The sequence below is a fragment of the Lissotriton helveticus genome, chromosome 7, assembly GCF_964261635.1.
Source record: "Lissotriton helveticus chromosome 7, aLisHel1.1, whole genome shotgun sequence".
NCBI lineage: Eukaryota > Metazoa > Chordata > Amphibia > Caudata > Salamandridae > Lissotriton > Lissotriton helveticus.
Genome location: NC_136068.1, coordinates 175,885,132 through 175,957,220, shown reverse-complemented (window position 1 = coordinate 175,957,220; position 72,089 = coordinate 175,885,132). Strand labels below are relative to the sequence as shown.

Genomic DNA, 72,089 nt, shown 5'->3' with positions numbered 1-72,089 from the left:
TCCTGACAGCCGATACTTATTCGGTTTCACTTTGAATAATCGATCGTACAGATTTTGTAGAGTTCCTCAAGGCTATACCGAGAGCCCAAGTATTTACAGTCAGGCATTAAAAAGGCAGCTTGATTCTTTTGAGTTACCGAAAGGAGTGGCTCTCATGCAATATGTCAATGACATATTGTTGGCAGCAGATACGCCTGAACAATGTGAAGAGAGTACTTTATCTTTGCTCTCTTTTCTTGCTACACACCACCATAAAGTGTCTCGGAAGAAATTGCAATATTGTAGACCGAAAGTGACCTATTTGGGTCATCTTCTGTCTAAGGAGGGGCGTGCACTGACACCAGATCGTATTCAAGCAATTTTAGACACACCAGTGCCTTCCACTCAGAAAGATGTTCGTGCTTTCATTGGTCTGACTTCATTCTGTAGACAATGGATATTAGGATTTTCACATATTGTAAAACCCTTGTTAGCACTTTTGACGAAAGACACTCCGATTCCCCTGTCATGGACAGATGAATGTCAGAATGCTTTCCATCAGTTACGACACGCTCTTTGCTCTGCACCAGTGTTAGGTACACCAGATTATATGAAGACCTTTACACTCTATGTACATGAGAAAGATGGGTGCGCATTGTCAGTTTTAGTGCAGACACACGGTGATAAGCAGCGTCCCTGTGCGTACTTTTCAGCATCACTTGATCCTGTTGCTCGAGGGTTGCCTGGGTGTTTCCGATCAGTTGCTGCAACAGCTGTGTCTATACGGCAGAGTGAAGGAATAATTTTGTCGCATAAATTGTTGGTACTAGTACCCCATGCGGTAGATGCCCTGTTGAATCAAACGAAAACACAGCATTTAGCTAGTGCCCATCTGACAGGATATGAATTAACGTTGCTAGCGCCTCATATTACTTTGAAGATGTGCGCGACCCTGAATCCAGCTACTTTGTTGCCATATCCAGTGTTTGAGTCTCAGTCAAAGGAATCACATGATTGTATTTTACTTACTGAAGAACAGGCAAAGGGTCGCATTGACCTACAAGATACGCCCCTTCCAGATGTCGATGGGGAACTGTGGGTTGATGGATCATGTTTGAAGCTACCAGATGGTACGACTTCCGCAGCATATGCGATCACGACACTTGAGACAGTGGTAAAAACAGCTCACATACCACAGAGGTCAGCTCAAGCAGCTGAATTAATAGCCTTGACAAGAGCATGTGAGATCAGTGCTGGTTTGTGTGTGAACATTTATACAGATAGTTGCTATGCCTTCGGAGTGGTACATGATTTTGGTCTACTCTGGAAGGAGAAAGGATTTCTAACATCACATGGGATACAAATAATGCATGGAGAATTGGTACAACACCTTTTAACTGCATTGACATATCAAAGAAGATAGCGATTGTGAAGTGTAGCGCACACAAAAAGGTGGTTGATAAAATAGGGCAAGCTAATGCTTTTGCTGACCAAACAGCTCGTGAGACTGCGATGCGACAAAATGTCACCTCTATGTATGTGGTGAAATCTCAAGCTGAGCGATGGCATGATGCTAGAGAGGAAGTGTTAGATGTACAGAAATCTGCCTCTGAAGCAGAACTTGAGCAGTGGTCTAAAGAAGGAGTATTAGACGATGAAGGTTGTTGGCGCAGCAAGGATACGTATAGATGGTAACTACCTGCGGCCTATTTACAACCAATGGTTCAAATGGCACATGGGCTGGCACATGTTAGAGCTTCAGCAATTACGAAATTACTTACACAAGTTTGGGAGCATCCTGAGATTACCAGTACAGCTAAGAGAGCAGTACAGTCCTGCTTGATTTGCTTGCAGCACAATCATGGTAAAGGGACACCAACTCCTACAGGAGGGTTTGCTCCACCGACTGCACCTTTTGAAATACTGCAAATGGATTATATCCAGCTTGAGCGCTGTAATCACTTAAAGTATGTCCTAGTGGTGGTTTGTGCTTTCAGTAAATGGATAGAAGCATACCCTACGAAGGATAATACAGCGTTGACTACAGCCAAGGTGCTGCTGAAGGAGTACTTCCCGAGATATGGTGTTTGTAAACTTTTATGGAGGGACAACGGACCACATTTTATTGGGAAAGTTGTTGGGTATGTCCTGAAAGGATTAGGAATAAAACAGAAATTCCATGCTGTTTTTCACCCGCAATCAGCAGGATTGGTGGAAAGATACAATGCCACTCTAAAGCTTAAGTTAGCGAAAATTGTGGCCTCCACGTCCTTGAAATGGCCGGATGCTTTACCTCTGGCATTGTTATCTATAAGATCAGTACCTCATTCATGATCTGGTATTACGCCCTATGAGGTGGTATTCGGGAGGCCAATGAATATTTGGGGAGTTCCTAAGCCACGCCCCATACATGATGTACCTTGTATATTGATGAATGACTATCTGGCATGCTTAACAGATACCTTACTTTCTATTCATCAACAGGTTCGAGAAGCTCTCCCAGACAGATCTACGCGTGAGGCTCATGATCTTCGACCTGGCGACCATGTGATGATCCGGTCGTTTGAGAGGTCGAGCAGTCTAGAGCCGAGGTGGCGCAGACCAGAGCAGATTCTCCTGACCACAAGGACAGCAGTGCGAATGACCAACCGGCAAAGGTGGATACATGGCAATCATTGTCGACGAGTTTCCCCTGCCTTGGTGGAGCCTGCTGTACTGACCGACCATTGAGAAATTATGGACGCGGAGAGAAATCCAGCCATCGCACCCGACGAATCTGAGGAGGTCTTCCCGGACCACACTACTTCTGGAACATCAAGATACCATCTGAGACCAAGAAAGAATCTGTTGTAAATAAGACTGGTTGAGCTACCGCCCGGGGTTAGTGAAACGGAATGCCGAAATGGCAAGGGGGAGGGGATCAGCCCTGCCTAGCGTAGTGACACCCGTCTTGACCTTCGGTGAAGAAATCAACGGCTGCCCTTTGGGTTAAGCGCTCAAACGATTGTTTCATCAAGTTTTTGGTAAAAAAAGGTTTGTTCACGTTGCTGCCAAAATGAGTAGTAAGAAGCTCATTTGTGTTGTAGGTGTTGCTGCTGCTGTAGTGGTTATAGCGATAACAGCCTGGTTTGCGGATACGGTAGCCCCAGTACGAAAATATTTGCTTGCCACTAGTCCTGTTCCGCTTGAGCATTTTCATTTCACTCTTCTGTAAATTGAGCAGAAACACCGACAATCTTATTTGAATAACACTTTCATCCAAATGTTGCATCATACGCACAATGCTACGAACATTACGAACTGTTGGGTGTGCGGGAGGCTACCAGCCCACCAAAAGAAAGGATGAACGCCTTTTATTCCTCTTCCCTTCTCTCATAATGGTTCTTGTCATGCTTGGTATGCGCTTTTGTTCACTTTAAGAAGGCCATCAGTAGGTGGAATTAACTTTCGCCTCAACAAAGTCTGTTATCAGGATAAAGACGGTTACCCGCAAGCGAAAGGAACTAAATGGGAATGGGAAGAATACCGACCGGACAATGCATCCTCTTTTTATTTTTATTTAACTTTTTTATGCAAGGAACAGATAGATTACAGAGAAAGCAAATAAGACCCCGCAAATAGTAATAAGTACAGTATACACAATATGAGTAATACAGTACAGTATGATATATCATGTGAGCACGAGGGAAGTAAAAAGAAATAAGAACATGAAAGCAGTCGTCAAGCAATCCGTTAAAATGAAATAAATAAATAAAAACAAAAAAAGAAAACCCCCCAAAAGCACAGACAGTCTAGCTCGTATATCCATTCAGTAATAGGGTTCATTTTTAGCCCTATACTCCTCTTACGAATGCCGTTTGTTTTATATATTGCAACCTCAAGGTTGTACACAGATAATAGTTGGGCCCTCCACAAAGGAAATGACGGAGGGTCTGGAGATATCCATACTTTGGTAATGCAAGCCCGTAATACTGCCATACAAATGAAAAGAAAAGAGGCCCGATCCTTAGGTGTAGTCAAGACTGTAGAATCTATACCAAACAACACAAGCTCGGCCGTAATACATATGGGGGAGCCTAGTATTTCAATCAAAAACTGTTGAATTGAGCTGAAAAGGACTGCGAGCTTAGAGCATGAAAAAAACATATGTTGGGCATCAGTAGCATAACAGCCACATCTACTACAGCTAGCACCAGGACCAGTACTCCATTTGGAAACTTTCCTGGGAGAATAGTACAGGTCATATAAAGCCATGTAATTTTGGGCCAACATCTTACCCGAAGTCATGACCTCTTTGGCAAGACAAATAGAGGGGTAAAGGTCAATAGTTGCGATATTTAATTTAGTTCTCCATTTCTCCTGACATTGATCCAAATCCTCTGGAAGTAACATAATTAAATTAAAGTAGAAAAAACCAATGGGAAACGCTTTTCCCATCCCTTCTAACAGCGGGAATTGCTTGAACCGCATATCGTATTGCCCCAACTGAACATAGTAACTACGAATTTGGAGAAATTTAAAAAAATCATTTTTATGTACATCATATTTGCGTTGTAGGTCAATAAAAGACAATGGCTGCAGATCATGAAACATATCACCTAAATTGCTTATACCCAACCGATACCAATTCCTGGTTGTTATATCTCGAAAGATGCTAGGAAAAATTCCTGCTGCATCAAACGGGGTGTAATGGTTTATTTGAGAAAGCCCTATATACCGGCTGATTTGCCTCCACACTGAAAATGCAGCGATCAGAACCTTAAACTTGTTTTTTTTATAGTAGCTGGGTTTGAGTATTTTCAAAAAGCAGCCATTGGCCTTCTCTCCAATGGAGAATTCATAGATTGAAGGATTATGGCACTGAAATAGATTACATTTTTTACCGATGACTAAAGGAGAAATAAATTGCAGAACGGATACCCAATAATAAAATAAGAAATACGGAGTACCCCAACCCCCCCTTGATCTGGGGAGTGCCAATTTTTTAAATGCCCTTCTGTTCCGTTTGTATCCCCAAAGAAATCTTGAAGAGATGTTTTCAAGTTTTTTAAGACAGGATAAAGGAAATTCTAATGGTACAGATCTAAATAAATAAAGAAATTTAGGGAGAACCAACATTTTTAAAACATTTGCTCTTCCATATAAAGATAAATTAAAATGGTTAAGGCGTTCTAAAGTAGAGTTAACTCCGTCTAAGACTGGATTAATATTGATCTCAGGGATCCTGCTAATAGGTGAGGTAATTTTAATCCCTAAATATGTAGCCTCTGTAACAACTGCTGGATTCCTTGGAGAATCATCCCCCATATACAATATCTGAGTCTTATTTATATTAAGCTTATACCCCGAGAAAAGACCGAATCGATTAACCAGTGTTTCTACTGTTGAAAGAGCAGGCAGCAGATCAGTGGTTATAACCACAATGTCATCCGCATAGGCGAGAGCCCTATATTCCATCCCACTTATACTAACAGGTTTAATCTGTATTGATTCGGCTAATTTGATCCCCCAAAAAATCTATATATAACGCAAATAATAAAGGGGATGTAGGACAGCCTTGTCTAGTACCATGTAGAATATGAAAGAGGTCCGATTCTGTACCCGCTAAACGAATAGATGCTTTGGGGGCCAGATACAAAGTCCTAATAGCCTGGAGGATGCGTGGTCCAAACCCCTTCAGGCGTAGCACCTCCCATAAGTATGGCCAGGCAACCCTGTCGAATGCCTTTTTTCGGCATCCAACAGGGTCACGCCTATAGATGTTTTAGTCACCTCTGGCCAGTCCATTAAAGCAATAACACGCCTCACATGGTCTGTCGTGTCGCGGCCAGGAATAAATCTGTGCTGAAAAGGTGAAACTAAAGAAGAAATCATAGAGGAAAGTCTAGTGGATACAATTTTGGAGTACAGCTTGCTATCGGCGTTTATTAAAGATATAGGCCTATAGGATGATGGCAACAGACCAGGTTTATCTTTCTTTAAAAACATAGGTATTATTGAATTATGCCAAGGGGCCGGAGGTGCACCACTTTGTGCCATAACACACACTTCCAAAAGATATTTCTTCAGGATTGGGAAAAAAGTTCGAAAGAATTCCAAAGGAATCCCGTCGGGACCTACTGCTTTTCCTACAGCTAGCGATAAAATCGCCAGCTCTACTTCTTGCTCTGTGTAATCCACCTCTAAAGCTTCCCTCTGGATATCGGTAAGTTTAGAAAATTTCTGACCACCCAAGAACACCGCTAGTTCATCTTCCGTATCCAGAGAGTCCTCACTAGAATAAAGTTTACAATAGAATTCTCTAAATACTTCTAAGATTTTGCCCGGCTCAGTATGTATTAAACCATTGGCATCCTGTATTGCATCCACTTTCCTAGCCACTGCTTTCTGTCTTAGTCGTTTAGCTAACAATCGGCCTGATTTTTCCCCAACCTCAAACATAGAGTAAAAGATCGCATTTTGAGCCGTTAATTTCTCAGCATAGCATTCATAGATTTTCATTCTCTGAATTGCAAGATCTCGCACCCTCTGTTCATATTCTAGTTGATTGGAGTTTGAGGTTTGCATCAGTGCCAGCTCTAAATCCCGCAGTTTAGTCACCTCCAAGTCCTGTTTGGCTCTGATACAACGCTGTTTATTTATAGTAAAGCTTAATGTTTCCCCACGCAATCGAGCTTTAAAGGCATCCCAAACTATACCCACTGCTGCGGAGCCGGCATTAAACACAAAGAACTCAGGTATCCATTTGGCCATATGCTGAAGGTAAACCTGGTCAACCAATAGCTGGCGATCAAAGGTCCATGAACTCCTGGTGTTGGGGGACAAACAAGTATCTACTAATGATTCAAGAGCAGGGTTGTGGTCTGAAATGATTTTGGGGAGAATATCTATTTTAGCATTGATCAGCAGGTCTACTGGGGCAAAAAAGTAATCAATACGAACATGTTTTTGGTGTGGGGCGGAGAAAAAAGTAAAACTCGGCAAACCGGAACTCATAAAACCCCATGCATCAGCTAGCCCATATTCATTCATAATACCCTTTATTGCCTTAAAGATTTTAGGCTTTCTACCTGTATAAGAGCTATTAAGGCGGGGATCAAAAGCTCCCGGTAAATTCAAGTTTAAATCTCCACAGATCACAAGGGGAGAAGGCCATTGAGCCAATTCAATGGTAATCTGATTAAGCATTTCGGGGTCGTCTAGATTAGGAGCATATATGGTACAAACAGTAAAAAGACAACTATTAATCCTCATTTCCACAATTGCCCACCTTCCGTATGGGTCAGCTTTAGCACGTTTACACTCTCCCCACCGGTATTTTTTTAAAATTGCTACCCCTTTTGTTGTTGTACCTTGACATGTGCATGTCAAAGTTTCAAAGCCCAGATCCTTCAGACACATCCTGTTGTTCCATGCAATATGAGTTTCTTGAATACAAAGTATCTGTACCCCCATATTCTTAAGAATCTGTGCCATCACCCCCCTTTTCTTTCTATTATTCAGCCCACAAACATTCCAGGAACAAATAGAGAATTTAGCCATTATCCAAAAAAGAGTTTATAATCAGTGCTAACAATTTATTGTTACATCTTCTCGACTGCAGTCTCAAATAATTAGGTGAATTCCAAACTCTGTTCCTACTGTTCCCTGCCCCCCGAACACCCCCCCAGCCCCACCCCTCACACAACTTCCCAACCCCCCCTACCTCCCCCAACAACCCACCACTGTGAGGCAAAGGGACTGAAGAGTCCCTATGAGAGATGGAAAGAAAGGAGTAGGCGCTCTCCCGTCACCCCCTTTCCCCCGGCTATAATTGAAAAACCTCCAAAAAGGAGGTTTAATTAGACACTGTAACGAGAAAAAAAAAGAAATAAGACACTACATATCCAAGCAGGACAATACGTGACCACAAAATAGAATCTAGCATCTCACATAGCAAAAGGCAAGAAGAACCTTTCTCCAGACCAGACCCTTAAAGAGAATCTAAAAACTCCTTGGCCTTAATCTCTGAGGTAAAAAACATAGTTTTATCTCTTGTGATGACCTTCAATTTGGCAGGGTTTAACAAAAATGCCTGCGCTCCTTTGCTTTGAAATGTCGGAATGAGTTGGCGGAGGTGCCATCTCAGCTGTACGGTTGCCTGACAGTAGTCTGGCCGGACAAAGAATTCGCAACCTTTTACCTTACGTTTACGATCTGGGCGAGCCAGATCATAAAGTTGCTCGCGTAAAAGAAAATTATTAAGGCAAATAAGAATTGCCCTTGGTTTGTTTTCGGCACCCCCCGCCCCCATCCGAATCTGAAAGGGAAATCTATGAACTCTTTGGAGCTCCCTCTCCCATTCCCACTCTTTCAACTCAGGGAAGGCTTCTACGCAAAGATCACTAACATATTGACAAATATTTTTCCCCTCGCCCCCTTCTGGGATCCCCAATATTCTGAGATTATTTTTCCTTGCCCTATTTTCCATACCACAAAGCTTCCAGCTGATATCATCACGCAGTGTATGCAATGCGAAAACGTCAGCTTTACAGGAGGAAAAGTCATCTTCAATGGTAGAGATTCTATTCTCGGCTTCGGCAACTCTAGTAGAAAGTTCTGCATTAGTTTTGGCAATACGGCAGACAGAGTTCTGTAGTTTCCGAACTGCTCCATGTATGTGAAGACTCTCTGCCTTCGTCTCCTCACGATGTGCCATGATAGCCGGATAGATAGTTGAGAGGGTGATATTACTGCCAGTGTCATCAATAGGGGGTCGATGACTCCCTGCGTCAAGACTCTCAGTCGGAGTTACCACTTGCTCAGTGGAAACATGTGATGGTGGACAATTGCCAGACCCTGGAGCAGTTAAAACAGTACTATCTCCGCTGGGGGATCTTGAAAAATCTCAATCTTTTTTGTCCAGAAGGACCGAACTGGCTAAACTACGATCATCAGCCCAGTCAATATCCAGTTCCGCGCTTTCGCCCTCACCCTCTCCCTCAGAGACCAGTGACACATCTGACATAGAATAAAACTTCCCTCCTGAGTCGCAAGAGTCAAGATCATTCGATATGTCCTTATCCAAGGAGGGGTCTATTGCTTCAGGAAAAGTTCTTGTGTCACCATCCACAATATCAAGACTAGGTAGCTCAGGAATTATACAGGGCAAAGAGGAGTGATTCTGTACTGAGGTGGCGACAACAACCTTGGCACTTAGCTTTGCTGCATTTGCGCAGGTCGCGCTGCCAGTGCGCTGCACTTTTAAAACTGTACCTTTATTGTATTTCGTTTGTACTTTTAATTTGTAGTATCCCCTGCTTTTAACTCACCGCTTTTGTCTGGGCTCAAGTCCTCTAACTTGCAACATAATTTTGTGGAACGAACACCGCTATTTGGCGGGTCCGGGTCCCGGGGTGGATTTCAGTGGGCGCCATTTTAGGTTGGGTGAGTACTACTTCCTGCGGGCGCCATCTTGGAGCGTCCCCACGCTCGAGCTGACTTTTGACACGCCTATTTAAGGCGGACTCGAGCGTTTCCTGCTTAGATCCTTTGCTGCATTTGCGCAGGTCGCGCTGCCAGTGCGCTGCACTTTTAAAACTGTACCTTTATTGTATTTCGTTTGTACTTTTAATTTGTAGTATCCCCTGCTTTTAACTCACCGCTTTTGTCTGGGCTCAAGTCCTCTCACTTGCAACATAATTTTGTGGAACGAACACCGCTATTTGGCGGGTCCGGGTCCCGGGGTGGATTTCAGTGGGCGCCATTTTAGGTTGGGTGAGTACTACTTCCTGCGGGCGCCATCTTGGAGCGTCCCCACGCTCGAGCTGACTTTTGACACGCCTATTTAAGGCGGACTCGAGCGTTTCCTGCTTAGATCCTTTGTTGCATTTGCGCAGGTCGCGCTGCCAGTGCGCTGCACTTTTAAAACTGTACCTTTATTGTATTTCGTTTGTACTTTTAATTTGTAGTATCCCCTGCTTTTAACTCACCGCTTTTGTCTGGGCTCAAGTCCTCTCACTTGCAACATAATTTTGTGGAACGAACACCGCTATTTGGCGGGTCCGGGTCCCGGGGTGGATTTCAGTGGGCGCCATTTTAGGTTGGGTGAGTACTACTTCCTGCGGGCGCCATCTTGGAGCGTCCCCACGCTCGAGCTGACTTTTGACACGCCTATTTAAGGCGGACTCGAGCGTTTCCTGCTTAGATCCTTTGCTGCATTTGCGCAGGTCGCGCTGCCAGTGCGCTGCACTTTTAAAACTGTACCTTTATTGTATTTCGTTTGTACTTTTAATTTGTAGTATCCCCTGCTTTTAACTCACCGCTTTTGTCTGGGCTCAAGTCCTCTCACTTGCAACATAATTTTGTGGAACGAACACCGCTATTTGGCGGGTCCGGGTCCCGGGGTGGATTTCAGTGGGCGCCATTTTAGGTTGGGTGAGTACTACTTCCTGCGGGCGCCATCTTGGAGCGTCCCCACGCTCGAGCTGACTTTTGACACGCCTATTTAAAGTCGTCCTCTCCCGCGCAGCGGGACGCGCAGTGGTGACGCCTGCGCTGTGCCGGAGTCGTGCCAGAGTCCTGCCCGTCTGCGCTCGTCCGCGTCGAGGTAGCGGGTGCGGGCACAGGACTCTGGCTCTCTGCTCTCATCTCATCATGGATTCCATTGCGCCGGTCAGGTACAATCGCGCCGATCTCCTCCTCATTAGGGACGGTTTAATGGCTTGTACACATGATCGGGTGCTCCCTCTTTCGGGACCCCATGTCTGTCCCTGTGGCAGTTTCTCTTTAGATTCCCCCATTGGGGTGTGCTCCATTGTAAGATCTACTCCACACACTCGTATTGACTACTCTGAGCGAGCAATTAGTATATGGAGCCTTAATGTGAGATCATTGGTCAAACACCATCAGTCCCTTCGTGATATGATTGATAAGGACTCACCTGACCTCATTTTTCTCACTGAGACTTGGTTACAGGACACCGACTCTGCCATAATAAATCTGGCTTTTCCTTCCACCTATACGGTGTTTACTTTGAACCGTACTTCTAGAGGAGGAGGTATAGCCATGGCGATAAAATCTTGCTTTCCGGCGGATTGGAAAGCTCTTGATCTGCCGATGTGCGAGAGCGCCTCTTTTAAGGTCACTGTCAGTCATCAGTTCACTTTTAGTGGCCTGCTTATTTATCGCCCGCCAGGGAATGACACGGTCTTCAAGGCCGCTCTCGTTGACTTGGTCAACTCGTCAGCTTTTAAATATGCTAACTTTAACATCGTTGGCGATCTGAATATACATCTTGATCAGACGTCTTCTTTACCTATTAGCTCCTTGATAGCGGACCTTGAAGCCATGCAACTGAACCAACTAGTCACCGCCCCCACGCATATAGGAGGTCATATCCTTGACCCGTTCTTTACCACCTTGGTTCGGGCTAGGGTATCTGACCCGATGGTGGTGGGCTGGACTGATCATCTGTTGGTTAAAGTGTCATGCCCCCTGGATGACCAACAATTTAAACTGTAGACAGGTTGACCCTTAAAAGAAACTGGCGTAAGCTTAAAATGGAGGAATTCGTTAAAATCTTGGAGGCTCAGCCCTTGGGCATCCTGTCGAATGTGGAACAGGGATATGAACAGTTCTGTAACTGGGTCCATACTGCTCTTGATTCTCTTATACCAATGCGCTGGTCGAAATGTCATGCTAAAACTCGCAGCCCATGGTATAATGAGACCCTTGCCGAGCTCAAGAGAACTTGCCGGCAAGCTGAGAGGGCGTGGAGGAAATCCTTCGAGCCCACATTAAAATCACGGTATTTCACCCAGCTTAAGATCTATCACAGAGCTATCTGTCACGCCCGGGCGGCATATTATGCCTCTGAGTTTTCAAACAGCCCCAACCCTTCTAAATTAATATTCAAGGTGCTTAAAGATCTGATGGGTAAACGGGCCACCTCGCTAGCAATCTGCACGGACTCCCACTGTGAAAGCTTGGCATCCTTTTTCGTGGAGAAGGTGCGGGTAATCTACCGAGGGTTTTTGCCATCTGTGCAAGATGACGAGCCCAGGGCTGTAAGAGTTTCGGATTGCGAACCTCTGTCCTCCTTACCTGCTTTATCGGTTGAGGCGTTTGATACTCTGAGCCTCAAAATCAAATCTGGCTCTCCTCTAGACCCTTTGAAGCCAGAGTTTATTACCCTTCTCCCGCCTCTATGCCGTGAGCCGATTCTGGAGTTGATCAACCTCTCACTAGCTGCGGGCGTGGTTCCTGCCTCCTGGAAGCAAGCAGTGGTCAGCCCCATTTTGAAGAAGCCTAGTCTTGACCCTCTGTTACCTGAGAACTACCGCCCCATCTCCCTCCTGCCCTGGACCGCCAAGGTCACTGAGGCGCACGTAAATTCCATCTTGTCTGCCCATCTCTCTCGCAATAATATTCTTGACGAGAGTCAGAATGGTTTTCGCGCACAACACAGCACCGAAACTGCGCTGCTCTTTATGAGCGAACATCTGCGTTCGGTGCTGGATGCGGGGCAGACAGCGGCGCTCCTTTTGTTAGACCTGAGCGCCGCATTTGACACGGTGTCTCATGACATTCTGCTGCGGAGGCTGGAGGAAGTGGGTCTTGAGGGGAAAGCTCTTCAATGGTTCCGCTCCTTCCTTTCGGACCGGTTTTTTAAAGTGGCCATTCCACCTGGTCAGTCCTCTTTCCACTCTTTGGGACTAGGAGTACCTCAGGGCTCTGCGCTTAGCCCCACTTTGTTTAACCTGTATGTGAAACCGCTGGCTGCTGTCGTCAGACAAACTGGCTTAACTATGACATAGTATGCCGACGACACGCAGCTGGCGGTGACACTCAGTGGGGACCCTGAGGTGACTGCCCCCAGGTTTCGCGCAGGGCTTTTAGCCGTGGCGAATTGGATGCGTACTAACTGCTTGCAGTTAAACGCTAAGAAAACCGAAGTCCTGATTTTAGGAAAGCAAGCGGAACTGTGGGGTGATCAATGGTGGCCTATTGAATTGGGGGTGACTCCCATCCCAGCGGCCGAAGTAAAGAACTTGGGGGTCTGGCTGGACTCCAATCTCTCTTTTACCAGCCATACTAAGAAGATTGCAGCTACCTGTTATGGTATTCTGCGAGGACTGAGACCAGTCCTCAAATTCTTCAACCCCCCAACGCGGCAACTGGTGGTCCAAGCCGCGATTCTCTCTCGGCTGGACTATGGGAGTGCTCTGTTGCTTGGTGTCAACCAGGCCGAGGCCACCAGACTGCAGAGGGTGCAGAATGCCGCTGCGCGGGCCATTGTGGGCCTCCCGAGACGGTGCTCTGTATCTGCAGTTTTAACCTCCCTTCACTGGCTGCCGGTCAGACAGAGAATTAAATTCAAGGCACTCTGTCTGACATTCAAGATCTTGAAATTTTCTTCACCTCCTGCCTTGGTGGGTCTTGTCTCCCCGTATGTTCCCAGGCGGTCTCTCAGGTCGGAATCTCTTCATCTAGTGAGTGCGCCTAGATTCAGACTAGTAGGATGGGCGGCCGTTCATTCCGAGTCATGGCGGCTGGATTATGGAACTCCCTTCCTGTCCACATCCGTGCCCTTAATAGCCTGACTCTTTTCAGACGCGCGATTAAAACCTATTTGTTCACCTCTGTTGACTGATCGTGTTTCTTTTCAGCGGTGATTTGTTGTGTTGTGGTACTGGATCAGGCGCCAGGACGCCCCTTCGCTGGGGCAGCTGTGCGCTGAATAAAAGCTACTAACATAACATAACATAACATAACAGCTGGTCATCTAACATTGGCAATACATTCTTATCCTCCCTCAGCTGATTATTTTTCTTAGTCTTGTTGAAAATAGCCGGAATTGTTACCTTTTGACCCTGAGAGGGTTCACCAGAAGCCGCTGCCAATGACGAACCAACAGAGGAGACTACAGAGATAGAAACAGAGGGGGATACAACTGGCCCAGCCTCTTGAGGAGCTTCATCACCAGATTTCTCGATTTCTCAATTTTTGGTACTATCTGTTCTTCTCCCCTGTAAGTGGATGTCTGTAGTTCCTGGACCTGGTAAAGCCTCCCCTGGAGTGTTGGCAGCCGCCACCGCTCTCGTGGTAGCTCCCTTTGAAACCGTGTTTGAGGCGATATTCTTTGGTCTCATTATATAAACTTGGGTAATCCGCTCTGGGTTTTGCCAGGGTTCCTCGAAGTGCACCTTGGTCTCCCTAGTCACCGGGACAAAAACGGCTTGTAATTGCGTTATACAATCTATCAAGCACAGGTGTTCCGATTTGAATTTGCCAACATGCAAATTTTTCCCCCTGCAGCACTGCCTCCGCTTCCCAAGTGGGTACCTATGCCCAGCGTGGCGACTGTCACAGCTCTCACTACCAGTAGTAAAGGAGTTATCCACCGAAAGACAGGCAAGAAAACGTTGAGAGCCAGCAGGCAGAAGAAATTGAAGCCGGCGTTTCCGAGGAATCGCTCCCAAAAAAGAACCAAGGCTCAGCATAGCACCATCTTAAATCTGGTCTTGAGGGGAGAGCAAAGATCTAAATCATTTGCTTGCTCGTCGCCAAAGCCGCAAGACCGGAAAAGCAGGTCCGGAAAATTCCTCCGAGATGCACGCTCCCTCGCTCCGAACCAGCCAACACTCCACCGCAGAGGAAACTGCAATCAGCCGTAAAGCTGAAGAACCGACTAAACAGGTCCAAGAAAAGAACAGGGAACAGTCCACCATTCGTTTATTTCCCAAAAAGGCAGTGTCTTCATATTAGCAGGGAGTCAAAGTCACGGTGAACAGGAGAACGCCGGCCACTAACTTACTTGGACATGGCTGTTTCTGCCATCTTTCCTTGCGGACAATGCATCCTCACCGTATATTTTTACCAAAACAAGAACGACAAATATGACTGACCTTTTCGTAATTTCTGTTATTAAAGCCAAGGCAGATTTATGTATTAAAAATGTGGGAACAATTTCAGTTGGAAAAAGTGAATGTACTACCGTTTTAACTATTGATGGCAAAAATAATAGCTCTTTCTTGGCTTCACACAATTCATATTTTATATGCGGTAATAAAGGTTATCACCGGCTTCCAATGGGATGGTCAGGGGTATGTTATATATCGTTTTTATTGCCCCCTGTATTTGTAGCACCTGAAATGTATCATAAGGATTTTGTATTATTTCATGATCTAGCTGTAAATAGAGTCGAGAGAACAATAAGTACAGATGAAGTGGATCAAACCGATACTTCCCTACAACAATATGTCTATTTCAATCTAGGCCTGTTTTCTTTTGTGGGTGCTGCCTTAAATAGTAGGAAAATAAGACGATTAACTCGTTTTGTAGAAGCTGTTGCTAATCAGACCGCTATGGCACTAGGAAATATTACAGAAGAACTTCAGATTATCAAAATTGTAACGCTCCAGAACCGAATGGTCCTAGATGTAATGCTGGCTGATCGAGGTGGTGCATGTCGCATCATCGGAAGTAGTTGCTGCATTTACATCCCGGACGATTAGCCCTCAGTATATAGTGCAATTTCCAAATTACATAAAATTGCTGCAGAAATACACCCGGAAACTGGTACATGGACATTTTCGGGTTAGATATGGACATTGCTTACCACTTGGGGTTGGAAATTATTACCTATTCTATGTGCAATAATTGCTATATTCTTTATTCTCTGTTTATGCTTACAATGTGGTCCAACACTTTGTTCTGCTTGTATCACTGCCTGTATCCCTTCCGAGAAAAATATTGCTGAGACAAAAGTTCACCAAATGATGAACCAAGAAATAGCAGAAATAATGTTAATAGATATATATGATGTATATCCAGAATATTCAGGACAAGGGACGAGCTTCAGCTAAATGCTAAAAGGGTCTTCTGTTGTAAATTGGCAGTGATGTGGTTAGCATTCACTGAAGCTACGCGAGTTTTCAATGTTATGTTGCCTGTTTTCGGAGGCCATTTTGTATTTCTGTCCTCCATTTTGTATGTCTTGCATTGCCTCGTGGTCACCATGTGCTCTGTCCTACCTCTCTGCTAGTTGCCTGCATATTCTGCCTAGTAACAAGCTATATTTAGCTTATGGTCAAAATACACGCATGTGCAATCAACCACATCTGTTCCTGATAAATCACCGTCGAAAGATGTTTACCCCAAACTGGTCAAGCTGTTAACTCCTCCCACATGTTGAATGTGCACCAAAAATGCCCATATATGTACATAAAATCGTCTTGTGTTTGTGCCGCCTATTTTTCGAACCCCTGTTTGGGTATAAAAGGACCATGTGCCTTCTGTTCAGGGTGATACTTCGTGCATTGCCGAAGGGTATTGTTTGAGGGTACCACCACCCCATGGGGTCTTAATAAACTTGTTTATTTTTTATTCCAGTTTCCGTGCCAACTTCTAATCTAAGGTATTGAGAGTTATTAGCGGCGTACCTAGGCCTACTGAAACCCAATACAACAACTCTTTTGTGAAACGTGCTAAATCTGTTTTTCTTACGAATAGTTACAGACAGAGGGCAGGGCAGGGAGGTTTCAGGGTCTCCTTTCATGGTAGGGAGGGTCTCTGCCTCAGTCAGTGTAGGGGGTTCTTTACGGAGTTGCTCGCCAGACACACCCCGCCGCCCACAGTTATTATCTTACATTGGGGCGGAAATTACCTGGTAAAGTTGGGCAGGAGGGTCCTGATGGAAGAAATAATCTCGGAGGTAAGCTGGTTAGCTAAGACATGCCAGGGCTGCACCATAGTATGGTTCCAGATGATTCCTAGACTCAGTTGGAGGGGGGGGGACTCTGTCAAAGCGTTGAATCACTCAGTAAAGAGGATCAACAGCAAGATAGAGAAATTGTTTTGGTCACCTCAATTGCAGAACATACCACATGGATGTGTCAGGGGGGAACAATACTTCTTACAAAACGGGGTCCACCTGACTAGAGCGGCAACACACTATTTTTGGAGAACATCTTGGCATGGCCAGGGGGGTTTGTAGTCTAGGCATGACCTTTCCGAGTCGGAGGATAGAGGGGGGCAGATAGTCAGGCAACTATGCTGGCCTGTGGCGGTAAAGTCATGATCAGTGAGCAGTCAATTTAAGGTCCTTAGGGGGCGGCGCCATTCTTGAATGGGGTCACCCAGAGGGAGGGACAAGTGGTCTCTCCTAGAACTTCAGGGGCGGTACATCCACTTGGTTGGATGGGTGCGGGTGAGGGGGGAGTCACGCTTTCTTTAGGCTGATTAGCCACCCGCATGTGCACTATGACGTCATTAAACAGCGCAGAGTGCAAGGGCCCCCCTTTTGGTTAATGGAGTTCATGGAAGGTACAGGGGTAACCGGGAGGGGGGAAGTACCCTCTCGGTAAACGGGTCCTCTGCGCATGCGCACTCATACGTGAGGGCATGGCTGTTGGATAAGAATCTGACACCGGTTAGCGACCTTGCCGTAGGCCCAAAATATAGGATTGCAGAAAAATTAATAATGTGCTATGATGATCCAAAAATAATAGATTCGGTTAGGAAATCTTGTGTATTAGAAATTTGTTAAGGTTAGCCCTTGCATATCTGTCAACATGGATTGTAATGTAATGTCGTTAATTTTTCTGCATAAAAGATTGTGTAAATATTGTTTATTTCAAATTTTATTTTGTTTTCATGTTTCAATAAATATGGCCGGGGGGTCGTGAGACCCTCCCCCCTTCCAAAAAACCTCCTCTAATGTCCAATCTTTAAAATTTGTGGGGGTGCACAAGACAGGGGAGGGGGTGGTTGGCAGTCCCAGACCATACTTATATATGAAACAAAACCTACGTGTGAGAGACAAAAGAACTGCAATGCATGCATCCACACCAATGCCGTTCAGTGGAAGGGCCCATGAAATCACACCTTGTCACTGAGCGGAGGTGCAGGCCATACCCCGACACCTCCCATTCAGGGGCTCAGGCACAGCGAGATAGACCTAAGCCCCTGCCAGACAGCACTGGGTGCCACGGGCCCCACCGCGCCTTCGCTCACACAACACCAGCGCCGCCTACAGCCGCCGTGTGCAATGTGGAGCCACGAAGACAGCATGCCCACAAAGCAATCCGGACACCACCAATACACCTCCTCCTGTAACATGCACCTCTCTTACCCGCTTGAAGAATATTCCACCTTTTACTACTGACAGGTGGTGTCTAGACCTCGGTGTAAAGGAACACCGAATGGGCGGGGGAGTATAAGTGCCTTGTCCCCCCCACTCAGTGCGCAGGAAGTAACAGAGATAGCATGCCGGACCTCAGAACTCCAGAGGTCGGAAAACTGGTCTGGATTGGCTGTGCCCAATGTGGCACTAAGGTGACCGCCCTCCAAGGGTGCCCCCTGCGCAGGCAGCCTCAGTTTGAGTTTGTGGAGTTGGGCATGAAAGGAGCCTTTGAGAAGCAGCAGTGAGCCATCTTCTGGAGTTTACCCATAGGGTGTGCGTCATCTTCGTTGCTGTTACTGTGTGGGGAAGGAAAAGTGCGCCAGGTTGTGGGTTTATAGAGGAATAGGGTGGGAAGCAATTTAATTATAATACATTTATTAATCATTTTTATGTTATTAATTATTTTTTAATTACATTTTGAATTTTCGTTCTGTAGCGGGTTGTGGGTTTATAGGGGAATAGAGTGGGACATAATTTAATTATAATAGTATTATTCATAACTTTTAGAAGTTAATAATTATTTTTTAATTACATTTTGCATTTTATTTCTGTAGCGGGTTGTGGGTTTATAGAGGAATAGAGCAGGAAGTAATTGAATTATAATGAATTATGTAATAATTTCTATTAATTAGTATATATTTAAAAGAATTTATATTCAATTCAATTGTCTTTATTTTGATTTTTTTCATCATAATAGACTTTGTGCATTAAAAATACATCCATAGAAAAGGAGTACAATAATTCATTCGAAAGAGGATAAAAAACATATTCATAAAACATTAAAAATGTACTAACATGAAACAAGAGAATTACTATAGTATAAAAGCGAAGTAAAAAATACAGTAGTTACGATAGGAATAAAACTAGATGGAAGCACTACACAGCTACGGCCTAGCCCGAATGATCCACACACAACCTAGGAATTTTGCCACTGTAATTACAATGGGTTCACTTGCATCGTACCTCAAGATCCTTAAGGCTATTGACCCCGACCTTGTGCCCAAATTTCTGTAAATGGGTTTTAGCCATTTAACCCGGGGGCTTCATAGGCCGGACATTCAAAGAATACATGACCGGTGGATTCCCTACGGTCAGTACACCAACGACAGGATTCAGTCACCTGTCCCTTCCAGTTTTTAGTGAAAGTCCGAATGGGTAGGGAACCTATCCTTAGCTGGTGATAAAGTTTCCTGTCGCTAGACCTGGTAATAGTGTCCCAGTAGTCTTCTAGCGAGGGGTCACCTTTGAACTCCAGGAACATACCAGTGAATGAGGTAGCTGACGATTCTTTAAAGCGGTTCTGGCCTATCAACGACCAGTAAAGGCTTTTGTATTGTTTTTTGGGAGGGAAGAGATTTTTAGCGGGATCGGACCACAGATTTCCCAGGCCCATAGACTCTAGGAGCAATCTAACTTGCTTAAACCATGGTAGGTTACCTGAACCCAGGATAGATCTGACCTCAAGTATTGCCTTGGCATAAAGGGCTAATTCAGGGGTGGTCCAGATCCTCCTCCATAGGGCCACTGGTTTGAATCGAGCGATGTCATCAATAGAGTGACAGCCTAAATCCATTAATAGTGGACCAGTGGGACTGGAACAGGGAAGACCTGTGAGAGTCCTTAGAAATTTATTTTGAACTTTGACCAGAAAGGATAGGTCCCCAAAACCCCATAGGTCCGCACCGTACAGGATTACTGGACCTATCCTGGAGTTATAGATCTTCAACACGGGGCCAATCCTTTTGGTCTGGGACGTTCTCTGCTCTTTAACCAAACACCCTGAGAGCTGGGAAAACTTGAGGGTTAGGGTATCTATTTGGGGCTTCCAGCTCATCTTGCTCTCTAAAACAATCCCGAGGTAGGTCATTACATTTGTTTGTTCTAGCTTGGTGTTATTCAGCGAGACATGGCCCACCACGGGTCTCCCCTTACTAAGGACCATAGACTTGGTTTTGGTGACATTAACCTGGAGGTCGTGGTCTTGGCAAAAAACATCAAACCTATTCAGGGCAGTTTGGAGACCCCTCTGTGTCTGAGATAGTAACAGGGTGTCGTCCGCAAACATGAGTAGCGGGAACTTTGTACCACCCAGGGAAGGGGCGTCTGTCGAAAAGTTTGTGAAGTACTGCACAACCCTGTTGATGAATAACAAAAACAAGGTTGGTGCTAAGACGCACCCTTGCCTTACACCCCGTGACACTGCAAATCTGTTAGTCACCTGCCCTTGGTTATCCCAATGAACTTGGGCATAATTTGCCTCGTGGAACCTAATTACGACGTTCAGAAGGTCCAAGGGCATCCCCAGGCTACCTAAAACTCCCCACAGTTTGGCCCTAGGAACTAGGTCAAATGCTGACCTAAGGTCAACGAAGGCGGCGTACAGAGTGCCGCCACCAAGGCTGACTGTTTTCCAGTAAATCAGCTGGAACCTAAGGACCTGCTCGATGGTACTAATACAAGATCTGAACCCGGCCTGCAGGGGTGATAGAAGATCCTCCAGCTCCATCCAGCTCGGAATTCGTGCCAGGAACATCCTGGCCACTATTTTTTGAATGGAGTCGATTAAACTGATTGGGCGATAATTCCCCGGGCTCGAACGATCACCCTTCTTGTGAATTGGCAATATCTCGGCTTCTCTCCATGACTCTGGGATAACGGCCCCCTTAGCAATTGCGATGGCTAAAAATGCGATATAGGGCACCCAGTTGGTTTGGTCATGTTTGAAGAGGTCCGCCGGGATGCAGTCAATACCTGGAGCCTTTCCACTGGGGATCTTACTCAAGGCTTCCTCGACTTCTCTGCAGTCAAATACGAGGTCAAGGGTATTAGCCGTGGGGCAGGGATCTATAGGTGAGCTTTCAATTCCCAAATGAAGACCACAAAACTGGGACTCAAAATGCTCTACCCAAATTTCCACCGGGACATAGTTTATGGGAACCTGTGATTTGGAGGAATTGCCCCATTTAACAATATGCCAGAACTTGGTCAGATTTTTGTGTTTGCTGGCTACAAGAAGGTCCTGCCAATGTTCATTATCCCATTCTTGTTTGGCCAGATTTTTAGTTTTGCGGTAGTTAAACCTAGCTAATCTAATATCGACCATGCCCTTAGATTTAATGGCAGAGGCCAGTTTACCATAGGAGGCTCGGCACAGTTTGTTATACCAGTGTTTGCACTTTGGTCGGCCGGTAAGGTTATTGGATTTAGTAGATTTGGAAAAGTGTGTTTTAAGACCAAAAAATAAATCTTCATGGAGTTTAGTAATCTCTCTATTAATATCATCCTGGGTTGGAAGGGAGTGCAGAACTTCCAGGGCCCGAGTAACTTCCGTACTAATCTCCGCTAATGCCCCAGGGTCGATAGCGACCCTTGCCCAACGCACTCTACGTAATTTGTTAGTGAGCAGGGCATCTGCAGTGACTATCTCTGTATGAGCTTTACATCTAGGGATACTGCTTAGCTGGAGGCTAACCACAAGTGGGTTGTGGTCGCTTTCCGGGCGGTCCAAGATCACCATATCCTTTAGATTTGACCAGAACTCAACTTTAAGGAGAGCGTAGTCAATTCGGCTTTTACGTAGGCCGTTGTCAAAGGTGGCCCTGACAATTTTATCTGATACGGTCTGTCCATTTGCCGCCCTGTAGCCGCGCTCAAAACAGAGGCCTGTCCACTGTAAGGCCGATTCGGTCCATTTCTTGATAGGTATAAGATCAAGAATGGGGATGTTCCATTGCGCATTCACTTCTGTCTGTAGTGTTTCCCCGTCTACGCTCAAAGGCTCAAAAGAGCAATTTAAGTCCCCTACTATTAATACGCTGGTATCAGGGCCAACTGAATCCAGGAACCCATCCAGTTTTAGGAAGGTATCAGTACCACGCCCTCCGGGCTGGCCTCTGTTATATACATTGACAATTAGGGTATCAGGGCAGTGCAACAATATAGCTAAAAAATCCAGACTGTCAATGACTAATTCAGTGGGTCTACAGTTAATACTCTGCCTCACCCATATGCTAAGGCCACCTGAAGGTCTGCCCTTGGCCCCTCTAACTGCTGCTTTGTGGAAGTTAAGATAGCCAGGTAGATACACAGGATCCACTGTCCACATCTCCTGGAAGGCTAGTATGTCATAGTTCTCCACCCAGGCAGACCACTCGGCTATGGGGATTTTACTCCTTAGGCCTGCTATATTCCATGAAACTACAGTAAGCAAATTGGTGTCCCTGTCGGCAATCTCTTGGGGCAGAGACGTAGCGTGTTGGCCGTTTAAATCGACGATGTTACCAAAATATGGACACCCATGCTCACAGGAGCTGGGTTCCATTGACATACACTCTCCCATTGCCAAAGGGTCCTCCCCGACCGGAGGAGCTGTGACAAAATTCGAAGGCAAGGAGCAAGGTGGATTTGTGCCCAGGGTGCTCACTAGGGGGACAGGGCTGGGTGGAAATCCCAGTCTTATTTGCAACACAGGGTGTGGTGGCAGAGCTTTGTTAGGCCACTCATTCCCTACACCCAACAGCCCCTCCTTTGGGCTGATGCAAGTTAAATTCTCCTCCACAACAGTACAACCCTTCCCCATAGGCCTTATAAAGCTGGTACCCTCTTGGCTGTTGACCAGTCAGTCCACCCCCTCCAAATTGCTCAGTGGGTCAAATCGGTTTAACAGAGGGAGATGGGGCACCTGTCTGGGTAGGCCATAGAGGCATCCAGGGATCAAATCCCATCCCTCACACTGTACATAGTGCTCACCACACAAAGTTTTGGGGTAAAAATAACTCCAGTCAAGAGTCAGAATTCCTCTAACACCCAAATTTCTAGGATGGTAACAGATGTGTGTAGATGTAGCTTTATTTGGTGATAAGCGCTGCGGAGATCCAGCTTAGAGAAGTACTTCCCCCCTTTTAGTGACAAAACCAACTCGTTGATGTTCGGTAATGGAAAGCTGTCTACTACAATGTTCTGGTTCAAGGTGCGAAGGTCCACACAAAAACGGAATTTTCCGTCCGATTTGGTCGTAATAACTACGGGAGAAATCCAGGGTGACGTTTCGATCTGTTCTATCACCCCCTGGTCTAGCATCTCCTTCAACATCTTCTTCACTTCCACACGTGCAATAAATGGAACCTTCCTCACCCTGTGTTGCATAGGTACGGCATCATCACGCAGTACAATCTTATGCACATAACCTCTCAACTCTCCAATGTGCTCATCAAACAAACCATTCATCCCTTCAACAATCGAATCCGTGGTTATACTATCTACAACCATCACCTGTTGTGCTGCCCTGGGATTGATGATTATACCGAGGTCATACTGTTGCCCCCACCCCAAAATTGCAGGACCCGATTTGGCTACATACACCTTTCCTTTAGCGGAACGGTCCTTAAATGATAATACACATACCATAAATCCGATCACATCTATACTCTCACCCTGATACCCACAGGGACTAATATCACTAGCTAATAATTGCACTTCCTTCCAATTTTCCAAGTACATATCTTTGGGGATAATAGTCCACAATGACCCTGGGTCAACCATCAACTGGACCTCTATTTTATCGATATGAAATTTGGCCTTAGGCCTGTTTCTTCTACCAGGCTCACCTTCGCTCACACCATCTTCACCCAAACACAATATTTTGTTGGCACCCTCAACACCAATAATGTCTCTCACTACTTCCCTGTTTTCCACAACTGCCACTTTATCAGCATTTGCACCCCTACACATCTTGGCGAAATGTCCTTTCCTCCCACACTTTCTACACACTTTGTCAATAGCAAAGCATCTCCTGAAATCTGAGCTATGGAAAGTACTCCCGCACCTACTGCACATCCTCCCTTGGAATCTATTCCTGTCATTGCCTGAAAACCCATTGTTAAATCTCTTCGGACCTCTGTCACCCAGATCTACACTTTTCTTGTTCACAGCAGCAACTTCTTCATGTTCAACACAAGAAACTCCATTCCCTTGTACATTTTCCTTTGCGTTATCTTTTCTTTCCATCTCTCTCATGCATGCATTCGATTCTTCAACTACTTTCGCTATGTCAATAGCCATTTGCAAGGTAGGATTTTTCGCAGCCCACAGTTTTTCCTGCATATTTTTATTCCGGCATTGTACTATCAACTGATCACGTATCATTTTGTCTCTTATCTCTCCGAAATTACATTTAATGGACAACTCACGTAACCTAGCCACAAATTGGTCCACTGATTCCTCATTCCTTTGGGGTTGAGTGTAAAATGTATGTCTCGCCATGACGATATTTACTTCTTTTGCATACTGCTTTTTCATACGAGCCTTTGCTTCCGTGTACACCTTGGTTATTGCCCTTCCATCTTGGTTTAGTCCTACTGGAAGATATTTAAAAGAGCGTTGACCTTCTTTGCCTAAAGCACTTAACAAAAGGGCTTTTTTCCTAGTTGCGCTGAAATCCTTCCCATCAAGCGCTTCTATATAATTCTCAAAAATGTCTATCCATTCATCCCACTCAATGGGTGGATCTCCAGTAGTTTGTAGGAACATAGGAGGTACAATAACATTAAGGTTCTCCATTTCAAAAGTTTTTTTTTTTTTTTTTAATTGTACACTCTCGATATATTGTTTATAAAATAGTGTAGGCACTACTCTTCTCTACACACAGGTGATCGTTTTCATTGATGTGGGCACTCTTCCACACCAAACACACAATAAAATACTTTTTATTGGCATTCCAGTTACCCTTGAACCTTTAAAGTGTGCTTTTGGTTTCTCCAAATAATTTTCTCACCGTTTAAATCACTTCCCTTGCTGTTTGCTGTCACTCGTCTTTTTGAATAATTAGCCACGGAATGTGTCTTTTGCTAGCTGCTACGATGCTTGGATAACACGTTGTTTAGTTACTGGAAACAGCGCTCGTATAACGCGTTGCTTAGATACCGTGTAATCAAAATGGCGTCTCCGTTGCGTCGATGCGTCATTGCCGCCTGACGTTGCTTGACGCTGGTCCACTTCCTGCTAGGCATTCTGTGTGACGTCTACGGTGCGAATGGCTTGGTTCGAGCGGTGACACAAGGAAAGATCAGGTAGGCGCTGTCTGCTCGCGCTCGTACTTTAAAAGATGCAGACAGATTCAAAAGGTGCAGCAGATTGTTTTCCGACGATCACAAATAACGTTAGTGATCAATAGAGTAGAAATTGTGCATTTTGTTTCGGACTAAGCAGTCAATCCATAGACAAACAAAAGGAAAGTAATGGTCCGTTTTAATTCCAATTAAATGCACAGTTCTAATGACGATCTTCCACTACTCTTAAGGGACACAGTCAGACTCGAAATTAGGTTAAAATGTCTCTCAAACTCACCAATAGTTTGAATGAAGTGTCGCAGCCATAGGTCGATTTCTTTTACTCTTTTGTAGTCCTTCTTTTCTCAAAGAATGTCTCTTTCCTTACTGGGACTTTTCCATGAAGATGACGCACTTTTCCTCACATATAATTCTTGTGAGATTTTCCTCTGGTGATTTTCTTTTCTTCAGTTTCTTTTCTTTTTTTTTTTTTTTAGCTCCTTTGTCAAGTTCTTCACCAGTCTCAAGTATTTTTTTTTTTTATATAATTGCGTGGTTCTTCTCTCACCAGTGGAGTTCTTCTCCCTCTGTAGTTGTTTAGCTCGCCCTGCTCATCGTCGCCATGTGTAGTAAATGAAGTGAAGAGGCCAATAAAAGAATATAAAGCATTTATTATGCACTACAGAGAATAACTGGTGATCCCATCAGAAAGCAGGGAGCTAACTGACTGGAGAGAATACAGTGAAAGATGACATCAGGAAAATGGAATGTAAGACTTAAAGGGGTACAGCAAAACATAAGTGCAGAGAATACAACAATGTGCCTAACCACTCGAGGGTCCCTAAAGTTTATGATTATGCATTCGCCCTCCAAGTCCTTTGGTTTGGTACCCAACCAATTCACCCTTCTACAGAGCAGAATTTCCGCGTTTAAGTGGGGTGGGAGAGACCTGTTTTCATTTAACCAAAAAATAACCTTATTCTTGAGCTCACTATGGGACTCTAGTCGGTCTTGTTTAATCACTGGGACACCTGCCATGATTGCCGTATAGGGTGCTGACTCTGGGGGAAGGTTTATACATGGGAGCTTTAGTGAAAATCCCTCTTTCCCAGGGGGCTTATTCCCTCTGTTGTTATGACCGTTACTACGATCTATGGTAACCGACTTCCTCCTATCATCTCTGGCCGAAGGTTCAGCTGACTCCCTAGTGTCAAGTCAAAACCACTTTAATCAATTAATTAAAATCATAAAAGGTACATACCAATCACAGAATTCATACATTACAATTCAATTGATATCGAGGAGACAATTACGTTTCGTAAAACAGGACTATGAATTTAAAATTTAAAATTTAAAAGAAGCATTATAATACAATACAGATTAAAAACAATTGTGTTAGATAAAACTTATGGGGAGAAAAATTTGTAAGGGAGACTAATGTTCAGCAGACTACATTTTTTAAACATCTATGATTCTTAAGACGTACGGCTGCTACAAAGTAGCTCGCAATATTAAAAATAATCCAAGGAGTTTCCAATAGTTGTAAATAAAGCAAAGCAGGCTTAGCCTAGACAATCCCTGTTCCCTTAAACAGTGGTAAAATAAATGTTGATCTAATTTCATAAAAATGACCACAGAAAAGGGTAAAGTGCATTGTGTCTTGGATAGAACTGTCATCACAATTACAAAGGGCTATATCAGCAGGGTTACTCCAACCTTCATACGTGCCCAATACAAAATGTATTAAATTAAAACGAAATTTCGTTAACAGGGTGCGATGAAAAGGTCTTGTAACTAGCTGCAAATATGGCTCAATCTGAGGTGTTGTAACTAGCATAAAATGGGCCCTCGCCATAGGTTTTTTTAATTCCATAGCCTCCCTTTCCATACATCTTAACTCCCGATAGTGTTTCTTTACCCATGGGATATCCCCCTTAACAATAGCATCAGGATTTTCAAATAGCTCTGGTCTCCCAAGTTTCTGCAGCTCTTTGTTTACATAAGATAGCCACTTTAATTCTTTTACTTTTTCCAGCCTAAGGCAATCTTTTAAGATCTGCTGATTTAGGAGTAAATCTGGATTAAGCCAGACTTTCCGCCAGCAAATGAGAGGGGCCACACTTATCTGATCTGACACAAACTCCATCCCTAGTTCCTGATGGGTAGCAAAGGTAGATGAGGACTGAGGGATTGCTAACAGGGTGCGGAAGAATTTATTTTCAACCCTTTGAAGATTTTCTCCCTGTTTGTACCCCCAGAGGGCTGAACCATACAGTGCTGCAGCCAAACATTTCACCTTGTAAATTGAAAGTACAGCTTCAACAGGCCTCCCCCCTATTCGTTGTGCGAAGCTTTGGACTGCAAGCGTTGCTCTGGTTAACGTGGCTTTTTTAACTAAGAGCTGGGGGTTCCAGGAGCATCGTTCATCGAACAATACTCCCAGGTAGATGAAGGCCTTTACCCTTTTAACTTCCACCTCCTTACAGTAGAAAGATCTTAACTTGTTTCTACCTACACCCATAGCCATTGTGTGTGATTTGGCACTATTTACAACCAGATCCATGGAGTCCATAAAGTCCCCAAATGCAATCAATAACCTTTGTAGGGCCAACGGGGTGTGGGCAATCAGTACCATGTCGTCCGCGTATAGGAGAACCAGGATGGAACTGTCTCCTATACGCGGAACGTCCGGGGTAACTGTTTCCAGATGTTTGTCTAAAGCATTCACATATAAAGTGAATAGGAGAGGGGCCAGAATACAGCCTTGTCTGACCCCTCTACCAGATCTAAAAGATCGAGTGCAAGCTCCCTCCTGGGACATCCTTACCGACGCCCTTAGGTCCCTATGTAGGGCTGCCAAAAAATGGACCAAACAAGGGTCAAAACCCAAATCCAGTAAAAGCGTCCACAGCTTCGATCTATTAACTAGATCGAAAGCTGTGGAAAGGTCCATAAAACCAAGGTAGATTGACCCATTGGTGGCTATTGTATATTTCTGGGTTAGGAAATATAAATTTAGGCACTGATCTTCTGTACTCCTACCGGTTCTAAACCCATATTAGCACTCCGTCAGAATTTTATTATTTGTCGCCCAAGCCGTTAATTTAGATAAAATAACTTTACCCAAAATCTTAACAGGAGAATAAATTAAGGAAATGGGCCTATAACAGCGTGGGTCCCCTCTTTGGCCCTTTTTGAAAAGTGGAATAATAACAGAGTGGGCCCATGATACGGGGGAACCCTACAGTAACGGAAGCATTAAAAACGTTTGCCAAGATATCGGCCCACAATTTAGGCTTACTTTTCTAAAGATCTGCAGGGACGCCATCTGGCCCTGGGGCCTTATTACTAGATGTTTCAATTATAGCTCGCTCCACGTCCTTAATGCTAAACACTAAACTTGCAACCTTGGTGTTACTGGTATCCGCCACAAATGGCGGGAAAACTTCTTTGCTGGCATATATATTTTCAAAATGGGACAGCCAATCCTGCTCTGAGATATTTACTTCCAGGGAGCCATTCTCTTCACCTGTAAATAAAGGACTATTTACAATAGCCCAGAATTTAGCACTGTCTTTCAGGACTTCCTTATCCATCAGAATCTCCCACGCCCTAGTTTTGATTTCATTTTTATGAGTTACTAAAATATTTTTATATTCTTTCCTAAGTTCAATTATCAACTCTTTATTTCTAGGTTGTGTTTTCAATGCTTTAAGCAGTCTTTGATGTGCCCTTGAGCATCTTGAATCAAACCAACGTTTTAATTTGTTGGGTTTGTGTCTAATGGGGACGGTTAGTTCCTGGGCAACCTGTTTACAAATAGTTTCAAAGGCAGAAATGGTTACCTCGAGGACTCCCAAGTGGAAACAGTAGCAGAAGGGGATTCTCTGTCTTTGGGGGTAGCTGTGTGATGGTGTTGAGCGGGTTGGCTAGGTTGGATAGGAAGGGATGTACCATTCGTGGCATTCTTAAGAACTGCAGCCACGCCTGGGGGTGGAAAGGCCCTAGGACCAGGGGGGGGACTCTACGGCTTTTTCCAAGATAGCCGTATTAGCTAGAACAATTTTTTCCAACTTCCCAACATTCTCACTAAGTTGTTTGACTCCCTCGAGTAACGGAAGCAATAGTGATTTTAATAATTGTTCCAAAGTTTCCAGTATGCCTGTAGGGAGTTTGACTTCTACAGACTGGGAAGGTATTAGCTTGTTTATCTTGCAACTAGAGTCATTTGTGGGTGTTGGGTGGTGTGCTGCAGGAGGAATAGGGTGTGACAGGGTGATGATTTTTGAAACTTTGGGGCATCTACCCTTTTGAGACCCTCCCCCACGCTTTCTTTTGCCAGCGGTCAACTGGGACGGCTTGCCCTTTCCTATCGGTTGTGCCGGTGGTGCAACTACTTGTGACGAGGTGGACATGGTGATGGAATTTGGTACAGAAGGTCTATTCCCTAGAATGGAAATACTATCTGTGGTGGAATCTGAAGAAGTTCTATTGTTAGAAATAACATCCCTGCCCTCTCCGGGCTGGAGCCCGGGCTGAGTTCACTACACGACTGCAGCGTCTTAGGGGAGGTGGCTGACATAATTTTGCCCAGAGAGGATCTCTTCGCCAGCAGCTCAAGAGACAGCCTTTTTTCGGTGAGTACTATTTCATGCTCAAGGACTAGAGCTGCTCTTGTCATGAACTGATCGAGTGTCCCTGACACAGAGCCCCCCACACAGCTCTGTACAATCTTCCTCCCATTTCTTAGGTGTAGCGCCATTGCAGGACATACGGTATAGGTATTAAAATATCGGTGTAAGCTGGTTTAAAACACATATAAAATTAATCACACGTTTATGTGAGCAAAAGCGACTCACTAGTCATGATATTACATGTGGGGGAATGACCCACCGGCGAGCTGTGAAAAGAAACTAGAGTTCCAGACAATAGTCCCACTAAAAATATTGTGGTAGGGTCTTATGTTGCAGGTGAATATCTGGAATCGCAGGTGAAAGGGAGGTGGTCCCGTCCCGGCCTCCTCCAGCCCCAGATGGCCCCGCCCTTGTCCCGGGCTTTTCCTGACGCGTCCCGCACGCGTTCCTGTGACGCGGGGGCTGTGCGCCTTTTCAAAGCGCCGCCGGGCATGGGAAGTGAGGTGGGCGTCTCCCGCCGCTGGTCAGGCTGGGAAGCGTAGTCCCTCAGCGGCGGCAGTGATGGCAAATGCGGCGGCGGCAGGAGGGCTACACACAGTCACCAAGTCAGGATATCAGCCAGCAGGTAGGGAATAGGATGATACTGCCCCCAACAAAATGAAGGCTGTTGCTCGAGCAGGCAACCTATTCAATGGGCAGCAAAATCAACTCTCGTAGCTGTGCCCTCTGGTGCGCTGAGTGGTGTCGTTTGTGCTGATTTTTCAATGCTCAACGTGCCACCGCCACTAAATCACAGTGCAAGCCGCCTGACGTCCCTATATCCGCCCGTTGGCAGAACTCGGCAGAATATCGCCCCCAACAAAATGATAGCACCCACTCCACTGGGGCTGTGCGCCTTTTCAAAGCGCCGCCGGGCGTGGGAAGTGAGGTGGGCGTCTCCCGCCGCTGGTCAGGCTGGGAAGCGTAGTCCCTCAGCGGCGGCAGTGATGGCAAATGCGGCCGCGGCAGGAGGGCTACACACAGTCACCAAGTCAGGATATCAGCCAGCAGTTAGGGAATAGGATGATACTGCCCCCAACAAAATGAAGGCTGTTGCTCGAGCAGGCAACCTATTCAATGGGCAGCAAAATCAACTCTCGTAGCTGTGCCCTCTGGTGCGCTGAGTGGTGTCGTTTGTGCTGATTTTTCAATGCTCAACGTGCCACCGCCACTAAATCACAGTGCAAGCCGTCTGACGTCCCTATATCCGCCCGTTGGCAGAACTCGGCAGAATATCGCCCCCAACAAAATGATAGCACCCACTCCACTGGGGCTGTGCGCCTTTTCAAAGTGCCGCCGGGCGTGGTGGGAAGTGAGGTGGGCGTCTCCCGCCGCTGGTCAGGCTGGGAAGCGTAGTCCCTCAGCGGCGGCAGTGATGGCAAATGCGGCGGCGGCAGGAGGGCTACACACAGTCACCAAGTCAGGATATCAGCCAGCAGGTAGGGAATAGGATGATACTGCCCCCAACAAAATGAAGGCTGTTGCTCGAGCAGGCAACCTATTCAATGGGCAGCAAAATCAACTCTCGTAGCTGTGCCCTCTGGTGCGCTGAGTGGTGTCGTTTGTGCTGACTTTTTCAATGCTCAACGTGCCACCGCCACTAAATCACAGTGCCAGCCGTATGACATCCCTATATCCGCCCGTTGGCAGAACTCGGCAGAATATCGCCCCCAACAAAATGATAACATCCAGGTGTAGCACTTTCAGCCAGGCTGTGTTTTTTTTTAGCTAAGGACCCGCGCGGTCTCGCCAGAGACCTATTGTTGTCACTGCCTCAGCTTTCTAGGAGACAAGACCTGGTCGCGCGCATCTGCCAGGATCGGATCGGAGTGGGTGTTAATTATGGTAATTAATGTATTATTAATTATTTATTATTTGGTTATTAATATTATTAATTAATTGTTAAATATGATAATTGTCTCATTTTTTAGGAGTGGGTTGTGGGTGTATAGGGGAATAGGGTGGGAAGTAATGTAATTATTATTAATAAATAAATAATTTCTATTAATTAATATTTATATTTTTAATTTTTTATATTGTTAGATGTGGTTATTAATGTATTGGTAATTATTTATTATTTGGATAATATTAATTAATAATGAACTAATAATTATGTTAATTGTGTCTTTTTTTTTAAGAGTTTGTTGTGCGTTGATAGGGAATTAGAGTGGGAAGTGCGTATAGTAAATTATTTCCCTCCGCTATCCAACACTTTCCCTCCTGATGCACTGGGTGGAGTGGGAAAAGTAATTTTTAGCCACCCGCTATCCAACACTTTCCCTACTGTTGCACTCACTGGAGTGGGAATAGTAATTTTTACCCGCCCCCGCTATCCAACACTTTGCTTACTGTTACACTCATTCAAGTGGGAATAGTATTTTTTACCCACCCGCTGTCCAACATTTTCCCTACTGTTGCACTGGCTGGAGTGGGAATAGGAATTTTTACCCACCCTCTATCCAACACTTTCCATACTGTTGCACTTACTGGAGTGTGAATAGAAATGTTTACCCTCCCGCAATCCAACACTTTTCTTACTGTTGCACTTACTGGAGTGGAAAAAGTAATTTTAACCCCTCCGCTATCCAACACTTTCCCTACTGTTACACTCAGAGTGGGAATAGTAATGTTAACCTCCCTGCTATGAAACACTTTGCCTACTGTTGCACTCACTGAAGTGGGAATAATAATTTTTACCCCTCTGCTATCAAAAACGTTCCCTACTTTTGTACTAAATTATTATTTAAAATGTAATTATATTTTATATATTCAAATTATAATATATATATATATATATAATTTATAATATTTATGTTACAGGTGTTTGTGTATCTATGTTTAATTGTATTTGTTGATATATTTATAATATGCTATAATTAAATGAAAATATTTAATAATTATTTTAAAGTAAATATATATATTAAATTGTAAATATGTATGTTTATTTTTGTTAATTTTGATATTTATACATTTTTATATTGATAAATTACTTAAAATAATTTATTTTTAAGTTAATAGGGATATTGTTCTTTATTTTACAATATATTTTTCACATTGAAAAAAACTCGATATATTTAACTTCGATATTTTAAACAACAATATTTTTTTTCTTGATATTTTTGTACTTTCCATGTTGTAGATAGGATGTCGATATTCTGGACATCGATATTCTTGACACGATATTCTGGTAGGTCGATATTGTTGTCATCAACATTATGTCAGTGATCTACCTCCTACTGTAAAACAAAGGGATATCTGCTCCCTTTATTTCTGCTGCTCTTGGAAATCAGGTTCCTCCAATTTTTATCATCCTGCCTCAGCCTATGCCGCCATGTTTATTGTTACCCCAAACACGACCTCTCCTTAGCTCTGCTACGAATAGATAATGTGGTGTCAAAATATTTGATCGACGCAGTTCCTCAAACTCAATTTTTCAATATTGTTCATTTTTCGTAAGCAGCGCAGCGCAGCACACCACCTGTGCAGTGCTGGTTACGAAAAGCATTAGGAAAAAAGAAAATTGTGCTTACAGGATAATAAACACGTACCGTCTAACATCGGAAGTAAAGGGGCCAGTAGTCATGGGAGGTTACAAATGATAAAAAGGCCATACGAAGGAAAGACTAACAAACAGATTACTGAATCAGAAGCCTATGGGCAGGGCTTCTCTTCCATTCTGCACTACAGCAGCTCACCAGAGCAGTGCATGTGCGCTGAATAAGGCTCTACCTAAAAAGGAGTTTACTAAAAGTGAGTAATGAACCGATAGAAGGCAGCCAATCAAAAGCATGGTAAACTGTCAATGCTATGAGGAAAGGGAAAACACATGATGGACAAGAGGGGGCCAGGAAAGCCACTGAATTAAATGCAAGCAAAACCAAGTGAAAATAAAACCAACAAATAATAGTAAGCAACAGGAAAACTATAAGCCCACTGTAAATTGTAAGTCATCTCACAATAGGTATTTCGCAATCAGCCAGTTTGCATTGCTTTGTAGGCAAGATCTAATGAGACGAGCAACCATGCCTCCAAGTTGTTTTCCTCTTATCACACTTGATATTTACATTTTCTCATACAGTAACAATAATGGGACTCACTCTTTTCAATATTATGAACATTAAACAAAAAGACAGCTTTCTTTTTCTAACACTCATGATGATTTGGATGAAAACACATTCTATTAAAACTCGAACGTAATTTTGTCATGCATGAGACTAGCACATAGTGGTATGTTACTTGCGGCCTAGACATACTGTACTATACGGTTTAGTTGTTTAAAACACGGGGTGTTCAAACTTTGAACTTTCTTGGCCTAACCCCAAATTGAAAGCGTGCTCACAATTTCCATCGTGCTTAATACATTGATACAGTTCAGAGTGATAGGCTCAGGAAACTGTGTTATTAAAAGACATAGGCTTCTTTTGTAGCATTATTTCCTTTGACTGGATGAGGTCTCCCACATTATGAACGGAAGCAAAATTGTAAACAACCTTAAACTTGCAGTTCTGATCAAGTCTGTGTTAGGGGCATGTGATCCAGTTACTGCAACAGAGAGATTTATGGAGTTTCTCCTGACCTCCAGATTGTTAGTAGTGGTCTGCCCAGGGAGTCACTGGAAACTAGTGAAACACTCACCCTGTACAGCAAAATGTTTGATATTATGATGCTGTTGCAACTATTGTGGGACTTCAGTGAAATTCAAAAACTTGCTCATCCTATTCCTGTGACCTATATTGACATCATAGCACATTCGGCAAGGACCAAGACTCTTCGTCCAGCTTTGTCAGCACAGCCCTTGGAAACCAAGGTGGACATACCCTTCACCATATCAAGCCCAAGGGGGACAAAATGGCTGAAGAATCATGCTGGAAACCTGCAGAGTTAAAGATCGTTCATGCATAGCAGTAAAGGACATTGGGCACGAGCTGACAGGTCATTAAATTATTTCCCCTTGACCCTCCACACATTTGTTTTTGAGTATTTTGAGCAACTTTTTGTTGCGGGTCTTTTTTCCAGATACAAATCCATTTGATGTCTGTATCATATAAGCTCACCCAATTTAATTATGTATGACTCCGACTGCCCACACTCCCTCCCCTGCCGTTAGCATGACCCTTGTTTTATTAAATTCTTCTATCTTAGCACGTGGATATTTGTCCTAAGCAAGGTTTTTCTCAGTCTTTACACTCAAATAGCCTCCTGTGGCTAGGACGCTATCACCAACTGGCCGGGGACTTATTCACCAGCACCGCGCATGCGCCAAAACATAGTGCTCCCTAACTTGGACTTGAGCACTTCTGCGCATGCGCGGCGAGACCAATGCCGGGCGTTTCAGATTTGACTGTCCCGGGCTCACTTCCTTATTTTATGCAGGTGAGATTACCTACCTCTTGGTCCCAGTATCGGCCGCGATTGGCCGACCAAGTAGGTAGCCTCGATATTTAAAATCGAACGGGCAGTTCCGTCGGCGCCTCCCCTTCCGCTCGACTGCGAGCGCAGGCACCGACGGACAGGTTAGTTCAGTGAGGGTTGATTGAACAGAGTAGCCTAAATAGGTTGCTAGGTCGGGTTTCCAAACACAGTATCTCCTTGCTGATACTTATTAGTGCTGCACATAACATGGGTGAAGGTGCGATATATGTCACCATTGGCACTACTATTACCCTAGTTTGAGGGGTTCTTATTTATTGAGTTTAAAGAATCAACAAGGGTTCAGTGGCAGAGTTGGGCACTTTGAGTAGTCAGGAGTCTATCACACGTTTATTGGGTTACTGTGTATAGCGATAGGGCTGGACACCTTTTAACTATGTATTAAGTGTGTCCTCTGTTTTTACACATTAGAGCGGGGCCTCAATTCCCCGAGCGGTTGCCGGGCAAGGTGAGGTTTTTCACCCACACAAAGCTGGGTAAGTATCACTGTGAGGAAATGCCTCTTTGTGATAAAGTTAATAAGCTTGTTTGTAATGCAGAACGCAAAGTGTTCATGCAGGTGTGGCTCTGTCTTGTTGGTGGTTGTGGGTTTATGTGAACACCGGTGGGGTAACATATATATGGTATCTTGTGTTTTCCTTGACACGTAGAACGTCCTTTTCCTGTCTCATGAGGACAAAGAGGTTCCAAATCCTGGGTGACATTTTTCTTTGTAAAACATTTTGAGGCAACTTTTGCTGTTTCATATTTGTACACCCTTCAGATTATGTTGCATTAGCGTATTATATTCAAGGTCCTGATGAAAGCTGGAACACCTTTCCATGTAGCTGAAACTAGTCGACCATCTCACGCAGCGCCATGATGTAGTTTCACTCATTTACTACCAGGCGTGCTTTTAATGATGACACCTATACTTACTTCGATGGGCCAATGCCTTAGTCTAGGTAGCCATTTTTAAATAACCATCACTTTATTCATAGCACTGCACTTTATTTCATTTTGGGCACTCCTTTTCCGCATCATTACTTTGGGCGGTGAATTGTAGAACTGCCCATCCCCAAATGATGATATGCCGCCTAATGGGTGGTCTGATGGGACTTTTTCTGCCAAGAGTGACCCAACAAAGTTACCGACACGGGGTTTCTTGTGAATCCTTCCCTCCATTCAAGACAGCACACCACCAATTGACCTGGTCTCCTCTTCTGTGTTTTGTATCTAGTGTTGGGGCACGAGCTGACAGGTCATTAAATTATTTCCCCTTGACCCTCCACACATTTGTTTTTGAGGACATACCCTTCACCATATCAAGCCCAAGGGGGACGAAATGGCTGAAGAATCATGCTGGAAACCTGCAGAGTTAAAGATCGTTCATGCATAGCAGTAAAGGACATTGGGTTGGCCAGTTAGCTGCTGAGAGAGGACTAAACCAAGGTCTACCAAAGTTCTCATCCTCATGTTGTCCCTGGAGCAAAGGAGGTAAATAAATGAACTTTGGCGCTCACAATTGAATTCACGGTTAGGTCCATTGGTTTCTTCAGTTTTCTCTAATAGAATTATTCCCTTATGGATTTCTTGATGCTGCATATTTAATTTTGGAGGATGAGATGGGAGGAACAGAATATTGAAAAGCTGAACAGGGGTTGCCACAGTAAGCCATCCAAACATATTTGCAGCCCTCCTATATATATCCTATAAGAAATAATTTCAATACCAACATCTAAAATATCAATCGTCATAATCCCAGTCTCATGAAGTGACCCCAGCATGCCTTGTTGATGAGGGCTCACCATCTCAGAGACAGAGATACAGATGGACGTGCATGAGATGGATATAGTAAACCCTAAGATGGCGGCCTGTCACATGCCATTCAAATGATCCTAACAAAATTAAACTTAGGCTTCTCACTAGAAGTACCACTTTGCTGGCCAGCATTGAGGTTCTACTAACAGGAGGATTCCTGCCAAACTGCATGTAATGAGCATGTCTAATACTAAAGCATGTCATACGATCTCTTCTAGGAATAAATGGAGGTAGACGTTTATCTAAAACTGACACAGGGGGCGTATGATGGTCACAAACCAGCATACAAAGATGGCCCCAAAGATCAAATACATGACCCTGGAGAACAGATGATAGAGGAGGATTCTTCCCAAAATCCATCCCAGAACTGCTCCAATTGCCATAGCACCACCAAGGATCTTTTCGAGGAACATACGCTGGGAACCGGTTATCTGAAGTACACACAGGGCGAGTACAGTGCGCGCAGTGAAGTATCCCAGCATGAACGCAACTGTAAAATCCACCGCGCCGGACAACAGACGATAAAAGGTGATTCTTCCAAAAAGGCATGCCACGACAACTTCAATTGCCAAAGCAGGTAAGAGGATTTCTTCTATAAACCGTTGTAAGTAGGTGTTTATCTGAAGCTGATGCAGGGCACTTAAAATTATTGGATATCCGTATACACAGACGCAGGCAAGGAGCAGCTTCACAACAAACAGGAAAAATTGCATACCAGCCCCTAAAAAACAATGTAAAAAGGAGGTTAGTTTTCAAAAATAATTTTTTAATTGATTTAAAAGTCATCAACTGTCATCAGAATTACAAGCTGATATTTGATTTTCGTTTTTTACATTGTTCCATAGCCCTCACGTCACTGCTTCTAATTGCTTTTATGGGGAGGAATGCAGGAAAAGAGTTGGAGGGCAAATACATTAGAGGGGCCATCCAAGGGAAAGAAAACAAAGCTTGTCCTCTTACCCCATGACAGATGAACAATCATCAACAATAGAATACATGCCATCATTTTTGAAGAGGAAAGTGGGAGATTTTAGAAAAATAATCGGGAGATTGTTTTTCTCCTATCTACTTCCATCAAGGTCGGAATATGGTCAATTGTCATATTAAGGGGATTTCTACCCCACAACATCTGCATTTACAAATAGATGTGCAATCACTGGAAAATAAATGCTCCGTGTGTGGGATTCCATCTTGACACTGCGAGGTCATTTCACAAATCGCTCGTGGGTCTAAGTTCTGTGTCATTTTTAGATTACCTCCTAAATATGTTTTGTTTGGTTAGCATGCCAGGTCGTGTCAGATTGAATTTACAAACTCTAATTTGAAACTCATATTGGGGCACATTATCAAGAACGGCCTTAAAATTATTGCCGGTTTAACGGCAGAAAACTGCCGCTAAAGCGGCGATAATGGGCTTGATAATATGCCCTGGAGAATTCCAATAGAAGGCCATGTACATCAGAACATGGACTTCTATTGGAATTCTCAAGGGCATATTGTCAAGCTCATTATCGCCGCATTAGCGGCAGTTTTCTGCCGCTAAACCTTGCGATAATGTTTCGCTGCATTCTTGATAATATTCCCCATTGTGTTTTAGAAAGCCACAACAGTGATTTTAGTACTGCGAGTCAAGTATTAGATTGTCATACTTAGTACTTTTTTCAGTGCTTTCTTTGAGATGGGTTATTTTTATTTAATACAACACACCTCGTCCGCAGAAAAATTTACAATAACTATTATTGTTGTATTAAATCAGTAAGTGCCTGTTTAACAGCAATGGTATGCTCATTAAGAAACATTGATTGAGCACCTCCCTCTTTCTCATTTTTTTCTACCACATGCTTGGTGTTGGGTATCTCAAACACTTGTTTTGTGGAGTGTGCCCCAGCCCTGTTTACACCTGGATTGCCCTAGGCCTTCACGTTATCGCTTCTCCGATTGCTTGTGCACGTGCACATAGTAAAACACCCTTAGGGAGTTTGCTTCCTTCAAAGAAAGTGCAGTTCTGGTCTATGAGCCTCTGGATCGGATTCGTGCCTATTAGTCCACGTGTTCTGTTTTCTTTCCTGTGGAGGTGTTTAGTAAAGTGTGTGTTTGTTTGCCAAGCGGAGACTACCACTCTGTTGGTAGTTTATTACCTAAACGTGGCAGGCATTCACCATTTGCTTCTTGTGGGAGGTTGGCACAGGGCCTGTGGGCTCCACCAATGGCATTGATTAATTTGCTGTAGTTGATTCTTCAATTGAGCACTAAAGGTAAGCTTTGTCATAGTGTTGCTACAGTCACTACTGAGGCACTTGTGTGTCAGGCGCTCTACGCTTACATTTTTATTATTACACAACATTAAACACATAGCTGTACAGTTTAGTACGTGGTCTTTTGCATTACATGTTCAAAAACCCAGGGCCTCATTTATGAAAAGTGATGCATCGCTACGTGAAAGCAGCGATGCGTCACTTCTCAGTGCGCACTCCTTGCGACATACCTGATGCGTCATATTTAATGTATGACGCATCATGTCACAAGGAGTTACAGATACTTCAGTATTTCTGACGTATCTGTAAGCGCAAAAGTGACGCATTGCTGGAGTGTGTCACAAAAGCGGCGCAACTCCAGCAATGTATCCTTTCAAATGGGACAAGCCCCATGTGAAAGGGCCTGCATCAGTCTTACGTCTGCTGTGAGGCAGGCGCAAGATTTTGACACAACGGTGTTCTAGAAGTGACGCAGTGAAATCTCATAGATTTCACTGCGTCACTTCTACGAGGCTTTTTGCGAGGGAACGCCCACCCTGCAGACATTATACCTGATGCAGGTATAATGTAGCGCAGGGGTTTACAAAGTGACGCATCTGCTCAGATGCGTCACTCTGTAAATAGTACGCAACAGGAGGCATTACGCCACCGATGCGTCATAAAAAGTGACGCATCGGAAGCGCAAAACTGACGCATGGCCTCATAAATAAGGCCCCCAGTGCTTTGAAGTACTTGAACGCATATATTTAAAAGATGCCCACAGATTGCAGAAGTTGCTTTGATGCAGAGTGTACAAGATGAGAGAGTAGGCCTTTCGGGGGTAGCTTTAAGCTTTTGTCAGAGATGTCAAGGAGCGCGTGAACCTGTCAGAAGTGCCTCACTCCTCACACCCTGCTCACATTCATTTCCAAGCACTCCTTCCTCGCCAACCACCCAAGATTCATCACACCACAATATGCACTGCATGAATGTGTGACTGGGGACCTTGACAATTCAAAGGGAGTGATCTGCCAGGCTCGAGTCCAACCACAATTAGGGGTAAGATATGTTAAGAAGAGAACTTGATATTAAATGCAATTAGCCTAATAAAATAATGCAATTGTGAAATGAATAGGAGCAGAAATTATAAACATCAAATATTAGTTATTTGAAAGTGCTATGGAATTCCCTGCTTTCTTTCAGTTATTGATTCCGGGCTGCTGACAAAAGATCTGTTTAGTAGACCGAATGAAGATTGCTAGAACAAATTAAAGCAGGAGGGTGGAAGAAGTGAAGTTGTGCACTTTGCACAGCCTGCATCATCATTTTTGATTTTTTTTACAGGTTTTCATTCCCTTTCTTTATTATGTAATTCTAGCACTTTCCACAGGAATAGAACATCCAGAAAGGCACAATTAAGTTGTCCTCCCTTCTGCCCTGATTCCACTCCTGTTCAGGATTTAGTGAATTGTCATGTCTTACTTTTTTGCTTTCCCTTTTCCCCACGCTCTGTTTTCCTTTCCTATATGCTCGATTTGTTTTCATTTTTCACTGCTCTCTGTTTTCTGTTCTGCTAAGTTCTATATTTTTGCTTTCTTCTCTCCTAAATTCTTTTTCGTTTCTTCCCACATGCCGTCTTCCTTTCTGCCGTTCTTTGCCTTCCCATTTGCTACATAAGCTGCCTTCTTCTTTCACGTACCCTCCTTGCTTTCTGTGATAAAGTTTGCTTACTTTATGCTAATCTACCTTACATTCTTTCCGTTGGACTTTACGCCATGTTTCCAATGCACTCTGCTTTTCTTTCTGATTGTGTTCATTCTCTGTCTCTTCCTATTCCCCACAATGGGTCTCTGTGTCCAAACGCTCACCTGCTGATGCATCATTGTTGGTCTCGTTGGTTACATCAATCTTTGGCTCCGGGATTACCCTGTGCCCATCTCCTTCGGTGGAGTGAGGGTTATTGGGTGTTGACGTGGGATGGGTAGTGAAATCCGTGCCTGAGGTTGGGACATACGTCGGAGGAGAGGCAGCGGTGGCACTCAAGGTGGTGACTTCGGCAGGATGGGTAGTCATTTTCCTGTCTGTGGTTAGGACAAATGCCGGTGGAAAGATTAAAGATGTATTTTACTGCAGTATCTTTAAACAACAGATGAAGAGAGAGAGTATATAGAGTACAACATAGGAGCCTGTGTAATGATGGGCTGCGCTGATTCAGTCTCGAGCTGAGCTCAGCAGCACCTGCATTGCATGGAGTCTAAAGTGTAAACATGTAACTCAGAATTTCTCTGAGTAAATCTATGAACTTTGAACAAAACCAGTCAGAAAAAGAGAGAGACAATCAAGGGCTGCTCATTATTTATGGCTTATTTTATTTACAGTTAAAACAGTAACTCTGAGAAATCAGGAGTCATATGTTAGAACTTTAGACACCTCACATGCAAAAAAAAAAAAAAAACAGTCAATCAGCTCTATTTTGAGCCAGTACATCGCACGGAATACAAACTAGCATACAATACCAAAAACAATGGGCCTCATTTATGAAAAGGGTTGCATCGCTGCGTGAAAACAGCGATGCAAAACTTTTCAGTTCACTCTCCTGGACCCTGTGACAATATGGATGCGCCGTATTTACTGTACAGTGCTCCTTATCACAAGGATTTACAAGTACGGCAGTATTCCTGACGTATCATTGGGCGCAAAAGTGGTGCATTGGTGGAGTGTGTCTGAAAACAGATTGGTATGCTCTGGCCACGCCCCTGGAGGCGGTCTTCTTCTTCTTCTCCGCGGATGCACCAGATTCTACTTCTGGTGGGAGCGCTGGTTAATGTGTGCTCCCACTCCCCACTGAGTATGTCTCCACTTGGGCTGGAGTGTTGTGTAGTGTTGTAATTACACTTTTGCACTGATTTAATTTCCTTGTAAGCACTTATTGCGGGAGGTGCCTGGCTCCCTTACTATATCTTTTTCCTTGGTTTGTTCTGTTTTTGTTTCCTTGTAGCACCCTGGTGTAGCACCTTGGTGCCCGAGTCACCTGGCTCCCCCCTTTACTTACTGCTGCATCACGCTCTCTCCCTGGACCTGGACTCACCGAATAGCGGGAGCAGGTCGCGGCGAGTCATCTCACTCCACGCCCACAGCATCGGATTGGCCTGCTCTAGCCATGCCCCCTGAGGCGGTCTTCTTTTCCATGCCCGTGGCCCGGACACGCTGCTGGCGCGCCAAAGGCAAGCCTGTCTGCACCCGTCCATGGCAGGCTGGGGCCAGAACCCCTGCACATTTAAGGAGCAACCATCCCGTGAGGTACTCGGTGGAACGTTTAAAAGAACTGGATTCACTGTCCTGGTGAACACTCTACACTCTATCTACTGAGGCAGACACATTGTGCTGCACCTACTGCCCATTTAAATCGACCGCATTGAAGGTAGGTTCCAGGAAAGAGCCCAAATTAAAGTTCCTAATTATTAATTGTAGGTCAATTAGTAATCATAAAATTTAAATCCGCGATTGTATTGCAGATTATCAACCTGGCGCCATGTTTCTCACAGAAATATGGCTGAATGAGGCTTCTGCCCTGAGATACTACTAGCTCTTCTTCAGGATTACGGCATCCTCAGACAGGACTGCCCCATTAAGCGTGGAGGAGGGATAGCCATCATCTACCAACTATCCCTGAAGTGTACCAAGAAAACAACCGATATAGATAACAGTGAAGCAGCCTTTTTTACTATAACAGCGGCTGACGATCACATGGTCAATGGCTTCCTGATCATACTGACCCCCAGACTCGGCCACCAATTTTTTATTGAGCCATGTGGAAACAGTGGTGCAATCAGCGCTACGCCACAATAATCTGACTGTCCTGGACGATCTAAATTTACATTTTGACGCCCATACTAGCAATGAAGAACAATCTCTATGTCAGGAATTAGCCGCCCTTCAGCTAGAGCTTAAATCCACTCACCCTACACATCAGTTAGGTCACATATTAGATCCTATTTTTTCCAACTCTCTCGAGTTAGAGGTTAAAGCCCCGATTGCAGTCCCTTGGTCCAACCACCATCTTGTGGCGTTTTCTATTTCACAAGCTAAACCCCCTCCCACAGCTAGAATCGGCCCAATTACTCCATGCAGGAAATTAACCAAATTCAACACTAAGAGCTTCACCCAAGCTCTTCAGCTGAGTTATTCTCAAATGGGAGAGGATATTAATTGCAGTCAACACAGCAGTGGCCAAGTGCATTGTTGAAATACTGGATGCAGTTGCTCCATGGACTACTAATATCCATTACAGACGAGCCAAATCGGCGCCATAGTTCAATAAAGATCTGATGATAGTTAAAAAATCCTGAAAGCCCTGGAGCGCCAATTGAGCAAAGATTTGTCCGATAGCAATAAGGCTGCCTACAAGTCAGACTAAAGAACTACCATTCTCATATTAATAAAACCTGCATTGCTTACTATAATGACAAAACAGCAAGAAAATGGCAGTAAGGGATTTTCTGTCAGACCACCTAACTATACACAGAAATTCAAGTAGATTGCTCTATATATGCGCAAAATCTGGTTGAAGACAAGAGGGTGTCGAGATACTGTGGAGGACATGGGGGCGTTCTAGGAAAGAGTTGACTTATTGGGAGTGTTGCCTATCATAGTTTATACACTTATCATGAAACGGCGTACCATTATTAAAGGAAAAGGAAGATTCATACAGATATAACGTTGTTTGAGTAAATCTTTTTGGATTGACATTGTGTCCAAGCTACGTCCCCCCCTCTTCTTGTTTTCGCTGCTACATGCATAGGATACCTGTACCAATAAGCTTACTTGCGTGTGTATTTATTCATCTGGAAATAAGTGTGAATACGGTTAATCTGAAAGACCTGCCCTGAGGAAGCCCACAACGGGCAAAACACGTTGGCTGTTCCTTGGCTGTTTCTTTGATCATCCTATGTTGAGAATACTGACTGTCTATTTCTATCATCGTGTCAAGAAGACATATTAAAACTGGACTTTTACATATCAATGAAGGACATGTGTTGTGCTTTGATGTATTGATACATTATCTTATTACTGTCATTGTTGCCTCTCTATTTGCTTGTTATTTAGCTGCTTACTATAATGACTGATTAGAGCAAGCGGACAACTCCTCTAAAGAACTGTTCGCCATCCATGAAGATTTGTCCTCCCTAGAAAGAACTATGGCTTGTGCCATTAGTACTCCATAGTCATGTAACCAGATTGCCAACTTCTTTGCTAAGAAGGTATCCAAAATATTCCTGTCCTGATGAGGCCTATAACAGTACATTTTCTCAATCCGAGAGATTCCCTATGTTAGAGGCTAATTCCATCCCAGATTTCTCCTCCTCCCTTAGTTGGAAGATTTAAAAGATGAAGCTCTAAGCATCAAATCCAGTTCCCCAGTGGACCCAGCCCCGCCTAAAATCATTCGGGAAGGTTTAGATATAATACTGCCCTATTTACAGCAACTCCTGGAGCTCTCCTTCTTCTGCAGTGAGGTCCTGAGTTAGTGGAAGCAAGCAATTGTACTCCCCTTAAAGAAAAAAACATCAGCGTATCCTGGTTCATTGGATAATCTTCACCCTATTTCACTCCTGCCCTACTTCTCTAAAATAGCAGAGAATGTGGTGAACACACAATTGGTTACCCATATTAATCGGCACAACCTATACCATCCCACGCAATCAGGATTCAGAGCCAAGTAATCTACCAAGTCAGCGTTACTCCTCTCCACTGAGACACTACGCAGGTGTGCGGCTGAAGGTCAGACTGTAGCTTTAGTCCTACTGGACCTCAGCGCAGCCTTCGACACAGTATCCCACTGACTGCTCCTGCAGCGACTTAGGTTAGGTGGGCTCGAGGGTGTAGCTCTAAAATGGATGATTTCCTTCCTCCAGAATCACAGCTTCCAAGTTGTGCAGCACTCACACATTTCCAAAAGCATTCCACTCTCACACGGGTTTCCACAAGGCTCAACTTTGAGCCCAACTCTTTTTAATCTTTACATCGGACCCCTGGCGGAGACTATGGAAAGACACAATGTCACCATTGTGTCTTATGCGGATGACAAGCAGCTTGTTGTCACTTTTTCTCATAACTCAAAAGAAGCAGCCATTAAGTTTTCTTCCTGCCTGAACGACCTCGCTTCCTGGATGTCAAGTAATTACCTCAAATTGAACGGCAGCAAAAGCGATGTCCTGGTCGTAGGGACGTCCGCTTCCTTGGTCCTCGGCATGGTGGCCCCCGACTCTAGGCCCTACACCCATCCCAAAGTAGAAAGCCAAAACTCTTGGAGTCTGTCTGGATCCCAAACTCTCCTTCGAGACCCACACTAGGAAGGTTACAGGGAAATGTTTTGACATTCTCAAAATGTTGAGAAAAACCCTGGACATCCTCCCTGTCTCAGCCAGGAAAACCTTGGTCCATACTCTTGCAACGTCCCAGTTGGACTATGGAAATGTCCTCTATCTCAGAGCAGCAAAATAAATTCTCCACAGGCTGCAATGTATCCAGAATGTGGCAGTACGCCTAGTCCTCAACTTACCTAGGAGAGGTTCCTCTGCGAAAGCCCTTGACTGGCTGCCTATTAATACAATAATTCTTTTTAAAGCTCAATGCTTTTGCCATCGGAGTCTGCAGGCCAAAGGCCCTAGTTATCTCCATGATTTTCTTACCCCCATTATCCGATTTGTCATCTCAGGTCAACTGGGGCTCACCTGGTTAAACTACGTAAAGTCCAAAGAGCAAGAACGGGTGTGCTCTTGTTCGGCTACTTGGAAGCTAAAAACTGGCATGCATTACCCCTCTTTCTCCAAGCTGAGGCATTGGAAAACATTTCCGAATAAGATTGAAAACTTGGCTTTTCCAGCTCTGAGGCTCTTGTCCGTCTTGCCCCTATTTCACAGCTCTTGCTCCATACAGCCTTCTAGAGAGGGGTTTCCAGGGCGGGTACTCACCAGTTGGTGTAAGCAGGCGCTTTATAAGTCTTTTTTTATTATTATTACTAGCAGCCCGTCCCGACGGTGTCTGGGTATGAATTGCTGCCGGCCAGTAGTATATTGTTTTGTAGGATTTTGTTTTGATAGCATTTCTTATCTGTGTCAGGCCTGTGAAACGCTCCGATTCACAGTGCACTGCTGATGCACTTAAGAGTGCGCATTAAGTAGTGTGTGAACTCGAGTTTTCCTACTTTATTTTTCCTTGCAATATTATATAGCGCGAACTCGGCAACATGGCATGAGCACAATTTACATTACAGAAGAACACATTAATTTGTGGTAGGCACGGGGGAACAAAGTGATTTGCCTGGAACCACAGGATGTTGATCTGATGCTGAGATTCGAACGTAGCTCCCCAGCTCTAAAGTTCGCAATTCTAGAACTTGTGACGGGAGGTGTGTCTAAAAGTGTATGTTGGTGCTGGCCATCAATGAGAGTGATCTGTGCATTTTTCAAATCGGTGGTGAAAAAATATGAGTATGTTGCTGGAGATGTGGGCTGCCGTGCCACCAATGTACTTACCGGAGGAGGGTAAACACCCATTATTCCGCAACTTTCTTTCCGCATACCATCACTCCGAATACTTTCATTACGAAAGACCATGACTCCGCAATGCCGTTATAACGCATGGCATTACATTTTATATGCTTTTACCACGCATACATTTACAACGAAATTTGTTGTAAATGCACGAATGGTAAAAGCACGTTTTTTTAATGTTTGGATAAGGTAAGTATGGGTATAGGGGTATATGTTTTGGGGGTACTGAGGTATATGTTTTGGGGTGTTTGGGTATTTTAAGGGTTCAGATATAGTTTTGGGTTATGGGGTACAGGGGTAGTTTTAGGGTTTAGTGATAGGTATGGGTTTTGGGGTATTTTTAGGGTTCAGGGCTAGGTTTGGGTTTTGGGGTATAGGGGTATTTTTAGGGTTCAGAGCTAGGTTTGGGTTTTGGGGTACAGGGGTATTTTTAGGGTTCAGGGCTAGGTTTGGGTTTTGGGGTACAGGGGTATTTTTAGAGTTTAGGGCTAGGTTTGGGTTTTGGGGTACAGGGGTATTTTTAGGGTTTAGGGATAGGTTTGGGTTTTGGGGTACAGGGTATATTTATAGGGTTAAAATGGGTTAGTGTTTAAAGGTGTTGGGGTATTTTAAGGAGTAAGGGTGGGTTATGATTATGGGGTGCAGGGGTATTTAAAGGGAGCAGGGTGGACACCCGGAGCTGGAATGTACAGAACCTGGGAAGCAAAAACAATGAAATATTGGGCACAACGCTCTCTTTTTTTTCTCCGTAATCCCGCGCCCCGCACATGCCCACGCCCCCAGCACACGCCCACAGCACACGATATGAGACTTGGCATGAAGGGCGGAACGTACCACACGCCCCCAGCGTTTGTCACGCCCCCAGGACACGCCCACAGCACAACGCAGTCACACCCACAAGGATCTACTTTGCACAACTAAACAATGCATGTTTAGTTGTGTCACTTAGGAGCCGGGAACCTCGCACACACTTTCCGACATTGTGTATACTTTTAGACTCGCGCTGCTATCGCGCTGACACCTAGGATTTTTAAACTTGTACAGGGGGATTTACTACCACAGTCTAATTTTTAATTTTGGGGTCTGTGCGTTTCACTTAATATTTGTTTAGTTGTGTCACTTAGCGTGTTGAAGCTTTCCCACTACCATTACCTTGCTCCTCGATGGTTTCTGGGCGCGGATTGTAGCGCGACCGCCATCTTGGGGGTAGGAGTTTCTGCATGCTAGTGGTTGGAGTCAGGTGATCTACCTCCTCCTATTTCTGTAACATGGCCCCGAGGACGTGCAGCGGACGCACCTGAGACGCGCCGAAGGTGCGCCTAAGGTATGCCCGTCTGCGCCCGTCCGTGTCCCGGAGACGCCCGGCCCTGCAGAAAACCTGGTTCACTTAGGTCGTACTGCAGAGAGGGTGATTAACTACGACCGCGCCACTCTATTCAGGCTTAGGGACATTACTAGCCGTATGTGTGTCAAACATCTATGTGACCCCGCTACTGTTAGTCATATTTGTGAGGTTTGTGGATGGTCGTCTACCACTACGTCTCCTATACAAGATACCTCCGGCACAATTAATACTGCTGAGGGGACCTCTGCGAAGGCCTATGTTCACCCATGCATGCTTCTAAACACTCGGTCATTTGGCAAGCATGCCCTTGACCTCTTCAATTTACTCTCAGAACAAAATCCGTCATGTCTCTTTCTTACGGAGACCTGGCTATGTGACTCCTCCAGTCCTGACACTCCACTGCCCTACCCCCTAATTACTACATTGTGAGGAAGGACCGAGAGCTAGGAAGGGGAGGAGGAGTGGCCATAGTGGTGGATAAGCGTTATACCTGCTCAGCTCTTGAAATTGACACCATCCCTGGGGCCGAATCACTTGGTTTCTGCTTATCCTTTTCCCCGCATCACTCTTGTGCCGGCTTATTGGTCTATCGACCACCTGGCCATCTTGGCCCTTTTTGTGACAAACTCCGTCAGGCCTTGTCCCCACTTGCAATGAAATATAAGCATCTCTTACTTCTTGGAGATTTTAACATCCATATGGACGAACCTGAGTCAGCTGACTCTGTTAAATTAAGTGATGTTACCAGCACGTTTGATCTCCTTCCTTATTTTTCCACAGCAACTCATAATAAAGGTCATTTGTTAGATCAATTCTTCTCTTCTATGCCTATTCAATCTTTTTTTTTGTTTAAGAATTTTTATTAAGCATTAAAAAGTGATACAAGAAACATGTCATGAAAAATTAGGAAAAATTACATATGAGTGTAATAATAATGAAAAGACATCAATCTACAGGAATTTATATAGAGAAAAGGAAGGTAAGAAAAGATAGAAAGAAGAAAGGAAAGGATTGGAAAGAACAAAAGAAAAGAAAGAAAGCAGAGGACAGAGAAAGAGGAGAGGGGAGAGAGGAGAAGAAGGAAGTAAAATGAAGGGATCATGAGGGACAGGGAGCACGCGGTAAGGGAGAAGGATTGGAAGAGAGATATGAAGTAAAGGGAAGCCATAATAAGTCAGATTTAATTTTCAAAGGAATAGAAGTAGAAGATGCAATAGAAATTCTATGTTCGTCACATATATAATTCCACCATGTGTGGACCGAGAGTTTCGAATTATCTTTCCAACACGATAAAATAACTTTAAATGCAAGTGCAATAAAAAGGTCTAACAACTTAGCAGAAGAGGGTGTAGTAGTATCAATATCATCAGATAAAGAACCTAAAAATATGTGTATAAAAGACAATTGTGAAGGAAAAGATAACATTTTCATACATAAATTCCAAACATCAGTCCAGAAAGATAAAACTGGGGAACAATAGTAAAGTTGGTGTTGTAGAGTACCAGGAACTTTAGAACAGGACCAACATAAAGGAGAGGAGGTTGGAGAAAATTTATGTATAGCAACCGGGGTAATAACAACTCTGTGGTAAATAAAAAGTAAGGATTGGGTAATGCGTGCAGCAACAGAAACTTTGAAGAGTCGAGACCATAAACGATCCCACAATGCAGTATCAAAAGAGACAGCCAGATCAGTTTCCCAAGCAGTCTCCACTGTAGACTTAGATCGAACAGAACAATTAGATAATAAGAGTGAATATACAAGAGCAGCTTTAGGCTGTTGGGTAGAGAAGAGAGGGTAAAGTGGAGTGACAGGAGTGAAAGAGGAAAAAGAATCAGAGGAAGAGGATAACGAGGATAAATGAGATCGAATAGCAGAGATTATAATAGAATATTCAGTATGAAAAGAGGAGGGTAAGTTAAACTTATTTTGTAGATCTACAAAAGAAAGAAGAGTAGAGTCAAGAAAAAATTGATGTACAAACATTATATCCTTTTCTTTCCAGTGTTTAAAGTAGAATGATTTACCTTTATATCTGAGAAATTTGTTATACCAAACTACAGATGATAAAAAACACTGAAGAGGGGAAAGGGATGAGGAAAAAACATTGTGCAAGGTAGATTGGCAATATTTCAAAATAGGATACTTGGATATAAAGGTACAATTTGACATGAAAGGAACATGTTGAAATGAGAAATCTTTTAAAAAAGAGCGTTCCAGGAGCACCCACTTAGGAACAGGAGTATCAAGGAAATCATATGCCAAGGAGAAGGACTGTTTGATAAGAAAGGCAGAATGATAAGAGCCAAAATCAGGGAAACGAACACCACCTTCATTTTTAGGACGAACCAGCTTATGTAATCCAATGCGGGGATGTTTATTGTTCCACAAAAATTTAGTGCATAGTGAATTGATACGGGAAAAATAGGATTTAGGGATTTTGAAGGGGAGCATAGAGACTGTATATAAAACATGAGGGGTAATCATCATTTTGATGGTATCTAATCTACCCCACCAAGAAAGAAATAAGGGAGACCAAATCTGCAGAAGTGACTGAATTTTCTTAAGTAACGAATCAAATGTTATTTTAAGGGTATCTTTTAGAGAGGAGGAAAACCATATTCCGAGGTACTTAATTTTAGATGGACACCATGCAAAATCCGTATTATTGAACATATATTGAAAACACAAAGAGTTAAGGGGAAGTACTTCTGTTTTGGATAAATTAAGCTTATAACCTGATATAGAGGAATATAACTGAACTTCATCTAAAAAAGGTGGGAGGGAAGATTCAGGATTGGACATGTAAATGAGGACATCATCAGCGTACGCTGAGAGTTTAGTTTCAACAGAGGAGAATTTTAAACCAGTGATATGAGGGTTAGAACGAATACGTTGTAAAAAGGGTTCAAGGCATAAGATAAATAATAAAGGAGAAAGGGGACAACCTTGTCTTGTGCCTCTTGTTAAAGAAAAAAATCTGGAAAATTGATTGTTAACAAAAATACTGGCACGAGGGGAGGAATAAAGGAGTTTGACTAACGCTATAAAATTTGGACCAAAACCAAACCAAGAAAGGGTTCGAAACATGTACTGCCAATTAATACGATCAAAAGCTTTTTCAGCATCAAGGGAAAGGGCTGCTAATGGGGTTTTGACAATTTTACTGTGAGATAAGACATTAGAAAAAAGACGGGCATTATCAGCAGCAAGTCTGCCCTTAACGAACCCTACCTGGTCTGTGTTAATTAAGCGAGGGATAATAGAATCAAGGCGAGAGGCAAGAATTTTAGCAAAAATTTTACAGTCATAATTAATTAAGGATATGGGGCGGAAATTTTTACATTGGGAATGATCCTTATCGGGTTTCGGGATGATGACAATGAGGGCATCCAAGAATGACCCAGAGGCCTTAGCTTCAAAAATAAAAGAATTAAATAATTGAAGGAGTTTGGGAGCAAAAAACGAATGAAAGGAGGAGTAAAATTCAATCGGTAGGCCATCAGGACCAGGGGCTTTCGATTTCTTAAGGGAATGAATAGCTGAGGTAATCTCTTGGAGAGTAATGTCACGTTCTAGGTGTGAAAATTCAACAGGAAGGGATGGTGGGGAGGGAAGGCCTTCAAAAAAAGTTGTTAAGTTAGCATCAGAAGGGTGAGTATCATCAGTATATAAGGCTTGATAATAGTTGTGAAAAACTGCAGCAATGTCTTCATCGGAGGTAACCAGCTTGTTGAGTGAGTCATTAAAAATTGGGCCGACAGCTTTGCGTTCAGATTTGATTTTCAAATAGTTGGCCAACATTTTACCTGCTTTGTTCTGACCCCCATGATATTTAGATTTTATTTTAAGGAGGGTATGACAAGCTTCATTAGTTATAATTTTATTGAGATCTGTTTTGGCATGAATCAGATCCTGAAGGGCAGATGGGGATTTGGAGGAGAAATATGTATGTTCAAGGGTTTTAATATGTTTAAGTTGATCTTCATATTTTTGCTTGTTAAGCTTCTTTTTGACAGAAACATAGGAAATCGTAAAAGCACGAAAAGAAGCCTTAAAAGCATCCCAAGTATTAGGAATGGAAGTATCAACAGGGTCATTTAAGGAAAAATATTCATTAAAAAACTCAGTACATTTTTTCACAAAAGTGACATCAGATAAAAGAAAAGAGTTAAATTTCCAACGACTAAATTTGGATGGACTAATGGATAGATCCAGGGTAGTGTAGACCGGTGCATGGTCAGAAATAAAAATAGAACCAATAACAGATTTTTGAAGGGAGGGAAGGAGAGACTTACTAAGCATAATATAATCAATCCTTGAACGTGTATGGTGGACATTAGAAAAAAAAGTATATTCTAGTAAATCAGGATTACACACTTTCCACGAGTCATACATAGGCCGCGAGGCAATGGCAGATTGAAAAGCCTTATGGGTTTTATCAGGTTGAAATTTACTCGAAGACAAGCGATCTGAAAAAGGGTCCAACCATTGGTTAAAATCACCAGCAACGATGAAGTCAGGACAGTCAATGGATGCAATAAGCAATTTAATGTCTTTCCAAAATTTGGGGTCTGGACGAACAGGGCCATAAATATTCAATAAGACCATAGTCTTGTTGTGAATAACAACCTTTGCCATTGCCCAGCGACCTTCATCATCATTTTGAGAGGAGATAATTTGTGCATTTAAAGCCTTGTGAAATAATATAGCAACCCCTCCTTTTTTATTGACCGCAGGGGAAAACACAACCTGACCCACCCATTGTCTCTTTAATTTAAGGGAGTCAATGTCTGAGCAATGAGTTTCCTGAAGAAAGACAACCTGTGAATGAAATTTGGTTAAATGAGACAATACCTTCTGACGCTTGACAGGATGACCAAGACCACGAACATTCCAAGAGACAAAATTACACAGGTCGGAATGAGGGAGGAATGGGCGAAGAGTGGAGGCAACACACAGCAAGGAGATCACTACATAGGGGAAGACAAAAAATAACGGTTAAACATTGGAGTAGGAGAGCGCTCATGTCAAGAAGGGAGAGAAGAGTCAAGTAGCAAAAAAAGAAGAAACGAAGAAAGAAAGAAAACAGCAGAGGTAGCTTGAGAAGAGGGAAGCGAGGAAAGAGAGAGAGGAGAAAGAAAGAGGGAAGATACATAAAGAAGGAGAGAGAATTAGAAAACAGGTCAAGGCACAAAGGCTTGATCTGAGAAGAGAACAGTAACCAAAACATGTGAGACGCGGGTACACCAGAGAGAGGACATGACCCACGAGCAAACCGGAGACGGACATATGAGAAAGGATAAACACAAGGATGTGAGAAGAGAGTCGAGAACAAAGTCAAGAACAAAATAGAAGAGGGAGATAAGTTAAGAGAAATGATATAGAGATTGGAGCAGTAGGTTTAGAAAAGGAAAAACATTGAAAGACGAAAAGGCATTAGCTGGCAGTTTCCATGGTGGAAGGTGTGATACTCATCAAATAGTCTCGAAGTTTCTGGGGATCATCATACGACTTGGTACGCCCATTATGTGTGATCTTGCAGAAACAGGGATGAAGAATTCCATACTGAATGTTGAGTTGTCTCATCGTGGGACGAAGGTTCAGGAATTCCTTACGTCTAGCATTGGTAGCAGAAGAAAGGTCTTGGGAAATGAAGATGTTGTGACCAGACCACTGGAGACGACGTTTGGCCCTGGCGGCTTTTAGAACAGCCATGAGTTCTGTGAACTCCAAGAATAACATGATGATTCCACGTGGTTTGGTTGCGTTGGAGTTGGGACGGCCAAGACGATGCGCTCTTTGGATGTTGAGAGGATGAGTCGATGGGGAGAGTTCCAAAAGTTCCTGAAGAAGTTTTCGAATAAAAGAGACCATGTCGGACCCCTCCAAATTCTCCGGAACACCATAAACGCGTAGGTTGTTGCGTCTATTTCTATTTTCCAAATCTTCGGTGTGTAATTTGAGTTTGTGGATTTCTTGTTCCAAGAGTGGAATCCTGGTTGAGAGGTCTTGGACATCGCTGACACGTTGTTCTAAGTTCAAAACCTTATTTTCCATGACCACCCAGCGCTCCTCGATCTGCTGAAGCTTAGCATTGGTAGCAGTCATAAAAGGTTGGAGACCACGCACCTCCTCAAGGATGGAATCCAGAACAGGATTAGTCGAAGAGTTAATGGGGGAGGGTGGGCCATTATTAGGTCGTTTAGGTTTTGTTCCTGTTTGCGAGAACTTCGGCGATGCAGAGGGATTTGCCATGATGCAGGATGACAAAAGGAAGCTGTGACCAATAATGCCGTATAATATGAAAGAGAATGTAGATGCCCAAATGTGATAGGGGCACACCCTGTGGCAAAAAAAAAAATAGGACACTTGAGAAAAAAAAAAGGAGTCGTCCAATGACACACTATTAATCAGTGCGAGGGTGTAGTAACAGCCACACGATGACAAACAAGAGGCATCTACTGAATCAAAATCTTGACACTGCGATAGACCATTATGTCAGTATGGAATGTCAGATTAGATGAAAGAAAGCGCCAAAAACACTCACAGGTGAGTATAAACAGTGCATTAAGGCAATGGAGGAGACCAATGGGCATTAGAGGTCAGAGGAACAAGAAACTTGAAATGGCGTTGAGGTATTCATCACATTCCTTGAATATATTAATAGCAGAAGCTAGGCATCCAGAAGCGCAAAATGGCGGTTGTTCCACCACATAGAAAGAACTGCGCATCTAAATTGAAAGCAGGAACAGCGCCAAGAGTGAAAAAGAGTCCACAGCAACTCATCAATGTCGCAGCATCCCACGTGGTAATAGAGCCAAGCTAACGCCAGAGCGAAAGGGGAGAGAGCAGTAACAGCGCAGATAAAACACACGAACCGGCGGCATACAAAATGGCGGCCGTTCGTAATCCGAAGTGAAGAGATAGTTACCATTGAAAAAAGTCCTCGAAATTGCGCTCGTTTCGATTGGTAAAGCGCTGCATCATGGAGTCCCCACCTTCCGACACTGAAATATGGCAAAAAAAAACGTCCGAGAGACGGTTAGACGATTTCTCACGGCATCCGCGGGATGTCCAAGACGGAGCTCACGGGAGAGACGTCCTCTATCGCCGGCGCGCAAGCCACGCCCCCCTTGCCTATTCAATCTTATCCACCACTTCCCGTGGTCTGGTCAGACCATTGTTTGCTGAACTTTGATATCCTGGGTCTTTCTAAACCCTCTAGTACTGAGAATGGCCCTCAATCTATGGTTTTTCGTCCTTTCCACCGTGTTACCACCGATATGCTGGAGCAGTCCCTGGCATCCCACCCCTGTCAACTGACCGGCAATCTTGAGCAGGATCTTTCTAGCTTTCAGTCCTGGCTCGTGCAATGCTTTGACGAATTAGCGCCCATTCCTGTCAGACCTAAAACAGTCCAACGTACTTCAGCCCCTTGGTTTACCGTCAAACTTCACGAGATTAGGAAAAGCTGCAAGAAAGCTGAACGAATGTGGCGAAAAAACTACGAAGCCCCCCTGAAAATGAGGTTTAAAAATCTTACTAAGACCTATCATAAAGCCATCATAACGGCGAAGAAGTCTTTCTTTGCCAAAAGAATTGACTCAGCCTGTAACATCAGCAAGGAAATTTTTAAAATCGTCAGGGAATTCACTTCTCCCCTGCTTCAAGCCCTAAATTTTCTCCCTCAGAATCTTGGGTCAATCAGCTGGCCAGCTTTTTCTTCAACAAAATTCTTAACATTCAGGCGTCCTTCCCACTCATCGCCCCTACCATAGACCTAGGTACCCTACCATCTGCAATGAATATCTCTCAAGATACTTATACTCTTTCAGAGTTTCCACCCCTGTCCTTTCAGGCCTCGCTTGATCTGTTACAAAAACTGAAATCCGGTTGCCCTTCTGATCCATGCCCTGCTAAAATCCTCTCCAAAATGGCTCATGCTCTCAATCCTCTGATTAACCCTCTTCTTAATGCCTCCTTCACCTCTGGCGAGGTTCCGAAGGCCTGGAAAAAGGCCCATGTCATCCCTCTCATAAAAAAATTCAATTTGGATCCCTTAGAGCACTCCAATTACAGGCCGATATCTTTGCTTCCTGCTCTTGCCAAACTTGCAGAAAAACATGTGCACTCCATCTTGTCTAATTTCTTAGAAGCTCATGACATTCTGCACCAGACACAGTCAGGATTTTGCTCCAACCTTAGTACAGAAACTGCACTGTTGGAGGTAACCGAGTCTATAAAGGAAGTGACAGATCGCGGTGGGAAGGCAATGCTGGTATTACCCGATCTCTCAGCGGCCTTTGACACCGTCCCTCACAACCGGCTCCTTTCAAGACTCCAGGAGATCGGAATTAGAGGGACGGTGTTCAATTGGTCAAGTCCTTCCTCTCCGAGCGCCAACAAATGATCTGGTCACCACCTTTTTCAGCAACTGTTCCATCACTGGATGTGGGAGTGCCACAGGGATCAGTTTTAAGCCCTACCTTATTTAATGTTTATCTTTCCCCTTTGGCTGAACTAGTGGAGCCTTATGGTGCTCGTATTGTGTCCTATGCTGACGAACCGCAGCTGCTTTTCACCTGCGATAAGTACTTCGATTTTGCAGGTGATTCCATCAAAAGCTGCCTGGAGGCGGTCTTTTCCTGGTTTCAGCAGAACCAGCTCAAATGTAATTCAGACAAGTCTGAAATTATATTTTTTGGCTGTTCTCCTGATACTCAATGGAAATCCTGGTGGCCGGCAGATATGCATCCTCCTTCGTCACCTACTGCGGTCGCCAAAAATCTGGGTGTCAAAATTGACAATGGTCTTACCTTTAAACCCCAGATCCTTACTTTAGTCGGCCAATGTTTTGGTCTACTACGCACTCTTAGGAAATTCCTTCCTCTATTGTCGCACTGTCATAGGAGAATTACTGTGCAAGCAATGATTGGATCCAGGCTCGATTACGCCAATGTACTCTATTTAGGACTCCCAGAGTACCTCTTGGCTCGCCTACAGACTGTACAGAATTCTGCCGCGAGGGCCATTTTTGGCCTGAGCCGCAGAACCCATACCTCGACCCTTCTTGATTCACTCCACTGGCTCCCGGTGAGGAGGCGTATCATCTTCAAGACTCTGACCATGACTTTCAAATCTCTGCATGGTACTGGTGCAGTCTATCTTAGGAAACATGTCCAGTTCAATCATCCTTCTAGATCTCTACGCTCGGCCACACAAGCCCTGGCTGTTGTCCCAGCAGTAAAGCGTGCACGTATCGGAGGCCGCTCTTACAGGGCTCGCGCTCCGCAGCTCTGGAACCAGCTCCCCCTTTCTCTGAGAAGAACAGACAATCTCCTGTGTTTCAGGAAAGGCCTAAAGACCCGGCTTTTTGGCCTTTAGTGTGCTATGATGTGTTCTGACTCCCTCTACAGATCTGTACAGCGCCGGGACACTCTGCCCGAGTAGCCGTGCGCTATATAAATCATCATCATATCATATCATATCATATCATATATCTGCTTCCTGGCATTCTCGCCCAGCCATGGCCTCATCATCAATCGCCGGAATGCTTAAATTGCAAATAGGCGTCCTGTAGCGTGGGATCCTCATCCTGCACTCCAGCACTTTTGGAGCACCAGACTCTGCTTCCCAGCATTCTCGGCCTGGGCAGAGCCTCATCATCAAGCACTGGAGCGCTTCAAATGCATAGAGGCATCCCAAAGCGCATGACAGGTCTCTCCCGGGTATAGACAGGCCAAGAGCTGGCCCATCTGCGCCCGTCTGCAGTTGTTTGAGGCTAGGCTGGGCCTATTCACAATCGTGTCTCCAATCCAACTTGAGCCAGCTTCTGGAAAGTAAAAAGTATCTCAGAGTGGATGAGCCGAGGCCTGAGACGTCGTTCAAGGTAACTTTCTCTGGGGTAGGATGCGGTACCCCAGAATTCATCGCTGTTTGGGGGAGGAGGCTGGGCTAGTCTTCTTTGCCCCATTAACTGGATGTTCCGCCAATCAGCTGAAAGCCAAGGCAGCTGAAAGAGGCATTTGGGCAAATTAAATAGCATGGCCTTTAGTAGTGGGTAAAGCACTAAAGAGTGTTGTTTGGGACTGTACTCCGTCCTCTAATGCATATGCTTTAAAAACTTTAAAAGGCCAAGCACGCTCTGCATGGCGAGAGCGGTGCCTTGCTGATATGGGGAGGCGTAAAAACACTCCTGCCCCCAATATCCAGGAGATCTACTCTGGATGGTTTTCTACAGAAAGCAGAGGGTCTAATTAGTAAAGAAATTGAACTGACAGAGGGGACATTATCACAGGTCCCGCCCCCTATGCTCTTTCCCCCCGACTTGACTGGGGCCCACAAGGTTATTGACATTGAAATTGAGCATCATCCACAGACCCGTCTCTCGTCTATCGCCAATAGTTAATATCATTGACACTAAAAACATATCTGTAATTGATAGTGAAAATAATTCAAAAGTCCTTGCTACGACCGAGAAAGAGGCTGCACGATCGCAAGCAATTGGGGGCAAAGGGAAAAGGACAGAGGCGGCCTCAAAATCCAAAAGGCAGTGCTCTGTGCCAAAAAGACCCAGCAAGTTCTAACAAAAGAGGGTGTTATCAGGCCCGTGGCAAGGGGAGGGAGGGGGATACTCTCCGCACACGAGGATTTTCTTCCCTCCGAGGTTATCAAATGTATTTTGGATGCTTTTAAGCCCATTCTAGCTGGGCTAAGCTGCAATGAAGAGCAACTCCGTCTTGTGGCAAATTACTTGAAGGAGAAATCTGAATGTAGTACAAGTTGTACAAGTGGTAAAACTAGGAGGGATGTCACTACTCATACTGTTCATACTGCCTATACAAGCAATTAGTAGAGTGCCTATTTAAAAAAGGGCAACACCCCCGCACCACCATTAATCCCCAAAATGTCAGAGACCCACCAGCAAAAATCGATCACACGAGCTAGGGAGGATATCGGGGAGCCAATGGCCCAAAGGAAAGATTTTAGAGTGGGGTGGATGAAAGTATAGACCAGGAGCATCGCTTTGGCCATGACCCCTATCATGTCAGAGAATCTGCTATTAATCCAATCACATAAAACTTACACTCACCCGAGGGAAGGGGGCACAAGATTTGCTCAATCTACCCCCAGATTGTACCCCATACACACAGATATTAACAGGAGTTTCATCTTTGCCGACAGATCAGTATGAGGTTTGCTACAGTTTCATTAACAAATCAACTCACTGGTGCATTACAAAACAGGTTGCCAAGTGAAAATAATACAAAACATCATAATGGCATGTAGGGATGGATGGGTAGACCACACAGTAAAATCAGTGGAGGGCGATTGTGTGGTCCTAAATTTTAAAGATCCCAGATGTGTGTATTTCTTGCTAATAGGCCTGATTGATGTTCCTGGGGAGCCTGGCTCTATTAGGGTGAGTCCCCTAGGTTTCTTCTATCCTCCCCATATAGGTCCTACCCATCACCAACTGCAAGTCCATAATCAGACCAAACAGACTAACTTTCTCACTGTACAGTCCCTTGAGCAGATAGATCGTTTTGAAGTTCTTTCTGGCTTGACAGATATAGATTGACAGTTGGCCTTGGCATGCCAGGAAAGAGAGCAGGAACCAAGTAATGCCTCACTGGCAGCAAACCCTGAGGGGGCGGCCAATGTAGTGGCACTATCTACTCTCGCCTGCACCACTGACAAACCTGCCAACGCTAAAATGGGGCAAGCAGTTCATGGAAAGATGACTACTCCCTTTAGAATCATGCCATATAGAGGGAGTATGTACAAAACTAGGGAACAGTGATTGGCTAAGCTTTGTGGGTTCTTGTGACTTAATCTGCCTACGAGAAACTTTGTCCCCAAATGATTTTTTTTAGAAATGGGTACCGCTCTTTTTGTGTCCCAGCGATTCCATCTGCGTCAGGAAGGGCCATGGGTTGGATGGCAGTGCTTATAGCGGTAAAACATTCATCTGTAAAAGTTAAACACATCTAAAAGAATATTTGGGATTTTTGTCCTGTCTCGAGAAAAACCTCCGGACGAATACAGACGTATGTGTAAATCTATTAATGTCCAACAAATTAAGGCAGTACCTTCTAGAAACAACATCTTCTGAAATATCTTGATTAACGCATTAGACTTAATTTATGATAACGGATACTGTTAAAAGATTGATTGAAGGAGCCAGTCTATTCCCAAGGAATTTTGATGACAAATAAAACATTAACTAAGTCTTTTTCAAGACATACAGCCATCTTGCAGGATTGGGTTCCCGAAATTCTAACCTTTGGTTAAAGTTAATTTACTCTACATTTACAAGGCCTGCTCATATTCAACCTTGACTATCTGTAGACCTTTGCCAGCAAACAAGAGTCTAAACACATGCTCTGAGAACTCTGTTCCATGATTCACATGCTTTGACTATAAAAAGGTCACCAGGATACAGGATATTGTAATACGATTCACCCCATGCCACCAAAGCTAAGTTGTCTGAACAAGAAGCAGCTAGATTTCCATAGTCAGATATTAAATTGTAATCTGGTGAATTGTAATATAATTAAAATGTAGCTATATACTTGAAATAAACAAAATAAATCACTCACCCATTATTATTCAGTGACAAAGATCTCTTGTTCTAAGGTGATTTTGATAATTCGATGAAATATAGGACTACTGATCAAAAGGTCCACAATAATTTGTGAGGAAAAGCTGACGGGTTTTGCGAAGACGTGCTGAATCCTCAAAGTACAAACTAACATTAAAGTTTTATTTCATAAGTTGCACAATAAGTATGGAATGTACAGCTACATGACACTTTTTTTGTCAGACAGGTTGTGGCACATTTTTGCTTTTAAAACAAACACTGTGAAAGCCCTTTCACAAAATACTACAGTAAGAGCAGCTGGGGCTGGTAATGTTTTGTAAACCTTCCAGTCCTGATGCCGAGAAGCTGGTTCCGCCCCCTGAATGCCCTCTTGGGGACCTGGTATAGGGGAAGCGGGCGCCCAAGGGTGTCCTTGAAAATATTGCAGTGCCCCATATTGGAGGATGGACGGGGGGGGCCCAAACTTCGAATTCTATACGTTGGCTGCCCAGGAGCAGTGCTTGGCACAATGGGGGGAGGGTGTAAACAAAGAGGGAACATGCCTATCAGACCCAGCGTCTAGCCCTAAACTGGTGACGGCGAAACTACTGCTGCCGGCTATGCCTACCCCTTACTGCTCCCTATTACAGCGCACAGCCTTTCAGACATGGAAAAGATGCCAAGAAGGGGGCGTCAGCCCATTAAATAGTCCCCCATGCTCCCCCTAGTGGGGTTGCCCCATGGCAATCCACAATCTATATTTACGTGTGACCAACTAGCGCTATGGTCCGATACTGGACTGGACAATGTAATGGATTGTTCCTCAGACAGAGCTCTGATCCCATTCACAGAGCTGATGGATGACTGCGGGCTCCCTCCAGGCCAGGTAAAGTGCTACGAGGCATTGGTACGCACGTTCGAGCAGTTGTTGGGCAGTGGGAGGAAGAGCCTGACATACACCCAGTTCTTCACGCTTTGTTCATGCTTGGCCCAGCGGGACATTTGGTAAAATGGCTATATGCCACACTAATAGAAGTTTCTATCACCCCTCTGGTCGAGTCGTCGGCGAAATGGTGCAGGGCGTTGTGGTATACCAAAAAGGTTTCCCGGAATACCCGTCTAAAATATATTCAGTTTAATTACACGCACATGACTTATATGACGCCCCACAGACTTAACGTGACATATAGTGGGGAGCTGCGACAATGTCCCAGGTGTGAATTTCGGTCATATGACCTGGGAATGTCAAGGATTACGTCCTTTCTGGGAAGCTGTGCTGGACAAAATTAAGGTTGTGCTAGGTAGGGTGCTGGCCCCCACGATGCAGGTATGCTTATTGGGCATCTTCCCCAGGTCACCTAAGCGTATGGTTGGGAATTTGTTGAGTGATCTTGCATTGGGTCTCGCTAAGCGTAAGATAATGATGGAGTGGAAGTCTGCAAGGGGGCCACAATTTGCAACTTAGAATAGGGATGTGGTTGCATGGGCAGGAGCGGAGGGCAGAATACTGAGTTGAGAAGAGGCTCGCGGAATAAGGAAGCGTCCCATTGCTGAACAGTGGAAAGTGGCTTTAACGAAATTGGAGAAACCTGTGGGATCCAGTGGTGAGGAAAATGGGCTTGCTCACGGGCCCCCATCCGGTGCTATGGCACTTGACGTTTTCCTGGGATCCCCCCGGAACTCTGGTGATTTGATGTGTGGGGGGACTACATAGAGGCCCCGGCCCACCCTGGGTAGGCTAGCTTTACACAGATGGGATACTTAATAGAGGGGATTTTCCCTTCCCTCTTGGACCTCCCTGTGGGACAGGTCTACTGCCACTCCCATGGGGTCTCACTGGCTTTAATGCATAGGCACCACGCCTCTGCACAAGTTATTTTTGGTCTTTTCTTTTATTTTGGCTTTTCAATTGTGGTTGTTCCCTTTCTTTTTCTTTTCTACTTTTGTTTTTCACTTCTTTGGCTTAAATGTTTAATATAATTTGCTGGGACCATGAATACAACCAAGTATACCCATATGTTGGATCAGTTTTGGATGGCTACCCACATAACAGATGTAAAATGATTGTAATAGTGGAGCAGGCACTGGTGAAAGTAACCACCACTCGATGATGTAGTTAGCCATTATATGACCCTATTAGCACTGTTATACTAAAAGTAAGATTGTCTCAGTCCCAATGAATTACTGTTGGTAGTATCGCATTGCATAACTTGGACTCTCCCTCATACTACGATTATTTCTATTGTTATGCATATTCTGTATGTGAACTTGTATGAAATGCCAATAACATTTAAAAAAAAAAAAGAGCAGATGGAGCTGGATGTGCGAATGCCGTGTCTGCTATGCCAATCAAAAGCAAAAGGAACAAATTATGGACAGATTGCTGAACAAGCTAAACATCCAAACCCAGTCACAAAGATCTGAGTCTAATCCATCGTTCTTTTGCTCACCACGCCACCCAAGTTTGGACTCAGCCATATGCTTTTGCTTGTGTCGCCCTAAGTGGGAAGGGTATGCCCAGACCCGGGCCCATCGCCCACTGAGCCACTGGATTCAAACTAGCCTTGCTGATGAGAGGTGATGCCCCGAAACTGGTCCCAGGATGCTTGTTTCCGGTCCAGGGAGGATCTGGCTTGGCAATTCGGACTGTACAATTCCCATGAGGAGCAGGGTTGAGACTGATTTGCATATGGCTGGGTCCAAACTGTGGTGGATTGGTGAGCAAAATAACAATGAATTAAACCCAGGTGTTTGTGACTGGAGTTGAATGCTTTCATTGTTCAGCATTCCGTCCATCAATTTTTACTTTTGATAATGCCAATCCGGCATACTTTAACCAGACTGACTAAAGAAGGAACACAGAATAGACACACCCTTTAATTAGAGAAGCTGACCTGACATGATCTGGGAAGGGGCTAGTGAAAAAAGCATTGGCAAACCCATTAGGTCTGGCGTTGCCCACCAGACTTCTGGCGATTTTTGTTTTGTTTTGTCATGACTTTTGGAAAACTTTGTTGTTTGGAAAGCTGCCATTTGTCAATCTAAAAAAAGAAAAAGTTTCCTCAAAGCAAAAATGTTTTTGGTCTCAAAAAAGCATACATTAGCATTGAACTCTCTGGCACTGAAGGGAACTACTTTGTGTGTGGATTGCTCCATGTGAAAGGCCAGCATGCAATAACTCACAGTGAAGTCAGCAAATGGCTGAAATGGGGTGACATGTTGCCCCTTGATGTGTGCTTGATGTAGGATAAAAATATCTGCAGGTAGCACTTCCCCACTGAGCACTGCCAGAGGTCCAAAGGTAACCAATTTACTCAAATAATTCAGGGTAGTCCAAAGTTACAATCAATACTTCCTTTTAATGTATTGTGCAATGATTAATACTCATTGTTTTCATGAGACCTTTACATAATTTTCTTTGATCCTTCGGTGGTTATCCATAATGTTTTAGGCACATTAATATTAGCCCCAATGCATTTCGGGCAGTGATATCGCCCTTCTTTAGGGGGGTAAATTCCTAGAGAGATAGGAAAGACGAAAATGAGGAGACAAAAATTCCTGCAGGTAGTTGATGTGAGTAGCGAAGTGAGCAGTCGAAGGCTGGGTGCCTACTTAGAATAAAGTGAGAACTACGGTGCCGGGTGAGTCATGAGGTAAAAAGATGACTAAAACAAACAAACGAGGTGCAACCGGGTAGCAAGTTTTCAAACGAGTGCCCAAGTGACATGCATTAATTAAAAACAAAGAGTATCATGAAGGTGATACCTGAATCAAAATGAGCATGCTGCTTTGCCGAAAACATGTTGGTATTGAAGATTATCAACTGTGAAGAATAACTAGAGAAAACGTTAAAAAAAACGTGAAACCATGTCATCGTGCCAATAATGCGCGTTATTGTGGCGGAATGAAAAGAAGATGAGTAATTCTGTGACATTTAGCGTACGAAACAAAAACAACAGTGCAACGACGTGCGTTAGTGCAAAGAACACAAATCCAGAGCGACTGGTCTGTGTATGACTTTATTAGAAATCACAAATACAGCAACTTACCTGAATATGTGTAGGTTATTACACTCAACCGATGATTGAGTTCATACTAATGCAAAAACAACAGTTGATGGACAGAATGCAGAACAATGTCATACATTCACCCTAGTACAGAGATCTGGGTCTAAATCCATCGTTTTTTGCTCACCATGCCATTCCATTTTGAACCCAGCCATATGCAAATCAGTCTTGACCCTGTGCCTCATGGGAACAGTCCAGCCCGAACTTACAAGCTCCCTGGACTGGAAACAAGCATCCTAGGACCGGTATGTATCCTGTAATAGTAAAACATATGCTCGGCTACTTTTAATCCTAGATAGCCGGAAAACTGAACCCGAAAAATTCTCTACTATCACGTATCTCCGGCACGTCTCTGTTACGTTTCAGGGATGTAAGAAGTAAACTGATGTTCAAAACGATCGCGCCACGCACCTCATTATGTCCATCCTCTTACACAACTATTTTTGACTTTAGATAGCCGCTAACCTGTACAAAACCAACCGTTACTAGGCTGAACAACCACGTGATCCCGGTCCGTAGTGTTCTGTGGCCATTTTACATAATAAAGGTAAGAAGCGCATAAACAAAGGTAAGAAGCGTATAAGCATCGCGTTATTCTATCCAACTCTCTCGAAACATAGTTTCTTATGTATAGTTACACTCATTTGCAGATAGCTGATAATCTGAAATCAGTCCCAAACGGCGACTATTTTGATACCACGCTACCTCGGCACGTCTTTAATCAGCCTGTAACAGGTAAGAGATAGACATGAAACTTACGCAAAGCTTACTTGCTTACAAGGCTACCTTTTAATTTTAGATAGCTGGTAAACTGAATAAGACCAAATATTATTAGCTTATGTGATCATGTGCCTCTGTCACGTCATTATCTCGGGTAATCGCTCAATTTCGGCCCGTCTAATTTTAGATAGCCGGCAACCCGAGATCCACTCTACCCTCTTGCGACTGAAAGACCACACGGCTCGTTAGAGGAGTTTCTGGGAAAATTCAATACTAAGCAGCCAACATAGCTTTTAAATACAGGTAAGAATTGAAAAAAATGCTACAACCGATAAGTAGGCGAACCTTCTAATTATTACTGCAAGACAAGGTTCACGCCCACCTCTTTTAAACTTGCAGATAATCTGAGACCACGCAATTTACTGCATCACTATACCAGCAGATTGTACACCCCAAACGCAGGTAACTTTCAAAAAATAATTGTGGCACCTGATAGAATCTAACAAAAAGATGAGCAACTAAATAACATTGACCATATTTTCTTTAGTATAACCCTGTGGATACCACCATTTGTTTTAAACAAATTTGATGCTACCCATCTCCTCTATAGATATGTCAATAAATAGGTCAAAATAAACCCCCAACCTATGTAATAACTGTAAAGTATAGATAAAAACCCTTTCTTTCATAGCTGTCACCTTAATGGTAACCTTATCACTCTACTTTATGTGTTTCAGTCTTAACATTTTCTAAAAGTATAATATGTTTTGTCAACTGTTTAGTCCCAATTTTATTAGTGTAAATGTAAGCATGTCGCTTTAATATTAGTCTGTATGCTGAATAAAATGAACCATTGTTATGCGGTAAATCATGAAGTATGAACAAACCACTGGCCTTAAGAATCTGGCAAACTGTATCTAGCGCTATTAACTGTTTAGCATAAAGACAAAGTTTTAAATATTGTTTATTTATTTTCAGTACCATGATGGTACTCCTGAGGCGAAAAGCCGGGAGTTAGAGAAAAAATTGTTTTTAAATATTGTGTGTCACTTTATAATTCTGGTGATTTTAAAAGCTCTCTTACCTGCTGCACAGGACTCGTTTCCCTCTAATTCACCGCTCAGCTGCCCCAGCGCTGACAGCGGGTTTCTCTAAAATCTAACTCGCGCCATTGCCGGCGTGCGATTAGACCACGCCCCCTGGTAGGCCACGCCCCCTTCGGAAAAGGTATTTAAACGGAAGCCTCAGCGCTGCCTGTCAGAACCCTGAACCTCCTAAGGCGAAAAGCCGGGAGTTAGAGAAAAAATTGTTTTTAAATATTGTGTGTCACTTTATAATTCTGCTAATTTTAAAAGCTCTCTTACCTGCTGCACAGGACTCGTTTCCCTCTAATTCACCGCTCAGCTGCCCCAGCGCTGACAGCGGGTTTCTCTAAAATCTAACTCGGCGCCATTGCCGGCGTGCGATTAGACCACGCCCCCTGGTAGGCCACGCCCCCTTCGGAAAAGGTATTTAAACGGAAGCCTCAGCGCTGCCTGTCAGAACCCTGAACCTCCTGAGGCGAAAAGCCAGGAGTTAGAGAAAAAATTGTTTTTAAATATTGTGTGTCACTTTATAATTCTGCTGATTTTAAAAGCTCTCTTACCTGCTGCACAGGACTCGTTTCCCTCTAATTCACCGCTCAGCTGCCCCAGCGCTGACAGCGGGTTTCTCTAAAATCTAACTCGGCGCCATTGCCGGCGTGCGATTAGACCACGCCCCCTGGGAGGCCACGCCCCACCCTTCATCTGCCTAAAGCATGTGTCATTTCCGTACGCGCAGCGGACGGGCGCAGCGGGTGCGCCGTTTGCGCGCCGAAGGCGCGCCTAAGGCAAGCCCGTCTGCGCCCGTCCGCGCCTGGACCGTGCCTAGGGCCAGTCCCCCTGCCCGTCCGGCTGTCTCTGACCGCATTTGCTGGACTAAATCCCAGCTACTCCTCTTAAACCCCACAACCTGCTCTACTACTACTCGCTGTAGTCCTGACCACTTGGAGGATGCCCCTTTTTATTGCCTTCACTGTAATTTTACGCTCCCGCCTTGGAGCCTTCGTCCCCCTCCCCGCCCTAACTTGCCTAACAGCCGGTCTCACCCCCTGACGCTGAAAGCTGGCTTGGTTAATTGCCGGTCATTGCCCCGCCATGCCAATGATATTTGGATGTCAATTATCTCTGACGAATGGGACATACTATTTCTTACTGAGTCTTGGATCACCGACTCCTCATCCCCTGATATCCACCTTGCCACCCCGCCAGGCTACACCATAAAGGGCATCAATCGGGCTGGGGGCAAATCAGGAGGCGGTTTAGCCATCATACTCAAATCCCATCTTCATTTGACTACCACTAAATTGACAAATATCGGGATAATTGAAGCTATGTACTTCTCTGTCTCGGACACCGCGGCAGTAATACTGGCGGGTACATTAGTCTACAATCCCCCAACCGCTTCCACTCTCTCACTTACTGCACTTACTCATCAGTTGGCTGATCTCTCTCTCAAACACAAACACTTTCTGGTGTTGGGTGATTTCAACCTTCACGTAGACAATTCTCTCTGCTCGAAAGCTAACAACCTGATGGAAACTATGCAGAGTCTGAACCTATTACAATTAGTCAAGGGCCCCACTCACACTGCTGGACATACCCTTGATCTAATCTTTGCCAACTTCTCTAAAGTCACAGTCCTCCCGTCCCTCCCTCTCACTTGGTCTGACCACTATCTTATCCCTTTCGACCTTGCGTTGGGCTCGAAACCCGCCCCTATGGCCCCCAGACAAGAGCCGAGGAGAAAATGGCATAAGGTCACCTGTGCCACCTTAGACTCACTATTCCACTTTCAACCGGACCCCCTTTCCATTGACATTGATGGAAATGTTTCCAGGCTCAATACTGCACTACTCCAAGCCATTGACTCCATCGCCCCCCTTAAATCCACTTCCTCCGCCAGATCCTGTCCCTCCGCTCCTTGGTTCTCTACCACCCTCCGTGAGGAAAAAAGTAGATGTAAAATACTTGAACGCAAGTGGAGGCAGAACTACGACCCTGAAGCCAAAATCATTTACAAATCCGCTCTGAAAAATTTCCTTAAACAAAAAAAAACAACTATGAGGGACTACTTCTCAATACAAATTGCTAACGCCAAGAACTCATCAAAGACCCTCTTTTCCATTGTCAAAAACTTCATCAACCCCCCCGCTAGGGCCACGCAGAACTCCGCTAGCCAGGCACTATGCGATGGACTCTCGGACTATTTCCTTGAAAAAATAAATAAACTTCGTACCTCATTCCCCAGTGGGTTATCCCCCCAGCTCCCCTACTCAAGGTCCCCGGTATCCGCCTCCCTACAGTCCTTCAACAAGCTGACTCTTGAGACCGCACTCGGGCTATTCACCAATGCAGATCTGGTGCCCCGTCCGACCCTATCCCTGCCAAACTCATGGGTGAGCTGGCCCCTTCACTGGCCAACTCCTCTCTCTCCATCTGGAATGCCTCCCTCCAACATGGCTTCTTCCCAACCACGTGGAAGGAAGCACTAGTGGTCCCCATCCTGAAAAAGCCCGATGCCGACCCCACTATATTCGCTAACTACCGCCCCATCTCCCTCCTCCCCAAACCCGCAAAAATCCTGAAAAAGGCCGTGCAACTGCAACTAACGGAGTATTTGGAGAACAACTCCCTGTTGCACGACTCACAATCCGGATTTCGAGCGGGTTTCAGCACTGAAACGGCTCTTCTGGAAGTGGCTGAGACCATTCGTGAGTGTGTGGATAGGGGCGAGGAGGCCATGCTTGTCCTCCTCGACCTATCCGCCGCTTTTGATACGGTCTCCCACTCTACCCTCCTTGACCGTCTCAAGCAGGTCGGCATCGGTGGCACTGCCCTCACCTGGATTGAATCCTTCCTCACTGGAAGAAGTCAGAGGGTGATGCTCAGGCCTTTCAAATCAGAAGATAAACCCCTGCTGTGTGGTGTGCTGCAGGGTTCTGCCCTCAGTCCTCTATTTTTTAACTTATATCTTGCACCCCTGGCCGCCGTAGTGGAGTCCTGCGGAGTCAGAGTGGTCTCTTATGCTGATGATACTCAGCTGATATTTTCCTTCAGAGACCACTCGGACTTCACATTTGCCAACTTCCGCCAATGTCTTGACAGCATTCGTGTCTGGATGACTAACAATCATTTAAGACTCAATGCGGATAAGACAGAGGTGCTGTTTTTTAACCAGAAAAATCCTATCCCCCCCTCACGGTGGTGGCCCACTGCACTTGACCCCGCTCCCTCCCCTGTCCATTCAGCTCGCAACCTGGGTTTTCAGTTTGACGACTCTCTCTCATGTAAAGCACAAGTCAACAAGGTTACATCTGCCTGCTTCATGAAGCTACGCATGATCAAGAAGATACTTCCCTACCTCCCCTTGGACGCCCGCCGAACAGTCACCCAGGCCCTTATCACGTCCCACCTGGACTACGCCAATAGCCTATACGCTGGCGCTCCTCAGTATCTGATCGATCGGCTCCAGATCGTCCAGAACGCGGCGGCTAGACTGATCGGAAATATCCCATACCGTCAGTCAGTCACCGCCTATCGCAAAGAGCTCCACTGGCTTCCCATTGCTAGCCGCATTCAGTTCAAGATCCTTACGCTCGCTTTCCGAGCTATCAACGACCTTGGACCCAACTACCTGAAAAAGCGAGTGTCTATATCTCATTCCATTAGATCCCTGAGATCTAACAACCTACGCCTCCTGATTTCTCCTCGCTTTCGACGCGCCAGAATGGGCGGCAGAGGGTTTAGCGTTATCTCTGCTAAACTGTGGAACTGTCTCCCAATCGATCTTAGGTTCTGTCCTTCTGAACCCATCTTCCGTGCTAGATTAAAAACCTGGCTGTTCTCCGGACTCTGATCCCTTTCATGCTGCTATCCTTTCCTTCCCTTTTGCCTTGAGGCTCTGGTTCTAGCGCCGGGACACCCCTTCGGGGGTAGCTGCGCGCTGTATAAACTACAAAAATAAATAAATAAATAAATAAATGGTAATGTCCTGAGGAAGACACCTTCAACGTGTCGTAACGCATAGACAGGAAACCATCCCTCCACTATATCACTATCTGTATAAACAATGCATATCTGCTAATTGATCTATTTTTATCATGTTTTACCAATATGTCAATAATTTTAATCATGACATTTTTTATGAAACTAATTAAAATGTACTTTCTATGCTAATTCAGTGTTCTACTATTAATTTCGTTTTGTTTGCCATTCAAACTTGTGCCAGTTGTCATATTGTTTGCCTGGGTATGCTACTTTACACACATTACTTGCCCTGACCCAGGAACTTTATCCATATCAGGGGGTCCTTGCTTTCTCACACAACGACAAATGCAAAAACAACAGTTGATGGACAGAATACAGAACAATGTCATACATTCACCCCAGTACAGAGATTTGGGCCTAAATCCATCGTTTTTTGCTCACCATGCCATTCCAGTTTCAACCCAGTCATATGCAAATCAGTCTTGACCCTGTGCCCCATGGGAACAGTCCAGCCCGAACTGCCAAGCCAGGTCCTCCCTGGACTGGAAACAATCATCCTAGGACCGGTTTCGGGCTTTCAGCCTGTGAGGAGGAGGAGATACACTGGGACTACATCACGGGAGGTGCTGATTCGCTGCGTAGACCAGATGAAGTACGCGGTCTAGCATCGGCAGGGAGGAACCCGGAAGACCATCTGATGTCATTGGCTGAGGACAGAAGAAGAGTCGCTGGGACGGAGTCGTCGTCAAGAGCTGACCCAGAGGAAGTGAGCGAGGAAACGAGAGAGAACCGACCCAGAAGACCGAGAGGAGAACACCAGAGAGGAAGAGAAGACACAGGAGAGAGTCGCTTTTATTGTGACCCAGCCCGGCGGCTCAGGCAGGAGAGAAGGTGCCCCGGGTCTCTTTACTATGGTCCAGGACTCAGACCATGGTTCAAGGCGAGTACCAATAGGGGGATCCTTCTGGTGGGGGTGGTGGGGAGGTATGGGGTAGTGAATCATGTGCGTAGGCTATCGCTGTATTTTTTTTTATGTGTGCGCTTACACCATGAGAGTTTCCCCCCTCTCCCTCACGTCCTTCCCTCACTACCTGTTTTTTCTTCACTTGTTTGGTGACGGTGGCACTTAGAGAAAAGGACCGTGACATAACGGTAACCTTTGGTCTTCTTTTTCTTTCTTTATGCCAACTGACCGTGCTCCAAGCGGAAGAGGCCAAGTACGACCAGGAACTCCATTGCCCAAGAACCCAAATCGGAAGACTTGGAGAGACTGTCCACATCTATACCATTAGTGACATTTGTTTTATACCTCTTTTTGTTGCAGTGTCAGATAAATACCTAAAAGTTCTCTCCTAAAGAAAATAAATCAAACTTGCAATAAATATTTTCTTTTGTTCAAAACTTACCATTTTGTGGTC

At 44.4% G+C, this 72,089-nt stretch overlaps 1 pseudogene across 1 annotated transcript; it reads right to left on the bottom strand.

Moving 5' to 3' along the window:
- Positions 1 to 36,590: 36,590 nt before the first annotated feature.
- On the bottom strand, positions 36,591 to 60,966 carry LOC144768982 (solute carrier family 2, facilitated glucose transporter member 10-like; annotated as a pseudogene). The gene is made up of 3 exons (XR_013598657.1): positions 60,835 to 60,966; positions 41,197 to 41,409; positions 36,591 to 37,815 (listed from the first exon to the last, which is right to left on the bottom strand). The product of XR_013598657.1 is annotated as a solute carrier family 2, facilitated glucose transporter member 10-like (transcript).
- Between the last annotated feature and the right edge of the window lie 11,123 nt (positions 60,967 to 72,089).